Source organism: Neltuma alba, unplaced genomic scaffold (assembly GCF_004799145.2).
Source record: "Neltuma alba isolate B1F8T4 unplaced genomic scaffold, ASM479914v2 tig00011639_pilon, whole genome shotgun sequence".
NCBI classification, from domain to species: domain Eukaryota; kingdom Viridiplantae; phylum Streptophyta; class Magnoliopsida; order Fabales; family Fabaceae; genus Neltuma; species Neltuma alba.
In genome coordinates this window covers 7,114-78,951 of record NW_021636287.1, presented here as the reverse complement: position 1 = coordinate 78,951, position 71,838 = coordinate 7,114, and the positions used below count along the sequence as shown (strand labels likewise).

At 33.7% G+C, this 71,838-nt stretch overlaps 8 protein-coding genes and 1 pseudogene across 11 annotated transcripts in view; 6 read left to right on the top strand and 3 right to left on the bottom strand.

Annotated features, from left to right (window-relative positions):
• LOC114715994 (SOSS complex subunit B homolog) overlaps positions 1 to 424 on the top strand; it is a 1,472-nt gene extending 1,048 nt beyond the window's left edge. For both annotated transcript variants that reach the window (XM_028900915.1, XM_028900916.1), the window contains exon 2: positions 1 to 424. This exon is cut by the window's left edge. In XM_028900915.1, coding sequence (XP_028756748.1) covers positions 1 to 339 — 339 coding nt within the window. In that variant the 3' untranslated portion in view covers positions 340 to 424.
• Positions 425 to 23,992: 23,568 nt separating this feature from the next.
• On the top strand, positions 23,993 to 26,888 carry LOC114715981 (uncharacterized). Its single transcript, XM_028900896.1, has 8 exons — positions 23,993 to 24,862; positions 24,939 to 25,145; positions 25,224 to 25,723; positions 25,817 to 25,898; positions 25,994 to 26,080; positions 26,144 to 26,407; positions 26,488 to 26,591; positions 26,672 to 26,888. The coding sequence occupies exons 1-8, from the start codon at positions 23,993 to 23,995 to the stop codon at positions 26,886 to 26,888; spliced, it is 2,331 nt and encodes a 776-aa protein (XP_028756729.1).
• A 1,583-nt stretch (positions 26,889 to 28,471) lies between these two features.
• Positions 28,472 to 29,464, bottom strand: LOC114715980 (uncharacterized). Its single transcript, XM_028900894.1, has one exon. It carries the CDS (start codon positions 29,462 to 29,464, stop codon positions 28,472 to 28,474), a length of 993 nt encoding a protein of 330 aa, XP_028756727.1.
• Positions 29,465 to 29,526: 62 nt separating this feature from the next.
• LOC114715979 (uncharacterized) lies at positions 29,527 to 30,857 on the bottom strand. The gene is made up of 2 exons (XM_028900893.1): positions 30,496 to 30,857; positions 29,527 to 30,400 (listed from the first exon to the last, which is right to left on the bottom strand). Exons 1-2 carry the CDS (start codon positions 30,855 to 30,857, stop codon positions 29,527 to 29,529), a joined length of 1,236 nt encoding a protein of 411 aa, XP_028756726.1.
• Positions 30,858 to 31,841: 984 nt separating this feature from the next.
• LOC114715985 (adenine DNA glycosylase) lies at positions 31,842 to 36,567 on the top strand. Its single transcript, XM_028900899.1, has 7 exons — positions 31,842 to 32,308; positions 33,177 to 33,236; positions 33,993 to 34,112; positions 34,180 to 34,277; positions 34,696 to 35,237; positions 35,646 to 35,752; positions 36,148 to 36,567. Exons 1-7 carry the CDS (start codon positions 31,853 to 31,855, stop codon positions 36,241 to 36,243), a joined length of 1,479 nt encoding a protein of 492 aa, XP_028756732.1. The 5' UTR covers positions 31,842 to 31,852; the 3' UTR covers positions 36,244 to 36,567.
• Positions 36,568 to 37,189: 622 nt separating this feature from the next.
• On the top strand, positions 37,190 to 39,483 carry LOC114715986 (uncharacterized). Of its 2 annotated transcripts, none has more exons than XM_028900901.1 (5): positions 37,190 to 37,497; positions 38,070 to 38,144; positions 38,422 to 38,613; positions 38,920 to 38,992; positions 39,083 to 39,483. In XM_028900901.1, the coding sequence occupies exons 1-5, from the start codon at positions 37,351 to 37,353 to the stop codon at positions 39,235 to 39,237; spliced, it is 642 nt and encodes a 213-aa protein (XP_028756734.1). In that variant the 5' UTR covers positions 37,190 to 37,350; the 3' UTR covers positions 39,238 to 39,483. The 2 variants fall into 2 exon arrangements, with proteins under 2 accessions (XP_028756734.1, XP_028756733.1); XM_028900900.1 differs by having other exon boundaries at positions 37,194 to 37,497; positions 38,070 to 38,148; positions 38,426 to 38,613.
• Positions 39,484 to 40,515: 1,032 nt separating this feature from the next.
• LOC114715987 (uncharacterized) lies at positions 40,516 to 44,496 on the bottom strand. Of its 2 annotated transcripts, XM_028900903.1 has the most exons (4): positions 44,492 to 44,496; positions 42,229 to 42,348; positions 42,029 to 42,109; positions 40,516 to 40,939 (listed from the first exon to the last, which is right to left on the bottom strand). In XM_028900903.1, exons 2-4 carry the CDS (start codon positions 42,340 to 42,342, stop codon positions 40,928 to 40,930), a joined length of 207 nt encoding a protein of 68 aa, XP_028756736.1. In that variant the 5' UTR covers positions 42,343 to 42,348; positions 44,492 to 44,496; the 3' UTR covers positions 40,516 to 40,927. The 2 variants fall into 2 exon arrangements, with proteins under 2 accessions (XP_028756736.1, XP_028756735.1); XM_028900902.1 differs by lacking the exon at positions 44,492 to 44,496 and having other exon boundaries at positions 42,229 to 42,487.
• A 4,227-nt stretch (positions 44,497 to 48,723) lies between these two features.
• Positions 48,724 to 50,275, top strand: LOC114715983 (tyrosine decarboxylase 1). The gene has a single exon (XM_028900898.1). It carries the CDS (start codon positions 48,724 to 48,726, stop codon positions 50,251 to 50,253), a length of 1,530 nt encoding a protein of 509 aa, XP_028756731.1. The 3' UTR covers positions 50,254 to 50,275.
• An 18,526-nt stretch (positions 50,276 to 68,801) lies between these two features.
• Positions 68,802 to 70,452, top strand: LOC114715995 (tyrosine decarboxylase 1-like; annotated as a pseudogene).
• Positions 70,453 to 71,838: the final 1,386 nt, after the last annotated feature.

Here is a 71,838-nt window from a genome sequence, read left to right as displayed (position 1 = left end):
AGGACAACATTAGAAGGGCAAAATAAGACATGCTTGGCACTTGTAGCTGATGAGACTGCAGCAGTTCACTATCAGTTCTGGGGCGATGAGTGTGACGTTTTCGAGCCAGGCGACATCATCCATTTGGCCAATGGTATTTTCTCTTACCACCGTAGTAATCTTGTACTAAGGGCAGGCAAGAGAGGGAAAGTAGAGAAGGTAGGAGAGTTTACTATGGCCTTTGTTGAGACACCAAACTTGAGTGAGATTCATTGGATTCCTGACCCCACTAATCCTAAAAAGTATGTTCAGGAATATGTAATATCTCCACACTCTCGTGTTTTCCCTCCAATAACTTAAGTAATGAGCACTTTTATTGTCATGAACTTGTTCTCCACACAGTTCAAACCAAATCTCTGGGCTGATAACTTTGCTTTTGCTTTAATAGCTTTTAATGTCGTTGAGTTGTTTCTAATACATCGGCACTTATGGTCTTAATGTTGAATGAATATTTAGCGTCTCTCACGGAAATCATTTGCTTTAATAATTAATGATGTTATTGAGTTGTTTGTTCCTGGTCCGTATCCGCTTCTATGTTCCAAATTAGATGGGATATTCATATTGATAATTATACTCTTGATTTTCCCGAATTACAAAGTATATAATAATAGTCACAACAGATTAATATAGACATTAATCAACCTAAATCAAATCCTACTTGTCTCAAAGATCGTTTCATAATCGCATTCAACCACATAAACTATAGGTCGAACATGATCGTTTTATTATGATTGATCATTAATTTCTTGTCCGTTATATAGGCAATCTGCGAACATTAAAGGAAAAAAAAAACTGTGTAATTTATGAGAGTAAAATGCTGTCATAAGTGGCATGAATTGAAGAAACTACTATTTCTGAAAACGAAACAAAATATGCTACTCTCTTCAATCCTTAATATGGGACCCATTAGAACCGAAGAAGTATATTCAACCCTAAATATAATATTTGTTTTGAGTGTTTTTCCCTTCTAGCTCCAGTCTTGTTCTCTTGGCTCAAACTAAGCACATGGTTTATCAACACGGTGCTTTCTCATTTCCCCATTGGAGAAGCTTTTAGATACAAATGAGAAACATGCACCCCTTACAAAAGTGAAAGAAGTAACCACTAGCATCTGCGGAGGCGAGGGAAGATCAAGCAACCACGTCTCCACCAGAGACACAGTTTTGCTGAATAATTCCTTCTATTACTGAACAAGCTATTCCACAGTTCCCTAATGAGATCATTCAGTTACTATACTCTCTTTGTGGATTATATAGACAATCCATAAACGTTGCTTAAAAAAGACACACATCAACAGACCAAAACAAAAATGAAATTAAGCACGAAGAAATGCTTCACATTTTATACCCTTTTATTAACCTTTTATAATGGGAGACCAATGAAATATAATATATATATATATATGTATGTATGTATATCTTCCCCCTTTTAGGGATTTAGTTAATCTTCCTTTTAAAAAAGTTGTTTTCTTTGGTAATGTGCTTTGTTTTCATCAACTATGCTGAACGAGGCTACACATTTTCAAAAAAAAAAAAACCACACACACACGCACAACGTGATCGGAGCCCCACCTTATGTTGTGACAATGTTTTAGGGTGCTTTATCTGGATTGCATAATTAAGATCATTTATTGATAATATTTTGAGGTTTATATATATATATATATATATATATATATATATATATATAATTCGAATGTTTTAGGGCTTTTCCTGCGCTGCGGAGTGCGGATCCAACGTAGCTCATTTTTAATTCTAAGCATTTTTGTATCTCACATATGTACTTTGAACCTAGTAAAATCGTTTTTAAAATTATGATTTGATTTTTATCCACACTAAAAAATAAATGAATAGACTTATGGCTTGTTTTAATGTGTTGAAAATAATTCTTTTTATCATATTTTGGGTTTTTTTTATTGTCTCTTGAAATTTTCTAATTTTTAAGCACAAATCAATGTTATTCGATTCTAGATATAAGAATTAAGTAATGAGTTTTTTGTTTTAAATATAAAATTTTAAATTATTTTATTTTTTAAATTTATAAATTTATATTTTTTCTGATCTTGAATTTATAAATTTTTATTCAAATTATCTGTATTGATTACATAGTCCCAAGAGATTTTTATTTACTAGATGAGCATCTTAAAAAGGCAACACACCTTTTTTTAAATGTTGTTTCGTTGCCAACCGCGCCATGGGAAAATTACATAAACTATAGGTCATTCCTATTTCAAATGTCCATATGTCTACCATTTAGAATATCTGGGATCAACTTTAAGCTGAGTCAAGAAAGTAACAGTTAAACATAACATTTCTGTTAGCCTGGGATATGGACGCACCATTTTAATTAGTTTAGGATACTGTATGCATCCAAAATTACTTTAGGCCACTGGACGCACCTGGGTAAATAGTTCAAGGTGCTGGGCATACCTTAGCCCTAAAATATATTATACCTGAGTTTCAACATAAGAATTAATTGATTAATTTAAATAGATTAAAAAATTAATTAAATAAATTATTTGTAATAAATAGATATTATCTTTTATAAAATATTCTTATTAATCATATGTATTGGCTGGATTATTATTTGATAAAACCTTTAGTATCCACAACTACTATAATGACTACCTTAAAAAAATAAATAAATATAAAAAACAAAATGAATTGAAATCTTATATTTAAAACTAAATTAAATGTTAAACTAACTCTTATATCAATAGAGATGCACAATCCAAACTTGGACAAAATTCAGAGTACGAGTGGCCGAAGAAAAAAGCTTTCCTTCTTTCCTATTTTTTTATTTTAGAAGTACGTGGATAAGACCAAATCATCATTCTAAGAATGATCTTACGACACTGAGAACAATTTTCTTTCGAATGTGTTTTGTTTAGTGCTTTTGTGGAACGGGGAAAAAGCTCTTTCGCCATGGGATAAAAAGGGACCTGGACCCTTTCCTGTTTTTTGAGGGAATCATTAGCCGTAGATGGAATGGAGGGTGAGGATTAGAGAAGAGGATACGGTTGGGGTACGTTTTGACAGCACCCACGTGTCTGGGAAGTGGGAAGTGGGAACTGGGAAGTGGGAACTGGGAACTGGGAACTTGGTCTTTCTCACTTGGAGGGTGAGAATCATTAGCACTTTGTGGCTTCTGTCTTTCTGACTTGGTCTTGGCCTTTGCGTTCATCAGGCGTTCTATTTCTCAGATAAAAAAAAAAAAAATCAGGCGTTCTATTTAAGGCCTTCATTCTTCAGCAAGCAGCGTCTGAAATCAAAACCGATCACCAAGCAATCTATCTGGTTGCCCTTGCGCTTGCCATTATGATTCTCTCTCAGACCCATTCTCAGACTCATCATCTTCCGGCGCCGACGGCGGATGTGCAGTTGCAGATCATCAACAACAACGCCGCCGCCACCGACGACAACATCCATACAGAAAGCTTGGTTTTCCATCTTCCGAGGTATTGTTTCTGATTCCACTTTCGGCTATGTAAATTTATCACCGTTTACAAGTCACGTTAATTTGTATATTTATTAATTTTTTCATAATCTAGAAAAATAAGAGAGGATATTAAAAAAGATTATTATGATATTTTAGAAAAAATATGTTGTATTTCTTATAATTAACTAATTTATCTAACTTTCTTAATCTAATCAAATTAAATAAATAAGTCTTATATTAAAGATAAGAATAGTATTAATCTTGTATAAGGAGCAGTGAAATGGCTATGGCTCGTTAGCTGTACGTTCTCTCTCTCACACTTTGTAAATAGCTAAATATTTAGGATTTAAGAAAATATTTAGGTCAAATTACTTATATTTATTATGTCAAATTTTCTGATCATATACGGCTAAGTGTTTTATTTTTTTTTCTATTTGGGTTTATTTTTAAATGTTATTAAATACTAATATTTTAAAAATAAAACATATGATCATGCATGATGAGAGAACTTGACATAATGAATATAAATATAGTCCAAATATTTAATGATAAAAAACAACTCAAGTACATAAAGGCAGAGCTAAATAGTTAATGATAATAAATATGTATATTAATACCCTCTTCGATCTTATTTATAAACTTTAAATTTGAGAAATGATGTGTTTCATTTTATAAGTTTTAATTTGGAATTGTCTCAACATTTAATACATATTTTTTAATATTGTCCTCAATTATTTTTCTCTTATAACATTTTTCCATGTATTCTCTGTTATCTGTTTTTTTATTTATTATTATAAGAGCATATTTAAAAACAAAAATATATTTATAACTTATTTATTATTTTTAATTAATTATTTCTCATCTCAACTAGTTATTTGAAGTATTTTACATAGGAAGCAGTACACCACATTTCTCAGATTTCATTGGCATCCGAACTGTGTTTAATTGAAGTTTTTCTCGCCAGGGTATTTAATTGGAGCTTAGAAAACAGACAAAAATGGTGGCCCTGAATACGATCTATTTTAACGCATAAATGTTTATTTGAATTTTTTATTATATCTATTCCTTCAAGGAAGACTCGATGGAAAGTCAAACCTTTCTAATGCAAGAAAAGAGAACCTCAAGGGTCAAACCGTCAAACACAGAGATGGCCCGAAGGTTCTTTTTTTTTTTTTTGTCTTTGGCAACAAAAGTTACGGTTTATTTAATAATATAAAAAAAAAGGGAAATTAATCTTTTGGCCCCTATAGTTTTTACTCATTTGTAACTCAGTCCCTATACTTTGACTCGCTGCAACTCAGTCCCTATAGTTTTGACTCGGCTGTAACTCAGTTCCTGAAGTTTGATTCACTGCAACTCGGTCCCTATAGTTTTAACCATTTTATAATTTAGTCCCTTCTTTTATTAATTTATTTTTCAAAAACACAAGGACTAAATTATAAAATGGTTAAAACTATAGGGACCCAGTTGCAGCGAATCAAACTTCAGGAACTGAGTTATAACCGAGTCAAAACTATAGGGACTGAGTTGTACCGAGTTAAAGTATAGGGACTGAGTTACAAATGAGTAAAAACTATAAGACCAAAAGATCAATTTTCCCTAAAAAAAATTTTGCTTCCAAATTATAATTACATCTAAAATGACAGGGTTTTTGGTTGAATAAAAAATTATTTTAAAAAATATTTTCATTTAAATCAAAATAAAACTCTTTTCACATGCTTATTTTGTATGTCATAAAATTATTTTTAAAATCATGGTTTGTTTTCCACCAAACATCCTAAATAAAAACAAAAATAATAAATAATTTTTAAATAAGTCAATCAAATAGCTTTTTTGTCCTGCACAAGTTCCTAAAACTATAGCAGAAATAAAGGAAATTGTTTTTTTTTTACTTACGTGAGCAATAAGTTATGTGATATTTTAGATCAACTCCCCCCCCCCCCCCAAACCAAAAAAAAAAAGAACATTTCTTATAATCTATTCCTTCTGTGTATTCATTTTACAGTGCATACAACCGGATCATTGTTGTCGGATGGGCGCCAATGATGTTATCGCTCGGTCTTGCCACTTTCGGCTTTCCTTGTATTGGTAATTATTGAATTTATCCTTTGATTTATTATTCAAAATCATTGAACTTAATCTGTAAATGTATGCTATTTATATTTTTTAATTTTATATTACTTCCAGTCATTAATATAAGAGCTAGTTAAATAATTTAAGTAGATTAAAAAAACTAATTAAATTAGTTATTTGTAATAATATGTGTTGTTTTTCTTAAAATATCCTTACTAGTCAAATATATTGGCTAGAACTACCACCATTATAAGGATTACTTTAAAAAAATGGATAAATATAAGAAACAAAGTAATTGAGATTTTATATTTAGAACCAAAATAAAAATTAAATGAGCTCTTATATTAAGAACTGAAGGTAGTAAGTTTTATGCTTATTTATATATTATTTTATTTTCTTGCAGATTCACGAGAACAAGACTTCAACAAAGCATTGATAACGTACATGACAATGTTGATCTTAGAACTGGGAATCTGGATCCCTATGTGCACCTATGTATCTCCTCCTAAAGGTCGCTTAAAGAAGACAAAAATTGTTCTTCGTGCTTCATTTGTGATTTTTAATCGCGTTTCAAATATTTCAGATCAAATTACATCATCAATGTCCTATTTAAATTATGGTAAAGCGTTTATATTCATCAACCTATTTTGTGGAGTTGTGAGTTTTTTCATAATCTCTGCTTTGTTTTGGCTCAACATTGATGCTGAAAAGAGAGGCAGTCTTAAGTGGGAACACCTTCCACTTGGATGCAACGCAGTGCTTTCTGCAACTCTTCTGAATATATCAGTGTTCCAGCTCATAATCAAGAGAAGTTTTCTTCATTTTCCGCTCTTTGCAGTTCTGAGGGATGTGATAGATTTGATTGACTTCATTATTGGGATGGTTCATAACAAAGAGATGGCTTAGAAGATTGAGCGTTAACTTTAAACCTTGTTGTATCATGTTTCTATGATAAATAATTTTGTTTTGGCCCAAAAGAAGTCAATTTTATTAATCACAAAAACAAAAACTACACACAGTAATAGCCACTTAAAAAAAAAAAAAAACTCATATACCCTAGAAGTACAATCTATCACTCAACAAAACCAAAAGAAACCTAGAATACAACCAAAATGATGGTGTTTATTTTGTTCAGCTTTGCATGGTTTGATTAAAATCCTTCAAATTATTGCTTCTTTTCCAATATCATTATCAATATGAATTTAATTCTTGACACTTTATACCATGTCTCATTCACTGATTTATGTATTACTTGTTAGGAAGTTGTATGTAATTCAACCCAACTAAAAAAAAGCAGAGGTCAAAAAGATAAAATTACTTAAATATATGAAGTTGAAATATCTAGACCTCATACATCTGCGTATTACTTGTTAATTAGGAAGCTGTGTGAAACCAAGCGATGCTTAAATACATGAAGAATTGAAGAGGTCTAAAGAAATTAACCATCCAATAATTTTGAATTTAAATTTTTTACTTTATAAGAGAGTTTATAAAAATTGTTTTTTTTTTAACTTTCACTAAAAAGGTTAACTTGAATATGACAAAGAAGTATGGCCTCGTTTGGATATCTTGATTTGATGAAAACGGAAAGGTGATTCGATGCATGCAATAATGTCCATTATGCTCTCATCATCATCACTCTTGGTCGGAAAAAAATCATCACCACTTATTAATAAAGGAAAATTGGTTAAAAATCTCACTTTGACAAATTAATTGGAGAATGAGACCTGCAAAAAATATAAAAGTGTGGTTTCTCAAATTTTAGTAAATGTGATAAAAAAAAAGAAGACCATATTTCCCCGGTGGATGCTAATTGCATATGATGGGTTTTCATGATCTTTACTTGCATATGTTGAATCCTCACTTGTATATGATTAATTACATATGACAGATGTTTATTTGCATATGACTTATTGCAATTCACTTGCATGTGATGAATTCCTACTTACATATGGGTCCTTATTACATGTTAATGCTTAATACGAATGATAATTGTATATGATAGATCCTCACTCGCATATGATAGATGCTTAGTTGTATATGGGTTTTTATGTTATTACATATGGGATCTATATCACAATATGCAAATCACCTTCCCTAATGTACAAATTCCATAATGTTAATTTGTAGATAAGAAAAAGAATCTAGTTATGTAAATAGTATATTCAATGGGAAGTTATGTTCACCAAATACTACCTGTTCTTCCTAAAGGAATAAGGGCTAGTATTGTTGATTCACGCATTAATTCTTTTTATTTGTGGGATCACTGCACGATATTCAAATTGACAAAGAATATGCGTTTGTCTTCATCCTCTTCATGTGCTAATGCAGAAAAATTATCTATATTTTCTAAGTGGATATTGGACAGTTAGGATGGCAAATTAGGGTTATCGCATGATGGTGTTGCAGAAATTGAGATTTCAGATAACTTACTATTCCTATATGGTGATGATCCTATCAATGCAATCGTATAGTCCACTTATCCATGCTTGATGGATAATTTAAACTGCAATAACTATTTCAATGATAGAGCTGTACTAGTACCAACTATTAAGATGGTTAATGTCATCAATGATCACATGTGCAACACATTACTTGGTGATGCTTTTGAATTTCTTAGTTATGACTCTATATGCAAGACAAACGATAATAGTGACAGGTTTGACAACTTATATATATTGAATTCTTGAACACCATATCTTGTCTGGGATGCCTCCTTATAAGTTGACATTAAAAGTTGAAACACCTATAATGTTGTTGAGGAACATTGATCATACTTCTGGACTATGCAATAGGACACGACTTAGGATGTTGAAGCGAGGGAAAATAGTTAAAGAGGCAATCACATTGAATGGAACAAAACCAAATAAGAAGGTTCTCATTTATAGAATGAATATGAATCCCTATGAGAGTATATGCCCATTTTGCATGCAACAAAGGCCATTTCCGATCATCTCTCATTTGCCATGACAATCAATAAAAGTCAAAGATAGTTTCTATGCGGAGTTGGTTTATATCTACGTAAGCTAATTTTTACACATGAACAATTATGTGTTGCTTTGTTTAGAGTTAGAAGCCTGGGGGATGAAAATTGTGGTTGGTGATGGAAATAATGAGCTTGTTAATACCGCGAAGAATGTGGTGTACCTAGAAATATTTAGAAATCTGTAGTGATTCTAATGTGGTGCTTTAGTATCAGTTGATGGTATGAGTAGTTATATTTTGTCTTTTTATGTAATGGACAATGAATTTGTTGTTAAAGTTCATTGATGTAAAAATTGATGTTTTGTTGTTTTATTATAATTAAAGATATATTTCGTATATTGCATTCAACCCGTACAGAGCACAGAATGCACAAGCTAGTTCATATTGATAATTATGTTGCTTCCTCATCGTTGACTCTATATTATATATACCAACAAGATAGTCCAAGTTAGTGCTGTTTCAAGCTCTTCTCTTTCTCCTCTTTGTGTTTATGTTGTGTTTTTTTGGTAAAAGTTTATGTTGTTGTTTCTTTCTGTCTCTTTTTTAGTTTTTTGATGGGCTTTTGTGCATTTATTATAATCTTTCATGTAGAAACACCCAAAAGTTTACGTATTATTTTCCTTAGTTTTTAATAAATTATTTTTTAATAGAAAATATATCAATATCATCGTTATTATAAAATATAAAATGTATACTGAGTTATATTATTTATAAATAATGAACAGTATAACTTGTTTTTGCTTCCCTTTTGGAAAAACAATACAGCTCGTTTGTCACAGCAGCATTTATGGGAAATAGCTCAAGAGGAAGAGAAGGTTATATAGCAAAGCCATTATCAAAACAGGGATCCTGAAGCCTTGAAGTGTACTGATAAGATAGCCAAAATGGCTCATGAAGCAAATCAAAGCATTGAGATGATATGGAATCCTCCTGAATCATGTATTGATCTTTTGCAAACCGACTTAGAGGATGTCTGGGAACATATAAAAGTGCTTTGAAAAAGTATTTTTTTTGCAAAACGAAGCAAACTTTTTTACATATTTACTTCATATGCTGTAAAAATATTTTTAAAACTATGATTTAGTTTCCATCCAAACACCCCCTTCAAAAGGTATTTCTCACTAGGTTTTTAGTGTTAGATACCGTGTGTCTGTAGCACTTTTCAAGAGTAAATCTTGTCTGTTAAAAAAAGAAAAGAAAAAGGGTCCAGCACTTTCTTTTTAATTTTAAGCTCAAATTCAGCATTCCATGCCCGAAAAGGTCAACCAGAGAGCAGTGGCAAATCCATACATCCATGTATTACCATTGTTTTACGAATTCATGATCGTCAATGACAAACTTTATTTACAAGAACAAATATACAACTAGTAAGGATATATAAACAAGCCATAAGAAATAAAATAGATAATTTACGTGCACCATATAAATAGAGTAATCTCATACACACACCTGGTTCTGATATGAAAAATAGTGTTATTTAATGTAAGAACATTTATTTATTATTTTGGTTGTTTCCTCAATCAATATAATGAAAGAGTTGGAGATTACTTTTCTTTCAGTTAATACAATTTTTCATCTATCAAGTTTGCATATTTTTTGTTTTAGTTTCTCGACTTTCAAACTATAGGTTTTGATCTATTAAAGAAAAAAATTGTTTAGATTTTTATTAAATCATGGGTTAATACAATGATCAGTCCTTGTAATTTTCATTCATTTTGGTTTTGATCCCTGGAGCTTGAAACCCGTGGTTTTAGTTAGGGAGAATGACATTGAGGTCCCACAGAAGCCAAAATACAGCAAAAAAGTCCCCTGAAATGTCATAATGTTTCTGAAGTCCCAAAGGGACCTCAGTGTAATTCAGTAAAATGGGACTGGACGTTTTTACCCCTAATGAGATAAATTCAAATCTGTTGAAAGTTATCCCATTTTCATTGGAAAATCCAAGCACTATTCGGCCGAAGGGAATAAGAAAGAGGAACCCAACGTTTACCCTTTTTCTTCCACATTGTCACTCAAAAATTCCGACACTATGTTGAAATCAAGTGTTGACAAAAACTAGGCAAAAGTTTCGGCGTGTTCCTTCCCATTTGCTCCCAATTTCTGGTTCAAAAGCTATCATTCAAGGTAGTGGTCGTCGGCGTCGTGAGCTATCATTGAAGGGGTTGCTGGTCGGCGTCTGATTTCTGGTGTGATTATGCTCTTTCTTCTTGCTAATCAGCAACTAATTTAACTCAACATTACAAAAGTTTCGGCATGTTCCTTCCCATTTGCTCCCAATTTCTGGTTCAAAAGCTATCATTCAAGGTAGTGGTCGTCGGCGTCGTGAGCTATCATTGAAGGGGTTGCTGGTCGGCGTCTGATTTCTGGTGTGATTATCCTCTTTCTTCTTGCTAATCAACATCTAATTTAACTCAACATTACAAAAGTTTCGGCGTGTTCCTTCCCATTTGCTCCCAATTTCTGGTTCAAAAGCTATCATTCAAGGTAGTGGTCGTCGGCGTCATGAGCTATCATTGAAGGGGTTGCTGGTCGGCGTCTGATTTCTGGTGTGATTATCCTCTTTCTTCTTGCTAATCAGCATCTAATTTAACTCAACATTAGTTCTTGATTGTTGTAGTATAGTTTTGTTTCGGTATGATATGAAATAGCTTTTACAGTAATTGTTGGTCTTTTTAGTGATAATAAGGTTAATTATTCTGATTAATAAAGAATTCAATGAAAACTTTTCCTGGGTTTCTCAACATCTTTTTAAATTTTCAACTTATACATTCTTTTTCCTCTAATAATCATGTCACATAAATTACTCCTTCATCGCTGTTTTCTTCCTTTATTATTATGTTAGTTTATGAAACTGTTAATGGAAAGAAAGTAGCTCATGGAGGATGTCGAACTCAGTAAAAGGTTTTTCTTTTGTCTGAAAAAAATAGCACAGCAAGAGAAAATGAAACAAAATGGAAATTAGTAGAGAGTGATACTTAAAATGTTGTGATGTAATGGTTGCCTCACCAGAAGGGAATGGGTAATGGAGATAAATGTCTCTAATGGGGACAATGATTAATATGCGTCCACCACAATAAGAAACCTGGGATTGTTGGACCACATGTTGATTGAGAATGAAGACCAAAGCTTGCCTTAGATTCATCAATATGGTAGGGAGGGGGTTATGAGATCGATTATTACTATTAAGAGATGGGTTTTTTTGAAGGTACTAACAGAAGTTATTAACTAATAGCTCATTGGATATGTTTGTTCAAAAATTACACTCATCTTTTAATATGTATGGTAGATTAGGTAAAGTTAACTTTTTCATGATATATGATTTGTATAGGAGTTTCATTCAGTGAAGGACGGTAATTTTTGGATATGTACATAATATTGTATAACTTTTTGAATTTGTTCTGAAAAAGCTGTTATGAACTAGTTCTATATCAGATATGATGTTTAGGTGTTTTCCTGGATGCTGTGTCCCTTGTCATTAGATGCTCTGTTCCTTGTCACTGGATACAGAACTAGTTCATAACAGCTTTTTTCTTTGTTTGGTAGTGCTTTTAAATCAATTTTCTTTTCTATATCTAGGAAGCTTTGCATCTCTGCAAAAGTTGAGTAGGAATCTAAGAAGAATTGAAGTTCATTGTACTGGTCTTGTTTTGCAGGTTAAGAAGATGGGGAAGGATAGAACCAACAAAAGTGGACAAAGAAGCTGTAATTTTTCTGGTTATGCTTTGTTTACAGAGGAATTCCATAAGAAAAGCTCGAGGAAGTACGAATCACTTGAATCCAGGAATCAGCATGTGAGAAATGCTTGGGACAAATTATCTGAGCAACAAAAAGAGGAATATTGTAAAAGGGCCAAGGAACAAAGAGCTCCCACAAAGTCCAAAAAGTATATAGTTCCTTTCTACACAAGATGTGCACCTAAACAGTTCATCCGAGTTTGCAAGCATATCAAAGAAAGGAAGGAACTAATGGATAGGTTAAAAAAGATAGGTTTTGATAAGTTGATTGAAGTATGTTGCCATACAATTCAAAGAGAATTGTGTGGAGAGTTTATGTGTGCATTCGACCTTCCAACAAAAAGCATTTCCATAAGAGGGAAGAGAAGGACAACATTGGCAACGAAGTGAAATGGGCTAAAGTTTATGTGCAGAATGATACGTGAGTGTAGTTGTTCTGTTTGATTGTGTTATGTTGTGTTTGTTCACAATAAAAATTGCATGCTGCTTACATATTGAATTTGCTTGGCAGTGATTCATGTGGAGTTCATGTCCTCTCTTGGCTACAAGAGTGGGATGGCACTGCTCGTGATGCTGCAGGATATACCATGCCACGATACTCCAATGATGAATTGCAAGAGTTGAAGGTTGGCTGTTTGTGGTGGTTGGTTACCCATCCCCATAATGAACATAGGGATGAAGTGATGTCGCTGCTATCGGACTATAACAAGAGCAAGAGGAGGAGATAGAGGAGTCAATTAATTTTTTGTTATGTTATGCCAGGATGTGTTGTGAGATGATTGGCACCTAAGGGTGTGAGCCATGAGTGGCAATAGCTTAATGGTCAATAGGTCCTTTTGTAACAAACTGATCAAATTATGTTTATAATATTATTACCTTTGCTATTAGATGTTATGATACCAATTTCTTGGGCACAAGTCACATTTTTATTTTTGTTATTTTATATCTTTATTGATATCGATAAATTTATGTAATATTAATAAGTAATATAACATGAGTTAATGACAAGTGATATAACAAGTTATGTAACCATTGTCAAGTCACATTGCCACCAATGACAAGTCCGTGTGACACCATTGACAAGCCATGGTGCCACCAACGACAAGTCAGTGTGCTACTATTGACAAGTCATAGTGCCACCAATGACAAGTCCGTGTGCCACCATTGACAAGCCATGGCGCCACCAACGACAAGTCAGTGTGCTACTATTGACAAGTCAGTGTGCCACCAACGACAAGTCAGTGTGGCACCATTGACAAGTCATAGTGCCACTATTGATAAGCCACATTGGCACCAATGACAAGTTCGTGTGACACCATTGACAAGCCATGGTGCCACTAATGACAAGTCAGTGTGCCACCATTGACAAGTCAGTGTGCCACCAGTGACAAGTCAGTGTGCCACCAACGACAAGTCAGTGTGCCACCATTGACAAGTCATAGTTCCACTATTGATAAGTCACATTGGCACCAATGACAAGTTCGTGTGACACCATTGACAAGCCATGGTGCCACCAATGACAAGTCAGTGTGCTACCATTGACAAGTCATAACGCCACCATTGACAAGTTACATTGCCACCAATGACAAGTCCGTGTGCCACCATTGACAAGCCATGGTGCCACCAACGACAAGTCAGTGTGCTACCATTGACAAGTCACAATGCCACCATTGACAAGTCACATTGCCACCAATGACAAGTCCGTGTGCCACCAACGACAAGTCATAGTGCCACCATTGACAAGTCACAGGGCTACCATTGACAAGTCTTAGTGTCACCATTGACAGGTCTAAGTGCCATGATTGACAAGTCACTATGCCACCATTGACAAGTCACAGTGCTACCATTGACACTTTATTAATAATGATTATATATGACAATATAACCAAAAATATAATATGACACAGTGATTGAGAATATCATATGTTACTAAAACAAGTTATGTAACTTGAATTCATATTGTTGACAACTTACATCAGCAAATTAATTGACAAGTGACAGTGCTCCGTTGACAAGTCATAACAGGTCTAATGACAATATAAGGTGCAGGTAATGACAACTTAAATGACAGCAGAATCTAACATGCCAATTCATAGTCAACTTTCATTTACACCTTCATATACATGAAACTACACCTAATTCACAACCCATCCCAAAAAAACACAGGGGTTGCATGTAATTACGATAAACTAACTATTGGTGTGTGTCCATTTACAAAAAATTCCCTTCACACCCATTTACAAAATATTCCCTTCACATTCATATACAAAAAATAGCTGATTTCATTATGTTCTCATATGGGATTTGGGTTCTTGCATGTCTTGGCAGTGTGTCCAAGCTCTTTGCATCTTCCACAATGATAAACCTGCATCAAGAATCACGCAACTGTCATTGACAAGTCAAGGAGCTATATTAACAACTGTCGCGGCACGCATTGACAACTATCGCGGCCTGATTGACAACACAATATCCCATTTCGTACTAAGGGTTTCCACCCACAGTAACCTTCATCTTTTTCTTCCTTTGCCACTGAACTAGCATCAGAACAGAGCAAAACCACCCACAAGCAACTCAAAAACAGAGCACCCATGATTATCCTACACACCCAACTTAAATCACCAACACACACCAACCAAAAACACAGCTTTTCTATTGATTAACTTGTGAATCCCATTTCCAAAACCACCCACAAACAACCCAAAAACACAAAAACGATTTTTTGATTTCCCATTTCCAAATAAAACCACAATCTGTCAAGAAAGGTAGGAGAGAAGAGAAAAGAAAGTTTCACACCTGAAAGTTTGTGGAGATTCACATGGAAGCTCTTTGGAGTTCACTAATGGTAATAGAGAGGATATTTCATCATCAATGGCTCTTTCCCTCTTTCCCAATGTCTTCTTTCTCAGGCATATTGCGCGGGAACTCTCACCTAAATGAATTTCTGCTTCTTCGTTTCTGATGGCTTAGGGCAGGGCAAGAGAGTAATTTCCAGATTCTGAAAATTGCATCTAAGTCCCTTTGGGACTTCAGAAACATTATGACATTTCAGGGGACCTTTTTGCTGTATTTTGGCTTCTGTGGGACCTCAATGTCATTCTCCCTTTTAGTTATTTAACTTTGCTCCATTTAAATCGTTAGTCCTTATATTTTTAAAAGGACTTGGTATAATACCCTATCTAGAAACTTGCCATACTTAATACAATACAGGAATATCAACACCATTACCATGGTAATTAAAGAAAACATGTTACAAACTTTATTTCAAAACTTTCTCACTCATTATGACATAACCATGAAATAAAAGAATAAGACATACAGTTAATAATATAACATATCATAGTTATAAAAGGGTTATACTTACCAATTATGCATAACCATGTTAGGAAAGGATTATACCCCTAACATGGTTATAAAAAGCCTTTCATATACCTGATTGACACAATTTGTCACATTTAATCTAACAAAATTAAGTTTAACTCATTTCAAAGACATCCTCATAAATGTATAATCATAAATGTTTCAACATTGATAATATAAAAAGAGATGCATAATGATATCCTAGGTGGCAAATAACTAATAACTAAACATAACTAGTGTTCAGGGTGTGATCACCAATGAAGGTGACCTCACACCTCCGATTCCTTCCCCGTCGTGGCTCCTCTGTTACGCTTACCTGAAAATTGTAGATGTAACGGAATGAGACTACCGTCTCAGTAACGAAAACTCCTACCTACCTCACCTACCATCACCCCTAAGAGGCGCCAAATGGGACTAACAATTAATATAATCATTAAATATGTTACTATCACATAACAGATACCAGATATCATAAACATATAAGCTAAAAGAAAATATCAACATATGTGCTTGCTTTACTCATCATTTATTATCATTATTCATAATTCGATTCCTACCTTATATCCTCCTTATACCCGCCGACTTGAACCCATGGGCTAAGTCTTAATCACATGACTGATGACTCTGAGAGCTTCCCACGTGTGTGATGCGGACTGGCCAAAGTTGGCAGAGCACAAGCGGGCCATGGATTCCTCCAAAAAAAGGGGATTTTGCCCCAATGGGTTTACTGCCCAATATCCTGACGGGGATGCTGCCGTCGGGGGATGCTGTCCCAGGATACTCCTGAAGTGTCGCAAATGAGGGGGTACTGCCCTCTCTAATAGGCCAACCATAGTGCGCGCTATGGAGGTGAACCACTTGGTAATAAATGTATATCAGGCTCCATCAGTACACCTCTTCCCGAATATTAAACAAATTAATCACAGTCATGACAGTTCTAAATTCTCATCAGGTATCTCTAGAACATGTATCTTAAGAGATTCAAAACATACATTAACCATATAAGATACTTAATATCATACCATACAATAGCATTCTTAGATAATCAAGGGCATAAACATATCATTCCAGAAGCTCATGCTAACATATAAAACACAATCAAATAAAATAGCAACTTGGATAAATCGCGTTGGTCAACAAATAACCTTTTACCACAACAGACTACACAGTACATCCCAAGTCCACAATTTTATCCAAAAATCACTCATCAGGCTCCTATCCAGTCCTAAAGTTGTAGCAATTCATTCATTTTTCACAAATCTCTCCCATTAAGCAACTTCCAAATGTCTATAAAGTTTTCTGATAGTTTCAAAACAGCTTTCCTATTCCATATTATTCAAGCCTATCCTAAAAGGGTTCAATTTAATAAAAAACTCCTCTTAGAGGAACCGATAGAAGAAAACAAGTAAGAATTCACGTTACCTGGTATCCAACAAGTGCTTACAAGTTAAAGATTAAGACCATGAACTTGGGATCGTCAAACCAATTATCATATCTACAAACAGAAAATATATGTTACTACAGTATCTTATGGGTAAGCTACGTATCAAATTTTAACCCATAACTCCCTCTTTAAGGTTTCTGAATTGTTACTCAGACTTCTAGCTCATACAATTTTTCTAAGATTTGGAGTAAGAACATGAATACTATGCTTTAGATTCAATTCTTAAGTTTCTTTAGCTTATATTATCTTTAAATTTCTAAATCATGTCATTATAATTTATTCATAACCCAAGTACAAAACCTTCAACTTATAGCCTATGTTTTATTTTCGAAAACTTAGAAAAACATATTCAATACAAGTTAAATTATTCTCACTACAGATGTTTAATTATTAATCTAACCGTTGAAATTAAAATATTATATGTCTTGAGTCTATTCTTCGAATTTTGGCTTGATCTAACAGTGAACAAATTTAAAAAGGATACTTTACTACTCAGTGTTCTATCCATAAAATCTGAAAATAAAGGGTTTAATGCATATCTAGTAACTTACCCATCGGATATTGAACCACTAATCCAACCGTTGAAATTGATGAAATAGATGTCTCGGACTGGAAGACCAAATTTTGGCCCGATCCAACGGTTTACGGACTTGTACGTGACACTTTATTGAGACAGTCTCAGTTTTGTGCGAAAATATTTAACTTATTCTTAATTCTTCCCTACTACCACCTAGTTATAGGCTCATAGAGTCCCATCTTCACATCATTTAGTCGATGTGGGACTTCTTAACCTTTTTGTTTTATTTATCAGTTTATATATAAATAGTTATATATATACACACACATAATCATAAATATTTTAATTGTTTATATATATAATTAACAACTATTAAAGTGATGTCAATAAATATTTACTCACAAATTTACTTAAGTCTTAGAGACTAAAATTAGGATGTTACACTTGGTCTTAGATTTAACACTGTTAAATGAGTTGACATGTCACTCATACTGTTAAATATGCTGATGTGGAAGCTGAGTGAGTTAGTTGAGGTGGATTTTAAAAAAATAAAATTTGGGATATGGTTAGTCACTAACCCCTTAAACCTACTTGGCATTTAGTCAATGCTTGGGATCAAGTTTTCAAATTTGCTTAACAAGACATGTCAGCTAATCGAACCTGTTTATGGCAATGGATCTAGCAGTGATATTGAAGAACTGGTGCTACGACATATTCATGTTCATGCTCTTTCTTTGCATTGTCGAAGCTGGCCACAAAAGATCCCTCTCAGTTTCAAAATTGCAATCACCTAGAATATTCTTCAACCAATCCATCATTTAAACCACTGCCAACTCGATCTGCAGAAAGCATTTCCAGTAATGGAGCAATGAGATGAAAGCACCGTGAAGAACTTGGCAACCACCGAACAATAAACATGAAATCGCTATTAGTTAAGGACTTCTAGATTTTGAAACAATCTCCCCCCGGGGCCCCCCTTTGAAATCTTCAAAATCTAGATCCTTCTTCATCTTCCCCATGGTCGCGGCTGTGGCCGCCATCTGAAATTCCCAACTAAGATGATGTTTCAAACCCTTAACCGATATCGATCCCCTTATCTCCTTCAAATGGCAGCAACGATGATTTCCCAATCAGCTTAGTGCCAGATCCCAGACCAGCAATATAAAACCTTACTGTGCATGTTCAGCTTTGACTAACCAGATCCCAAATTTTATTTTTTTTAAAAAGCCACATCAGTTAGCCCACTCAGCTTCCACATCAGCATATTTAACAGGATTAGTGACATGCTAGCATATTTAATGGTGTTATACCTAAGACCAAGTCCTTTTTGAAAATACAAGAACTAACAGTTTAAACGGAGCAAAGTTAAAGGATCAAAACCACAGGTTTCAAATTTCAGAAACTAAAACCAAAATGAATAAAAATTATAGGGACTAATCACTGTATTAACCCTTAAATTATAGGAATTAATATTTTGGATAGAAAGAAACTCGAGGGATTAAAATCTATTGTTTGAAACTTGACTAAATTAATATGAGGATAAATATAAAAAACTAAAAATTGTATTAACTCTTTTTTATTAAATTATAATCGTTATTTGGAGATGAACACTAGATGTAAATTCTGTGTGCACATGAATTATTAGAAATAAGTTACACAGTCCACCACTTATAAATAATACAAATTGGTCCTTCATGTAAGACCCGATTCATGAATCGGAGGAAATTAAGAAAGTTATACTTTAAACTATTTATATTGATCATTTTCTCTAAACTAATTTATCTAACTTATAAATTAATATATAATCTAATAATCCACATAAGTGTTTTAGAAAGATCATATAATATATGTTATAATTAAATACTTTAGTAACTTTCTTAATCTTCCTAAATTAGTTAATTGAATATTATATTAAAGATTGGAGATAGTATTAGAGTTTCATATTCCAATATATTATACTTCACCATGTCTTAATGTAATTGTGAAGTTAATGTTGATTATGAATATAAGACCTATTTGATATGTATATAATTTTTTTTTCAAAATTAATCCTATTAATATTCACTCAACAATGATCAAGTAGAGAAGAAAAGAAGAAAATTAAGATATTTAAGATGTTTTTAAAAAATATATCATATTAATTAATTACTAATATTATTAATATATTCAAATTAGTTAATTAGATCAAACTCATTTACATGGGGTCCTTTAAGTTTCTCGTGTTAAATCCGTTAATCCCTCGTTCTTAAAACCAGCAAATAGAGATAGACGGTGTTAAAAATTCTGTTAAATTTGACTCTGATTGTCACTGGCTTACTGCTTTGTTTCTTTTGGCTCCCCTCAGCAAGCACTCATATGAATCACTTAGAGAATTAGAGAACAACAAAAGAAAAGGGCAATAATCGCACAGAAATACAAATCTGCCAGATAGAAAGCCCCAAAAGTGAGATTAATGAAATCCCCTTGAATCTAAATGGCCAAGGAGAGAAAAGGAGGAAGAAAGACCTAACCGAGAAATATTCGCGAAAACAACGCAGAAAAGAATAATAGAGAACCAAAACCGGCAAAAGTAATGAGAGAAGAACACAACTCTTGGGGCAAATCTTGAGAGCATACCTCTCTAAATAAATGAAAGAAAAGGAGGCGTTAAGGATAGAAGAAAAGGCATACCAGTAGTGCATAAATGGGAGAGTTTGATATTCACAGGTTCCACTCCATCAACAAACCTAGAACTATTCTTTCCGGATCTTTCTGAAGCGATTCCTGCAATATTAGCTCGTATAGATTCGTATGTGCGCCTGCTGAGAGGAGCCGAAAGAGGCAGAAACTGGAGCAATCATATAGTCAAAGCTAATGGATTTTTTTTTTAACACCGTTTGCCTCTATTTAACGGTTTTAAAGATAAGGGATTAAACAGGTAGAAATTTAACAGACCCAATAATTAAAAAAAAAAAGTCTAAGAATCTGATTCAAAATTGGTTAAATTATAAAGATGTTCAAAATTAGTTTTCTCAGTTATTAATATCAATACCTTAGACAGCTCATGCAATGGAGCAAGATTACTTGATGATCCAGGATCTTTCAGAGGGTTTTTTGAGTGACAGGAATGTAGGAATTGGTCACTGGTCAGACTCTTTCGTCAGAATCCACCTCAAGCATCGCGGTCTTTTTGACTTTATTTTGCTGTAACTCTCCAGCCTAGTGGACTGGTGGTTGCCTTCCTTAACCAAAAAAAAAAAAACATGGCAAAAATATAAGTACTCCCTTCGCGTCTTTTTATAAACAACATGGAATTTTATTACATAAATAAAAAAATTAGTTAAAAATAATAAATAAATAAAAATTAAATTTTTTTTTGGAAATACCCTTATTTATAAGAAGAGAGTATAAAAAAGAGAATAAAAAATTATTGTAATAAAGAGAATTATAAAAAAAAAAAAGAGAATATGTGATAGAGAGAAATGATAGTTTGAGAAATATGATAATAAATATATTAAATATTAAAATAAGTAATTAATGGGATAAAATAGAAAATTTACTAAAAAATTTAAGATAACTTGTAAATATTATTTATATTTAAATATAAGAGAGGAATAGTAGCTGTTCGTTTATAAAAAATAATGGGGAGGAGCATAAAATATTATGGGAAAATGACAATAAAATACCACTTGAATTCCAAAAGGACAAATAAGGGACCTGAATAAGCAAAATGACAAGGAGGTTACTGGGAACCAATCTGGAATTAATATTTTCGGCGAAAAGACCGAAATGCCCTTAAGATGTTTGAAACTTGAGGAGATGGAGAAAAGGCGGAAACCGACTCCTCGGCGAAAACAACACCCCACTCGACGAAAGAGGAACTGCTTCCACTCAGCGAAAGCAACCCCCCACTAAGTGAAACAGGAACTAGAACTACCTCGCCCAGTCGACGAAAGCAACCCGCCGACCCGACGAGAGCAACCCGCCGAAACAGAAAGTGCCCCCACTCGGCGAAACCAAATCGAAGGTCCTCTAGTAACGAAAAAGCGGTCGCCGAAATCACATTGCCGCTGTCGCTTTCGAAACTAAACAGGTAGGGAACTTGAATATTGTTGTTCATTCGATGGGTCCCCGAAGCTTAAAATGTAATTATGCAGTGATGCTCTTTGTGGTTCCGTCTTTGTTGTTCCCATAGAAGTTGCTCTAGGACGAAAAAAGTTGTTTCCATGTTATTGCTGATGTGTTTGGTTGTGTACATATTTGGAAATGATTGTGATTGATAGTGTTTAAACCATTTTGGGTGGCCTTTAATTGGAACAGGGGATTGCTTTTGTTGTGGGGATTGGTTTATTTTGATTTGAAGGAAAAGAACAAAATAGAAAGGATAGTTTTGTCGGTGTTATTTGACTTTTCTAAAAAGAGTATAGCTTTCTATGTGGAGAGGGTGGGATTTTAAGGAAGTAGAATTCCACTAATTTGGTCTGCATGCGCGGCAATGACAAAGTTACTTTCATTTTCATTGAATGGTTTAGGGTGAAAAGTTTGTCCTTGCGTGGGTAAAATTTGCAAAGGTTATCCTGTTGTAGTAATTTAGCAAGCAGTAATTCTATTAGCCGAGTAGTAAATTTGATGAGGTAAGTAGTAAATAGTACTAGCGGGTTTGGTTTTGAAATAACAACTGTTGGTCTGAGAAGGACTAAATTTGTGTTGGCAATGATTACATTTGTTAAGTGATATGTTAATGAAATTTACAACATTAATTAGAGTAATTGACTACATTCGGCAATGGAAAATAATAGATTTGGCAAGGGAATGACAACATGCTTGTGATGCAAATTCAATTGAGTGGACAATGATATTGAGGTGATATATTACTGAAATTTACTACATCAGTCAATGAAAGTAACCAGATTTGTTACGGGAATAACAACATTGTCGTGATGCAAATTCATTTAACTGTGCAATGGTTTTGTAGGTCATGTTAATGAGATTTACTAGATTTATTAGTGGAATTTACTACATTAGTCAATGAAAGTGACCAGTTTTGCTAGGGGAATAACAACGTCGTGATGCGAATTCATTTGACTATGCAATGATTTTGTAGGTCATGTTAAAGAGATTTACTACATTTATTAGTGTAATTTACTACATTAGTCAATGAAAGTGAGCAGATGCAAATTCAGTTGACTGTGCAACGGTTTTGTAGGTCACGTTAATGAGATTTACTACATTTATTAGTGGATTTTACTACATTAGTCAATGAAAGTGAGCAAATGCAAATTCGTTTGACTGTGCAATGGTTTTGTAGGTCACGTTAATGAGATTTACTACATTTATTAGTGGATTTTACTACATCAGTCAATGAAAGTGAGCAATGCAAATTCGTTTGACTGTGCAATGGTTTTGTAGGTCACGCTAATGAGATTTACTAGATTTATTAGTGGAATTTACTACATCAGTCAATGAAAGTGACTAGATGCAAATTCATTTGACTGTGCAATGGTTTTGCAAGTCAGGTTAATGAGATTTACTAGATTTATTAGTGGAATTTACTACATCAGTCAATGAAAGTGACAGATGCAAATTCATTTGACTGTGCAATGGTTTTGTAGGTCAGGGTAATGAGATTTACTACACTTATTAGTGGAATTTACTACATTAGTCAATGAAAGTGAGCAGATGCAAATTCGTTTGACTGTGCAATGGTTTTGTAGGTCAGGTTAATGAGATTTACTACATTTATTAGTGGAATTTACTACATGAGTCAATGAAAGTGAGCAGATGCAAATTCGTTTGACTGTGCAATGGTTTTGTAGGTCAGGTTAATGAGATTTACTACATTTATTAGTGGAATTTACTACATTAGTCAATGAAAGTGACCTGATTTGTTATGGGAATGACAACATCGCCGTGATGCAAATTCATTTGACTCTACAATAGTTTTGTAGGTGATATGTTAATGATATTTACAACATTTATTAGTGGAATTTACTACATTAGTCAATGAAAGTGACCTGATTTGTTATGGGAATGACAACATCGCCGTGATGCAAATTCATTTGACTCTGCAATAGTTTTGTAGGTGATATGTTAATGATATTTACAACATTTATTAGTGGAATTTACTACATTAGTCAATGAAAGTGACCAGATTTGTTACAGGAATAACAACATCGTCGTGATGCAAATTCATTTGACTGTGCAATGGTTTTGTAGGTGATATGTTAATGATATTTACTACATTTGTTAGTGGACTTGACTACACTTGTTAATTGAGTGGACAATGGTATTTTGATGATATGTTAATAAAATTTACTATATTTGTTAGTGTAATTGACCACATTTGTTGATGGAATTGACGACATTGTTGTGAAAGAAATATAGTACTATGAATGACTAACAAGTGGTGTCATTGCAGCAGGGAAAATGGAGTTACAAGTACAAGTAGAAGGACAAGGAGAGGGAAGTGGACAAGTGAAGAGTGGGTACATGCTGTTTCTGCATGAATTTAAGGCGGGCAAAGAGTTTAGGAATAGGAGAGAAGAAGTTAGGGAGGGAGCAAAGGCATGGAGGGAGCTGCCACCAGAGGAGAGGAAGAAGTATAATGATAAAGTGAACAAACCAAAGAAGCAAGGGACGAAGAAGAAGCGGATGAAAAAAGTTGCTTTTAGCACTCGTTGCTCAGTCCGGCAATACAAGTCATTGGTGGAATTTATAAATAGCAATGACAGATTGAAAGCCAAGGTACAAAGTTTGGGATTTGCAAGTTTGCTTGACATGGGATGTGAGAGACTCCCTCGTGACCTCATAGTACGCATTCTTCGAGCATATGATCCGCCTACTCATCAATTTACAATAAGGGGGAAGATCAAGGAAATTGATGCACAAGATGTTGCGGAGTTGTTGGAGGTACCCCACACAGGGGAAAAGGTAAGAACGGATGTGGATGATGATGATGAAACATACAAGAGGTTGAAGAATGAATATGGTAAAGTCTCTTTTACCAAGATACTCAAAGACATTAAATCTGGGGAGAATGAGGAGAATTTTGAGTTCTTGTTCATGCTGTACACACTTGGGAGTTTTCTAGCTCCTACCTCACAAACAACAGTGAGTGACAAGCTAGTGAGGGTGATGTGTTGTACTATGCATGAATTTCACCAATTTGATTGGGCCACATACATTGTGAACAACTTGTGGAAAGAGATGGAAGATTATGTTGAAGTGTATAGAAACGTAGGGGAAGACAATGATGAAGGGAGTTGCAACGTCGGAGGATGCATCTACCTCTTATTGGTATGTATTTACTACCATTGTTTTTTGTTCTATGTTTGAATGGAGTGATGATAAAATTAATAATTTGATGTTGCAGTTATATCTTGCTGAGCGCTTCCCATTATCTAAATCTGTTAGAGATGGGTCAATAAGTGCTATTCAATTCTGGACTGATGAGAGGATAAAGGAGATGACAAAGAAGGAAAGGCGGAGCAACAGAGGCCTATTGTATAAGCAGAAGGGCTCGAAAGTTAGGGTTGGAGATGAGGAGAGAAGAAGGAGAAGTGTCGCTGACTTACACCCGGTGTGTTTATTTGCTTCGTAATTTCAATGTGCATTAAAAAGATAAAGTGTTTGACCTTTTTTTAATGATGTGATGCAGGAGTTGCAAAGCTTACATCAAAAGTTGATGGCTGTAATTGATTTAAGCTACAAGAGACTTGTTAGTGCAGTAGAGGATGAGCTACATAAGGTGCACATAACGATGGAGGAAAATCATACTGTGGGAGATGAGGGCCCTAGTGAAGTTGGAGCTGAATATAAGGGAGAAGATGAAGCTGATGATGGTGATGATGAAAATGAGGGAGATGATGATGATGGACAGGACTCAGGACACATACCTCATCATGGAGATGACTCGGACGAGGCTGACATGGTTGATGTTGAGGAAGAAGGAATACAAGCAGGAGATATGGATTCCCTTGATGTTTCCCCCATGGACAAGAATGCACAGCCCAGGAGATCACAGAGGGAGGTGAAGTCGGCCATAAATTCTCCATGGATTTTGACGATGCCTGTGAAGAGGAAGAAGAGGAATATGGAGGAAAAGGACAAGTTTTTTAACATGATATCCCGCATGTGTTCAAGGCAGGAGGGTGATGTGTAAGTTACTATTCGCATGACTGTGAATGATATTACTTATCGATTGTTTACTAATTAACTACACACATAATGATACTGGGAACACATTTTTAGGACTTTAGTTAAAATATCTGATGAGGATATCACTCGAGATCAGCTAAGGACACTTGGAGGAATTGAGAGAATAGGTAACCGGGTAAGTTAGTATTGTGATCTTCGGCTGAGTACTATAAATTTATATTTGATGCTCATGTATACCTGTGCAAAAAACTAAAATTTACTTGCAAACAGCTTATGTTAGTTGTGTGCAAGACTTTACTGGCTGATATGAAGAGCGAAGGAGAAGTCAAGCGACACATATTTGATGCTGACTTTATGGTAAGGTTACTAAGATTAATACAAAATAATTACTGCTACATGACTAATCATTTGATGCTGCAGGCAATACTAGCTGCGAACCCATCTCGGTGGGATGCTAGAAAACGAGAAAAGCAGTTGCTGCCTGAATATGTCGGTTACAACATAGGAGACTGTGACTTGATATTTGGACCTACACTTGTTGGTGCTCACTGGTTTTGTCTTGTGCTTGAGCCTAAGACAATGAATTTCTATGTGCTGGACTCAATGAAGCCAAGTTTTCCTGCTAAGAAGAGTAAGAAGAAAGGTGCAGCTGATGATGATATGATGACTGTGGTGACCGGATGTGTAAGACTATTGTTACTGTTCTTGTGTAGCATGCTCTTTGTTTACCAAATTATTTACAAATGCAAGTATGTGTTGTGCAGAGGGATCGATTTTATGATATGATTGAGATAGTAAAGCCCAATACCATTGGAAAGAAGCAGATGAGTGACATTATTTGGGCCCCTGTTCCTCAACAGAACAATCTGTGAGTGGTATTAGTTGTTGATGTAATAATGTATGAATGCTACTTCGTGTTTCACTCATGGACATTGTTGCCATGTGCAGGCGAGACTGTGGCGTTCATGTTTTAATATGGTTGAGCAAATGGGAGCCCGGTGTGACGCTTGACTACGGTGAAGAACATGTTGCTGATTTCCGACGAAACCTAATGTGGTGGCTTGTTAATCATGAGCTCAATTCAAGACGTGAAGAAGCATTGAACTTGCTGTCATCCCCAGAACCCACACCGAGGAAAAGCAGCGTGCATCACGGCAGTAAATGACGCTGTCTAAGTTTAGTGATGTGTTAGTTAATGTCATGTATGTAAGGGAATTTGCAAACTGTTTTCAGGGATTGTAAAGGCAACTCATTTTCAAGTAATGTTAAACCATTTTTCCAAATTGTTACAACACATGTGACGAGATTTACAACTGTAGAAGCGAATTTTACCACTTCTTGAAGGGGTTTGACAACCTGTTTTGAGAGGCAGGGCAACTCAAGAAAAACACAAATACCACACTGAGTTTGACAAAACACATAGTGGGAATAACAACTTTTACAGTGAGTGTTACTACTTGTTCAGTGGGTTTTCCAACCGTATGTTTATTGGGCTGTGCTACTTCATCCTAAAACGGTAAAAGTCGGAGGTGAATTTTGCAAAACACACGGAGGGATTTACAACTCTCCAACTGAGATTTACTACTTTTACAGTGGGTTTTGCATCCCTAAAAAAATTGGCCTGCGCAACTTTGGTCTCAAAACGGTAAAGGTCGGAGGTGAAATTTGCAAAACACACGGAGGGATTTACAACTCTCCAACTGAGATTTACTACTTTTACAGTGGGTTTTGCATCCCAAAAAAATTGGCCTGCGCAACTTTGGTCTCAAAACGGTAAAGGTCGGAGGTGAATTTTGCAAAACACACGGAGGGATTTACAACTCTCCAACTGAGATTTACTACTTTTACAGTGGGTTTTGCATCCCAAAAAAATTGGCCTGCGCAACTTTGGTCTCAAAACGGTAAAGGTCGGAGGTGAATTTTGCAAAACACACGGAGGGATTTACAACTCTCAACTGAGATTTACTACTTTTACAGTGGGTTTTGCATCCCAAAAAAATTGGCCTGCGCAACTTTGGTCTCAAAACGGTAAAGGTCGGAGGTGAATTTTGCAAAACACAGAGGGATTTACAACTCTTTCAGTGGTATTTACTACTTTTATACTGGGTTTTGCACCCTCTTGCCGGGCTGGGCAGATTTTCTGCCATGAACAATACAATGCAGCAATATGACAGCAGATACATTACATATATTCAAATCACTGCACCTCAAGTACATCACGATAAACATGAACCGTTTACTTTCATACTAGCTACACTAACTACACATGCAATGGGATTTACCATTCACGCAACAGTATTTACCAAAAACCAGCAGCAATATGACAGCAGATGCATTGCATATATTCAAATGACTGCACCTCAAGTACAGCACGGTAAACATTGAACCATAACTTTCATACTAACTACACTACACGTGCAATGGGATTTACCATTCACGCAACACTATTTATCAAAAAACATAGCAATATGACAGCTGATACAGTATTTATGACATGATTGAACCATTAACTTTCATACTAACTACACGTGCAATGGGATTTACCATTCACGCAACAGTATTTACCAAAAACCAGCAGCAATATGACAGCAGATGCATTACATATATTCAAATGTCTGCACCTCAAGTACAGCACGGTAAACATTGAACCATAACTTTCATACTAACTACACTACACGTGCAATGGGATTTACCATTCACGCAACACTATTTACACCAAAAAATCACCATATCTATTGACATCTAAGTTCAACTTGGGTTTGGATTCTTGCACGTTCTTCTTGTGTGCCCAACTTGTTTGCATGTGCTACAATGGTAGATCTTCCTATTCTGGAACTGTGACTCTCGTCTTTTTACTTTAGGCCTTCCTGGCGGTCGATTAGTCAAAGGCGGTGCCAAGAACACTTGACTTCCTATATTTTCCACCCAGTAATTGTTAGGATTTGGCATGTCTACTGTCGCCACTGGAATCATACTCCTGCCATAAATCTTTTGCTGTGATGTAATCTTGTAGCATTCATCAACAAAATCATAGACATTGCAATTCACAGCCTTAATCGCTGCACAGGCATGGGGACATGGAATGCCTGACATTTGCCAAGCTGCACAGGTGCATTCGCCTAGACCAAGATCAACATGTACAGCTCCTTTTGCTGTATGGACACACACCCTACCTCCTCCATAAGGTACACTCAGCATGCATGCTGATCTAGCAACATTGTCCACCAATTTTGCATCTATGTTTGGGCCTACACCATTTTTCCAATTACTCATTGCTATGCTTGCTGCATACATCTTCTTTGCCACTTTCTCACGATGCTCATGTATAAGTTGGGCAACATTATATCGTCTCTCTTTCAACATCCAAGCATTGAATGACTCAGCAAGGTTTGTTGTGATGTTATCCCACCGTTTAAATGGGAATTTACTTAAGGCCCACCTTTCAACATCACCATGATTAAGAAGCCACTCAAATAATTGTGGATTGAACTTTCTCATGTTATCCATTGCACCATCAAACTCGGTGTCAAGCCTTGCATATGCAATGGCATCCAGGTATTGCAGTCCCTCCTCCCTTGCTTTCCCACTAGTCTTCCTCTTTCCTCTATTTAATTTAATCATTTGTGCACTGAAGTTTTCCTTAACATGTCTGTAACAGTATGCATGCCTCTCACCACCAAATATTGCTTGCACGGCGCCTATTATTGCATTGTGTCGATCTGACACAATTGTCAATTCCATCGAGCCAACTATCTCCTTAATCATATATAAGAACCATGTCCAATCCTCAAGTGTCTCTCCCTTTACAATAGCAATCGCAAAAGGTAAAATTCGTTGTCAGCATCATAAGCAGACGCCGACAGTAACGTCCCCTTATACGGTCCACTTAAATGACATCCATCAATGTACAGTACATGTCTAGCACCAGCTATAAAGCCTTCTATACAACACCCATATGCTATGAATGCACGCTCAAATGTGTTATTAGTATTAGCCACCCATTTGGCCACGGTTTTGTTATCTGTTTCCTTCAACCGTTCACATATCCACGGAATAAGCATATAAGACTGGTCAGGCCTGCCATGTATGTCCTCTAAAGCTTTTTGCTTCGCCCTGTATGCTTGTTTATATGTCAACTTCATACCATAATCTCTTTCTAAAGTCTTCCTTATATCATTTGGACGCCTGTCTATGTGATCATTTACCTCATCTCTGATGATTGATGCTGTCAAGCTAGCTGAACCACAATGTTCCACACAAAGATTGTCTTGTGCATTATGGACATGCTCATTTATGAATGTTGCCACACGTAAAAAGGGAGCACTCTTTCTGCCCACTCTTGCACTTATCCTCCACGGACAACCTTCAACACTACATTTCACATACATTTTTTCCCTACAATTTTTCACATACTTGTACTCAAACTTGTTTGCAATACTGAACTTATGTACTTTCTTCTTGAAATCTTCTGCATTTGCAAAAGTTTGGTTCCGTCCTAACAACAATTCCTTCCATTTCAAAGAATTCATCTCCGGCAAAGGTGTAGGTGCACTCACTACTCCGTATGGTAGGCTTACATTAGGTCTTTCACTGCCTCCAGAACTTGTACTTTCCAAAGCATTTCCCTCCAACGTAGGCTCATCACTCTGTTCTGACAGTCCTTCCATTCTTGAGATCCTGCATTTATAATTACCACTGTTGTTAAGAGATTTACTACAACATTACAACAATTATCAACTTTCATAACCACCAAAAAAAAATTTCTCACTTACATTTCTGGATAACCCATTCCTTCCTCCACATTGTCATTACCTTTATGTGCTATATAAATATGTGCATTACGGTCATTATATTCAAATAGATTATCAACTTCACCATCATCTATAAGATCTACCAATACCCTCTCATCAAAACTCAAAGTGTATTTAATATCACAGCCATGACAATCCATGCTGAACCATTCGCCTATCATTGCCCTCAAATCTTCAAGTTTTGTACCCTCATTTATTACTCTTACTCTGACAGTCCCACCACAGTATTTAACTTCGCCATTGTCCTTTTCCACAAACTTCCCATCTACGTGAAAATAACAAGCAAGTCTTTTTGAAGATGTTGATACAATGTTACAAGACATCACCACTTGCTAACCTGCAGCAAACAACATTAAATATAAAAAAATTAACTTCTCCGCCAATTAGTTTCCATCAACGTACGTGACACCCAAAACACACACAAAGAGAGAAACTTTTCTTCTATTCGCAACTTTATTATAGGGTTTCACAACTCCATTATTGATTTTAACAACGTTCACCACTTGAACGCAAACTTCACGCCTACGTAATTGCTTGCCACCTTTCTTGATTTCCGCTACGTCATTCGAAATAGTCAATATAAAGTATAAAACCTCATCTCCAGCACACCCGTCCCCACCATTGCGCCATAAAGCAGACACAAAAAGGAACTACCCAAACCCCACCATCAGTTAATGCGACATGTTTACTCTCTCTCTTGCTACAAAACCTCTTGCCCACAACCAAAATCTATTAAATCAGCAATCCCAAAAAAATTATGATGCGGAGGAGTAAGATTATACCATTTCCAAAGACTACCGACTTAAACTCACCTCTTTTCAGCTCTGATGTGTTCTTCCAGCGTTTCTCTTTCCTTCTTCATGTGCTCAACCGGTGCTCTGCTCCATCTTTATTTTCATTTCAGTTTCACTTCATTTTACCTCACTGATAAGGGCATTTCGGTCTTTTCGCTGAAAATATGAATTCCAAATTGGTACCCAGTGCCCTATTTGTCATTTTGCTTATTCAGGTCCCTTATTTGTCCTTTTAGAATTCAAGTTGTATTTTATTGTCATTTTCCCAAATATTATCTCTGTTTTTAATTAAGACTTCTTTTTTTCCACCAAACCTTATTTATGATACACGCACGAAATCTTAAACTTAGTATAAAGTATAAAATATAGGAGCTCGGGTCTGGTCAAAAAAAAAATATAGGAGCTCGGGTTACGAGTTTATTCCCATATGGAGGGGCATTGCGCCATTGCTACACACACCTGGTTTAAATTTTGGGTTTGGGATAAGTTTGCCGCTTGAAATCGCCCTCCTTTTCGCTCCTTGAATGGTTGCAACCTTCGAAAGAATCAGTTTAACGTTGTTGGGGTCAGCAGTGGTTTCAAACATGTCGGACAGGAGTAAGCAGCAGAGGAAGAGGAACAGAGGGACGAAGAATGCTATTCGGATGATAAAAAAACCACCCTCACAGCCAGAAGTACAAGACATCGAGGATGCTGTCAAGTGCTTCAGCGAAGAGGAAATCCAGAAATTAAGGGTTGCTCTGTTGGAGTGGTACGATCATAATCGTAGAGACCTTCCATGGAGGAGGACGTCAAGTAACAATCATGGCTGTGAAAAACAAGAAGAAGAAGACGACGAGGAAGTAGATTCAAGAGCGTATTCAGTGTGGGTCTCCGAAGTAATGCTGCAGCAAACTAGGGTTCAGACTGTTATTGGCTATTACAATCGTTGGATGGAGAAATGGCCTACCATTCACGACCTTGCACAGGCCTCTCTTGAGGTTTTTGTGTGTAAATTTTTGGGCTTTGGTTCAGTTACTGCATTTTGCTTTACTTTTGATAGGTTTCACTGTTTGAAGCCTTCTGCTTGAACACCCCCCCCACAAAAAAAAAAAAAAAAACAAACCCTCGTGCGCGCGCATATGTTTTCTTTCTTGGGTTACATCATCTTGCCTTTCGGTTCTGAAGGCCTTAGCCATTTCTTCTCTGAATTTTTGTTTTAAATTTGCGTTTTCTGTATTGCCAACTGATCTAAATATGCTATGGTAATGAGAAGTTGTGAACTTGATGTAAACATTTCCATTATGCATTTGGCATAATACAAGGTTTTAGAGCTTAATTTCTGCTTCAATTCTAGTTTCGCTATTTAGGATTGTTGGAGCTGAAACGTAGGTTGAGAGGAGAGTTGTCTTCTCCGAGGAACTAGGACTTTAGAGCCGAAATTGTGCATGGAAGGATATTCTAGGTTTCTTGATGCTGAGAAAGGAATAATTTTGAAGACGGAACTGACAGAAAATACAGGGCATCAAGGGCATTATATTGTCATAACTTTTTTTCCCTGTTTTTTATTTCTTATTTCTACTTTTATTCTGCTGTAGATAGCATATTTTTACTTTGTTTATTCCTTCATTCTGTTAGTTTTCCTGCATTTGAATTGTTATTTTGTCATTGCTGGATTAAACATTCAGTTGGAATTTTTTTATTTGAAAAGGTCAGAAGCTATCCTGATACCAAAAAACATTTGTTTTATCCTGGGAATGGTTCAAATATTTAGAAAAGCTTCAATATTTTTTCCTTGAGTGAAGAAAAATTTACCTAAATCGGCAGCGGTTGTTTCCTCACCTCATAATTCATTCTGTCTTTATGCAGGAAGTGAATGAAATGTGGGCGGGTTTGGGCTACTATCGAAGAGCTCGTTTTCTTTTAGAGGTATTATTTCTCTTGAACATTGTTTTCCCTTACTTTCCATTATTTTCTATGAGGTGACTTCGGAAATGATTCATTGTTTGTGCTGCATGGGTTAAAGACTAATTACATTTGATGGGGTTTTTGGTACACTGCCATAATCATCCCCATATGTTTGTTGTCATCAAATATAGGATGTGTAAAATGACAGCAATTTATGTGATAAATCATGCTAGAAAACATGGGGAATTCATATCCTTGGACTTCTAGCTTAACAACTTTCATAAAGGGTAGTTTCACTTCACCCACATGTGGTTTGACCTGAAATTAGTTTGTTTGCTAATGCTTTAAGTGTCTTATTCAACTTGCATGTGTTTTGCTCATTTACATAGGGTGGTTAATCGGTAATTGAACAAACCATAATGGTATTGAATGCGACACTTAAAACTGCAAAGAGTTAAATTGTAATTTGTTTTTCTTGTAACAAACCAATTTACCCTTTCCAATTTCCGTGACAGCTTTCAGCTGTTTCATGCCGAATATGTTTTCTTAAATACTGGATACCAATTATTGTTGTATAAAGGTATACGTAATATAATATGAAGATTCTTAGCCATTAAAAAAGAAATTGTTGTGCTTCCTTCTTGTGACTTAATTCTGCAAAGTGCTAACAATTGTACTATAAACGGGTCTTCAATCATGGTTCTTCTTGAACTACTACTACTTTTTAAGAAGCAAAAGACATAAATTAATCATAATTTCTTTTGTTTCTGTTCTTAGGGAGCAAAGAAAATAGTTGCAGAGGGAGGAAGAATTCCTAACACAGTCTCTGCTCTACGAAAGATTCCTGGAATTGGAGACTACACTGCAGGAGCAATTGCCTCTATAGCATTCCAAGAGGTAAAGGTGATTCCTGTAATTTTGGTTCACTGGAAAGAAAACCATGGCTCATGGTTTAAGATAGCAGGCTGTACCTGTTGTTGATGGGAATGTGGTAAGGGTGATTGCCAGACTAAAGGCTGTTTCTGCAAACCCAAAAGATTCAATAACTATCAAGAGATTTTGGTGAGTTTTATGAACTACTTGGAATTATGTTGAATTAAATTTTCTATAAGTAATCCTAACTATGTTATTTGACTTTGGTGATGAGACTTGTTTTTCTATTGTAATTCATCATTTCTTGTAAATTCGGTTTTTCACATGATGCTTGACCGGATTGAGAGACTATAGGTAAGAGACAAAGTCACTTTTTAAAAAAAAAAAAAAAAAAAGAAACCAAATTAATAAACCTGTATTGTCCATATTTAACATGATATGCTTCTAAATGAGTTGTCTTTCTTCCTATTGACTGTGCCTATAATACAAGAATGGCTGTGACAATCTCAGTACTAGAGTATTTTCCTCTTGTTATGTTACAAGTTCCTAACCTGGGGTTGTTTATATTCATTTTTTTTTTTAATGTTGGGTTGGAATGGAGATTAAGGAAATTAGCAGCTCAACTAGTTGATCCCCTCCGGCCCGGGGACTTCAATCAGGCTCTTATGGAACTTGGGGCGACTGTATGCACCCCTTTGAACCCTAGCTGCTCCTCGTGTCCTGCATCAAAGTTTTGTCACGCACTATCAATCTCTACAGATGACAGTTCAGTACTTGTTACGGATTATCCTGTGAAAGGTGTAAAGGTTAAACAAAGATCCGATTTTTGTGCAGTATGTGTTGTTGAGTTACTTGGATCTGAGGGAATGTTGGACAACAACCAATCAAGCAGTGAATTTATTCTTGTAAAAAGGCCCAGTGAAGGACTGCTTGCTGGTCTCTGGGAGTTTCCATCAGTCCCACTGGATGGAGAAACTGATTCCTTGGATAGAAGAGAAGCAGCAAATCAGTTCTTGAAAAGTATGCTCAAAATTGACACCAAAAAGTCCTTCAACATAGTTTTGAGGGAAGATGTTGGAGAATTTGTTCATATCTTCAGTCATATTCGCCTCAAGTTATACGTTGAATTGCTAGTGTTACAATTGAAAGGTCTGAGTCATTGACTTCTCTAAAGTAGTTTATTCTGGACAAATTTAATTTATTTTCATAATTAATGAATTAAATTTCATGAGATAGTATCTAAATCCATTAAACTTTGAAACTTTTAGGGAAAATCAGCATCTAATAGTTTAACAGATTGCAGATGGTTCATTCCATGCGTCTGAAAGGACTATACTGTCTTATGTGTTATTTGGCAGCCGTCTTCATCTTTTGACTGGCCATTATTTCAGCAAATGTATGTTTAAATTCATCAAGTATCTTATGTTCCATAGTTTAGAAGAGTCTAAAATGGTTTTGCAAGCAGAGTTACATATGTGCATCTTAAACAAAAAAATGATGGCATCATGGCTACTCTATGCTACTCTTGTGTTCTAATTTTGATTCTTCTTTTGTAAGGGCGGAAAGGTGATTTCTTCAAAAGCCAGGGGAATGAAACTATAACTTGTAAATGGGTAGATAGCAATGCCCTTTCAAGTACGGGACTGACAACCAGTGTAAGAAAGGTAAGATGGTATGTAGTGTGTAGTTATGTTGGAAAAGACAAATAGACCTTAAACACAATGCACTTTTCAGTATGTTAATTATTGGGCTTAAACCTCATCTAAGTGATTGTCACCGACCAATATGGTTGCTGTTAAGAATAAAGAACGCTGATGTAGATTGATGGAAGGAGACCATGTAAATAAAACCTGGAAGTTATTGAAACAGATAAGGGAAGGAAGAAGCAACAAGACCTATTTAAAATTTGAATACTTTCCATTTGTTTCCTCTGCTGTGTTTTCTAAAAACTTGTCCATCCTCAATGATCGGCATTATTATTTGGTGTATTTCATGGATTATAACAGAATAAAATATTGTTTTCCCCCTCTTTAACACTTGTGAAGTATGTTTAATGCAGGTTTACAGCATGGTCCAGAAATTTAAACAGAAAAATTTTCCCTCTAAGCAAGTCCCACCAAAGAAGAGAAGTAGAACCGCTCAGAAACTAACATAGTACCCTGCAGGAGTGCAGGGAGTGCTGTGCTTATTGATTGCAGTTTTTCTAAAGAAAAGCTGCAATAATTTTTTCCACTTAATTGTGGAATGTGCTCTTCCCCACCATTTTACTGTGTTGACGACAAGAACCAGATTGGTTAGCGGTCTCTGGATTCTTCAGACCCTTCTGTAATTGCATGCATTATATTTTGTGAGAAGCAGAACAGATAGAGAGAAGTGATTTGTGTGGAGAGAAGATGAGTCATAACAATTTAATGTACGCATGATGTTCTTTTGAATTATAGCTATCATTTTATGTAGAATTCCTTTCATTTACCCAGAAGAAATGCTATGCAAGTACCTTCATTTTCAATCTTTAGTGCACCTGTAATTCTTTTTGTTTGAATCTTTGATGAATAATTAAACAAACTTTTTTCGCCGTATTTGATAATGAATGATTTTAAAAATGAGAAAAAAAAAGAAATAATATTGCAGCAACATAATGATTAGGGGAAAAAAAGTTCCATAGCTTTTTCCTGATTTTTTTGTTTATCTTCAAATTAAAAAAATGTAATTTTTTGACTCTTAATATGAATCTTACATGCCAATTAATTACATATGATACAATACAAAAATCTAATGATTATTTTGGCATATAGAGAAAACGATAAAACTGCAATATATATAAAAAAAAAAATTGGAAGCGATCAAGATTCTAACTCAACCTATAAATTCAGATATTTCTTAAGCCACGAAGCAATGCACTTTCTAGCAAGAGTAATTCTCAGAAGAAGACGAGGCGAAGAAGTTGGACCTGTCTTGGATTTGTAGTATCATGTGGTTGCAACTAATCACCCACAAGCAGACACCACTTCTCTCTCTGGCTTCTACCACCAGGAGATTCTTGTCCTCTAGTGTGTAAGCTCATCTTCAAATTTTCCTCTAATAAATGGAACCAAGGGCACAAAAACCAGTGGTACAAATTGTTTCAAACACTATGTGGATCAGAAGGTTCTTTCAATATGTTTTTGTGATTGAACATCAATAAACCAGACGGCAAAAACGATGGTTGGTGATTACGTAGAAGAATAACAGAAGGAAAGATACTATTAGTTCGAGAGAAAGAATGCAAATGGCAATTTCCCTAAGAGGAGCCGCCGCTGATTCTTCTACCTTTAGGTTATCCTGGTCGTCAACCACGAGTTCTTCTTCTTCTTCGCATTTTGCCCAGAATTTCATACGCAGTTCGTCGTCGTCATTGATACTCCCTCTGGTGAGAAGTTTCAACTATGATTTGACCTCTTTCAGCTTATTGAGTAGTTATTCTTTTCTGGGTTTTCTGGATAAAGTGAACTTGGAAGTTTAATTTGTCAAGACAATTCATGACCTCTCTGTGTTTGTTTAATGTCTTCTGTGAGTTAAGGCGTAGAGATTAATATAATTTGATGTCCCTTCGTGTTTTGTAGTTTCAGCTTTATAGGTCCTGTCTTTAATATATAAACTTAACCCTGCTGTTAAAACATGATTTGGTAGTTTGTTAGCCGAACAACTGTTCTCTCATTATGAAAAGTTGAATCTTTTGAAAATTTAAAGTATTTTAACTTTAGTTTTGCGTGGAAATTATTATTGATCAAACAAATATAAGCATCTCTATGTAAAAATAAGAATTGAATCGTGGCAACGCATCTTTTCAAGAGGTTGTCCTCTGGATAGCTGAAATCTTTTGATATGATTAAAGTATCATAATACAATTCTTTCATTTCAATCCTAATAATCATGTTTCTCTGGGATATTGTGAATTTATGAGAAAATTTACTTTCAATGTCTGCTTTGCTTGAGCTGTAGACTACAAGTAAGCTAGCAACTTCAAGCAGATACAAGATCACTTGCTCTGCCGTTCAAGAATCTTCCACTAGTACAGCAAGTGAGTTTCTGCATTTATAATATAATGCTCCACCAATAACTTTTTTCCACAAGCTAATTAATCTAATCAAAGTTATACATAAGGGAAATGTTCATACAAATAAAGGGATGGTTTTAACTTCACAGGGCCTTATTAAATAGTAGTATAAACAATTAGATACACAAAATTAAATACAAAGCGAGAGACAAGTTAGTACTAGTCATGAGTTTAGAATAATACCAATCCTCCAATTCTTCTTACATATATTGTTGATATTGATTTTACTTTCTGGCCACAGAAACTGCTGAAACAAAGGAGGAGGTAAATGCAGCTCCAAAAGCAGCACCTGCAAAGAAACCTCCTGCTAAAGCACCAGTCAAGCCTCTGCCTCAGATGATGGAGGAGGATGTGATACCTTCATTGAAAGCAATACTTGAAGCCCAGCAGGACATCTCTGACATTGAGCTGGCCTTTCAGGACAATAAGGTTGGTAATATGCTTTTTGTATCTTCCCATTAATTCTTTTCTATCCCTTAAAACTTGGGCTAAGTTGAGGAGTCACCAACACAGTGGAGCAGGTATATTAGAGTCAAGAGCTATTGCTCTATTATTTGTAGGAAAAAAATTTTGGAGGACGCTTATATTTAATGATCAAATGACATTTTCATGCAATAATATCCTCTTTTTCTAAATAAGAAACTTTCCTTTAAGGATTGGATTAACTTAACTTGTTACATTGGATTGATTTTTCCCCCTTCCTTGCTGACTTATTCGATTGATCTTAATTAACAGCTGGAAGGATCCTTTTTGAAACAAGGAAATCCCTATTCATTTTGGGCTTTCTTTCCCAATGGAGTGCTTACTGGTATGTGTATTTTCCACTGCTATTGGTTTATCAAAGTAATTAATCCTTGTCAAACGTTATCAGAACCATTTGATTTGTGTCCTTGAACAGGTCCAAAAGGGTTCTCTCTATCATCTTATAATTCACAAGCAAGCACTGTTGAGCCATTCCTCATTGATGAAAAGAAAATTACAGCAAAACACGTCATCTTCTGGGTTGAGAAACGTTTGGCTGCACAAGGGATTATTCCTGTGTGGAGAGATTAATCTCTCATGAGTCTTCTTTCTGAAGTTCAAGTGATGATTCATGTAGCATATAATTCAACTTTCTCGAGTCTCTTGGTTCGAATGACTATGATATAGTCCTATTTTGACCCTTGTGGAGTTGTAAATGTCTTCATGATAGAGGATTCTATTGATCAATGAAAACGTCTTTGAAAATCTAGCCCTTCAAAATGGGATAGGAGTCATGAGGTTGTTTCTTTTTTTAGGTTAACTATTTTTTCTCTTTACTTACGTAACAAGAAAAAATTTATTTTATCTTCCGTGCATATTTATACGTTCATTCTTTTAGATACACAAGAAAATGTAGCTTCCAATCTCTCGTATGAACACGAACCTATTTGTTACAGGTGGTGAAGAAGTGACATGCTCCGCTAAAGTTCAAACTACTTTGTTAAAACATCTAACTTTTATATTATATTAAAACATCTGATGTCATGACATCTTGCTTTGTGTCATGTCTTCCTTTAATAAAATTATTTGAAAATGAAAGAAAAAAGCCAAATGATCATTCAATGAAAACTGATTTTGCAAGAGTTTACCCCTTCAAACTGATATCCAACCACACTCTTACAAGGCAGACAACGCAAAATTAACTGCTCATATAAAATAACTTGGATTCTGAACGTTGTTGGAATAAGTGAATTCACTGCTGTTCTATCTTTAATTCTTTGTAGCACTTATTCACATGTCTTCCACATACCCTGTAAAGAGAAGTAAGAATTGTGTGCGCCGGATAAGGCTGTGGCACATTTGCTCAAACCATCAAGAAATCGCCAGATTGCTGTTTTTGTAAAATGCCTAGCCAGACTGTGCCACATTCAATGAGAAACCGTTTAACGTTGAACAATTAGCTGCTTCTCATCCCATGCCTCTGTTTTAGGTTTAATATTTATCAGTTGAATTATTTGTAATCCCACCTCCAGTCCTTAATATCAAAACTAGATAACTAATTTAAAGATATTAGCAAAATTAGTTAACTAATTATTTGTCACAAACATGTATTGATTTTCTTAGACTATCCTTTTCAATCACGTATCCTTTGGTAAGAACCCTTCACAGTCAATCAATAAAAATATTTTGGGAGAAGATAAAAGATAACCTAAATTGAAATTTTATATTTGGGACTAAATCTAACTCTCAGCTAGTTCTTATATTTAGAAGATAGTACAAAATACCCAACAAGTAAATTAAGCGGCAAGCAATATAACAAGCCCATCGCTTGACAGCCTTGATATCCTGAATATTTGAAGCACCGAGTGATTAAGGAAGCCAGACCTTTTTTATTAAGGAAACCAGACTTGAAAAAGTTCGGTTTACTGATAACACTTGCTCTTCTCGTCAGTCCAGTTCCTTTTTCATCTTTTTGTTGGCTTTTTGGGCTGCATATTACTATCTCCGGTCTTAAGTTTATGAGGTCTTATAATTAAAACTGAAGGTAGTAATATTTAGAAATTCATTGCCAAATCAAAACTTATATCGAGTCCCTACAACGTACTACTGCTTTCAATTGCTTTTAAGGGCAAAGCCTGTGAACAAGAAACAATTACTGTAGTTAAACTGTTGGGAATCATGTGTGGCAGTACAAATTTATTGTCATTTCCAACAAAATCAGTTTCCAGTAGACCAGATCAACGAAAACTGATAAATCATTTCCCTGATTCCCAAATGATGTCTAGCCTTCAACCTGCCAAATAAATAATAAATTATCATTACAACACTTCTAAGCAAATCAGAGCTATCAAGACCAAACTAAAAAGATGCTAGAGTTATCTTTGATTAGAGTTTATAGGTCAACGACGAGTTGACATCACTTAAAAGTTAATTATATTTGAACAGCACGTTTTGAGCTTCAGCTAATATTAGCTTGCTGGGGCCAAGGGATATGCTAGCACATGTCTCTCCTTTAGATGCGTCTAGTCATTAGAAATACCAAATAACTCGCAGACAATTTGGAAGAAAAATATATAGCTTAAGAGTTCAGGAAAGTTGCATCTTCGTTGAAAGATCTAAACCATTCTAGCTACACGTACATATCTTACTACACGCCATGAGAATCTAGACCGTATTCTTAGTCTGCACCCATTCTAGTTGCATCTAACTCCAGAATTCTTAATTATTCAAGGTATGACCGTATGAGGAGCTAAATACTTCCTAAATGTTTTATAATAAATTTCTCAAAGAATATGCATTTACTGTGACTTTCATTGGACAAATTAAGGATATAATTCATTGGACCATGCCTAGAGCACTAAGGAACTGAAAGGTTGCACACCAATAAATAAGGCAACGGCATCTACTTTAGAGTCAATTGATAATGCTAAGGAATATGACAATCGCTCAATGGTTATTCAACATTGATAGGAATGATTCATGATATTCAAATTAATAGGCAGTTTAAATTAGCAATGACACATTTTACAATCATACTAGTTTCCATTCCTTACACTAAATCTATTCGAATCATCAAAGGGATAAATGATCATGCGTGGCATGTTATAGAACCTCGGGGGCAATAATTAATTAACCCAGGCCTTCAAAGTTCAAGCTAGCAAAGTCCAGAGTCTTCTTCACCCCAACAACCCCCCCACACCCCCCCCCCCCCCCAAAAAAAGAAGAAAATCTTTAGTATTCAAATTTTTCAGAGCCTTTAGAGCATTCATAACATTAGCCTCCAAGAGAAATAGGGAAACGCTTATAAAATATACATCTTTCTAAAAGGCTGATTTTCCAAATTAGACGCACTTCAAAGCAAAATGCGGACGAAAGCAAATACCTGTTCCGACGTCGAATTTTGATGAGGTAAAGATTCAAGGTTGGACACTCTAGCTTCCAGAGCATCAAACTTCTGCTTCATCTATAAAAAATTCATAGACCATGGCGATCCAGAATTAACAAAAGTATGACAATTTGGAGATGACATGGTCGAAATGAATTCTAAATTGACTAGGCCGAAATGCAATTCGATTGACATACATCAGCAGCAAGAGCGTGGCGATCAACCCAAAGATCCTTCCAAACAAAGTGGGAAATCGTGGCAGCTGAGAACGTAAACCCTAGACTGAACCAAAGCAATCGAGTCCGCAGCATTGTTGCCTGTGCTTGTCCTCGATCTTCAAAAATCAAGCACGAATACGAAGGGAGAGTCTCGCCGGCTTGAATTGGGCCGAGTTATGGATAAAGACCGTCAAGATTAAGGCCCGTTTGCTTCACAGGGAAGAAGAAGGATGAGGTTGAGAAAACCATCCGTGCCTCAAAATTCGGCCTGCTCTGCTGGAAATTATGGGACAATCGGAACAAACGAATCTTTTAGGATTGCTCCGCCCACTCAGACTCTTTAGTTCATTCAGTTAATGTACTTATTGAACACACTCTTAGAACTAGGAATATTTAGGACTTACTAGAGAACAGGTGATGTTTTTTGACAGTTCCCTGTTCTTTTTGTAAAGTTTTTTGGTTGATTAATATATACTCACCTTTCAAAAAAAAAAAAGTGTCTCAAAATAATTTCTGCAATTTATTTGATAATGTTGGTGCCCAAAGATAGGAGCTAAATATTATTTTTAGTTTTAATTATAAGATCTCATTTTTACCGGAGGTAGTGGTAAATTCATTACCTGAAGTAAAAAAAAAAAAAAAGGATTGGACCACATCTTAGTTAAAAGTTTAAAGCCCATCGCCGTGCTACTCATAATCAGAAAAAGGAAGTTCAGCTCATCCCATTGGTGACCCAAAACCAGTTTTGGTGCTCAGTGATAAATATCATTATACTCATTAAATATCAACCTTTTAAATTTAATATAAACAGCTGAAATCTAATTTTTTATATTTTTGTTTTTTTAAAAAAAATATTTTGCTCGAATAGATAAATAATCTAAAATAAATATAATTTTTTAACTGTAAGTTTTTTTAAAAAATAATTTTTACCTAAAAATTATTAGATAGAAATTCTAAATCTAGACTATTAAAGCCGTAGATTTCATCCTAATAATGAGTAAGCTACTCTTACTGTGATGAGCACTAAAACTATTTTCGAAGTAATCCAATATCTTAGAGATGTAATCAAGCCTGGAGGGTAAGTTTTGATGTGAGTGGGACCACGTGAATGAAAATTTATCTTCCCCTCGGTCTACCATTATCTGCACCATAAAAACAGAGTGAGAGAGAGCTGAGAGGCGAGAAGGAAGCAAAGGAGGTGGTCGGAGAAGAACTTCAAAACCACATGCAAACCAGAGTTATTACTTCTATCTGAAAGTGGCGAGCTATATAGAGAGAAAAATGATGGAGCAAATGATGAAGTGGACGCATATAATTGGTGTGTGTTGTTGCACGTGGTTAAGTATATCATTATAGGCAGAGATGTGAATGGTTGGAGAATTTTTCCAACTTAGAAATTTGTTTTTTTTTTAAAATTAAAAATTGAGTTGCAGCAAATCAAAGTTTAAGAATTATGTTATAATCAAATTAAAATTATAAAAATTAAGTTGCACCAAGGTAAAACGTAAGACTAAGTTCCAATATTAAAAAATTAAGGCCTTGTTTGATTCTGTTTTTAGTTTTTATAGTTATAATAATTTTATAAAGTGTTTTTCAAGACATGTTTTGAGGAAAAAAATGTTTGAATAATGATTAATCATATTTGAAAAGATTAAAATTGGACAACAAATTGCGGTGAGTTTGACTTCGAGAGGCGAATTCTAAAGACAATAATGCTTTGAGCTGCCCGATTTCATAGAGAAAAAACAATTTAAAAAATAAGAAAAATATACAAGTTATTTTGATTTTGAAAAAAAAAACATATTCCTATTTTAATATTTTCCAAACACCCCAAAATCTAAGGGCTTGTTTGGTTAAAGAGGAGAGTAGGGGAGAGAATGGAAAATGAGGGGATTTTTATCAAAATGCTACACACAGTAGAATAAATTACCATGATGCTGTACTATGAAAAGTATCTGCCCAAATGTTGTACTTAAAACTCGTTCAAATTTTTAAAGAAGTTTTTAAGGAGGAAAACGAGTTTCATGTCTGGTAATTTTTTTTTTTTTTAACAAAAACGAGTTTAGCCTGTCAGAGCACTTACACATACTGCTACTGTCCGCCTCTTCTTTTCATCTTTCATTTCAGCAAAATTTACAAACAAATACCCATTCCATCACACGTTCTTCCTTTTTCTTTAGCCTTAAGAGAGAATTGTAATTAATGACCCCATTCCTTCCCAACCACCTCTTATTATATTAACAACACTGCTGAAGATTAATTACAATAAAATGACATCATAATTACTTAACCCTTTAGTATGATTAATAATGAAAGTAACAAACGATTTACAAACAGCATTTTTATACAATCCAAAATAAAATATTCCATTCAGTTTTATTGAAAAATATTTTGAAATTAAAATAACTTATCTTATAGTGCATACTAATTACCAGAGCCACCAAAACAAGCTAGCTCAGTTGATAATAGTTAAGAATTCAAAGTGTATATATATATTTTTAAAATTTAATTATTAGGATATAAAGCAAAATTCATTCATTTTTTAATATCTTGTGAAATATAAAATCTAATTAATAGTATTGTTTCATTTTGTTGGAAATACAGAATGAAGAGGTGGTTAGGAAGGAACAGGGTCATTAAATGCAATTCTCCCCGAAGGCCCAAGAAAAAGGAAGAAGGTGTTGATGGAATGGGTATCTGTTTGTAAATTTTGCTGAAATGGAAGAGGAAAAGAAGAGGCGGACGGTGGCAGTATGTGTATGTGCTCTGACAGGCTAAACTCGTTCATGTTTTGAACGAGTTTTCGATTTTGTTTTAAAAAAATTGTCAGACGTGAAACTTGTTTTCCTCCTGAACAATTTCTTTGAAAATTTGAACGAGTTTTAAGTTTAGCATTTAGAAAAGTACTTTTCACGATATAACATCTTGGTAATTTATTTTACTGTATAGCATTTTGATAAAAAATACAAAAAATGAGCCCGTTTAACATTTGATTAAAGATTTTAGAGGGAATGGGAGTCGATTTTAGCTCCATTCTAAATTGGGAGTTGTTTTGGAGGGGATCTAAAGTTCTTGATTATTTTAACTCGTATTTTTTATGATACTCCATTAATGTCCTAAGACATATTGTTATGAAATTTATTTCAAATAAAAATATATTATTATAAGTAGAAAAATAAAAAAATTAATTTAAAATAAAAAATATTATTGCAACAAAAATTATATCATTATACAGTTAATTAATTTTTAAAAATATATTATTTAAAATATATTTTAAAGCTGGTAAGACAAAGCATAGCAGAAAGAGAACAAAAGTTTTAATTTTTTTGAAGCATACAAGATTTATTAATTTGAATATTGAAAACATATTATTATATCAATTGGAATTTAAAAACACTGCGCCAATTTTTAGATACACTAATTAATATGATAAGTCGAAATTTTCATTAAATTATATAATTTAAACTAAGATATAAATTAATTTATATAATATATAAATAAAAATATAACTAACATATGAAGATAAAATGATAAAATGATAAAATGATTATTGAATCAAACAACATATCACTAAATATTTCTCGTTTCGAAAAGATGCTGGTAGTTGGGCACCGGATGCCCTCAAGTTTGGAGAACGTGTGACGCTGGGTCGGGGTTTGGTAAGCCAACTCCTATTGAAACCTCCTCTACTCTCCCCATCCTCCTCTCAAACCAAACAGCCCCTTAATCACGTGTTGGAAGCCCCCGTGCATGTTGGCTATACAGCTTTTGCATTACTAACTGCGGTCTTAGTTATAAAAAATAGTTGATTAATTTAAGAAGATTAAAAAAATAAGTTAAGTTAGTTATTTGTGATAAATAGACATTGTCTTTCCTAAAATATCCTTACTAATCAAGTATATTGGTTAGAACTATTATTATTAAAAGGATTACCTTAAAAAAAAGCACAAATATGAGAAATAAAATAGATTAGGGTCTTATATTAAATTATTGAGGTTAATATTGATATTTATTATACAAATTTATAAAATAAGTCATGCTTTTTTTCATAATTTTAAATAATATAACTTGCTATAAATTATTGTATAGATCCATATAAAATTCACAGCAAGTCCCAGAATATAAATTTTGACAATTCCTCGTGCTCCATGCGATCAATATTTGAGAAAACATATTTTATTTAATAACAAAATCCTTAACAAGTCATTATTGTTGCATCGCTTGAACCATGCGACTCAACCATTAAATATGCGTATACACTGGTCAAGTGTCTTTATATATTGATGATTGATGATGATATTAATGACGACGTCAACAACAATATAATAAACAATGAATACTTTCGAATGAAAAAAAAAAGAATATTTTCGGAACCTATTAAATTATAGAACTATTAATAGTCACATATAATTTGAAACTTGAGTCATGGTTTTGTGGGTTAATTATGGCGCTAAACATATTTTTTCCCCTTAAATATGAGATTGAGAGTTCAAATCATTTACAGAGAATATTATAGTTGCATGAGTTACGGTTAAAAAAAAAAATCTTATCAAATGAGACATCATTTTCATTCTATTTATTTGGGATTGAGACGCCAAACTGAACAAATTCCAACCACCTCTATACTTACACCGCCTTTCTTTTTTTGGGTGAACTACACTGCCTTTTTAATAATAATGTGGGGTAGAGTATCCTATTGCCTCTCCCTAATGTAAGGGTTACTAAAATAAGTTGTATAAAATTAAGAAGAGTTGGAAAGTTATTTGCGAGAAAAAAAAAGGGTGTGTTGGTTTTTTAAGAATACTTCTTTCACTACTAAAAGCAAGTCCATTTTTTGTCTAGAAACTAGCGACCTTTTTTTAGTCTATTCAAAGATAAACGTTGACAAGGAAAACATAAGTAATATTTACATACTCGTATATTTAGAATAGAGGAATATGATTCACCCATAATCGTCTATTCTGAAACAGACAAATATGTATGGAACAAAACATATGATTATGAGTGGCTCATGCAAATCTAATACAAGAAATAGATGAGTATACGCTCTCATACTCATCTGTTAAAATAAGTCAGACAAGTATTAAGGCTTTTTTGCTCTGATTTTCAAAACAGACAAAAATAAAATTTTTTTTGTGTTACTTTCTCCGTCTCATTTTATAAGTAACAACTACCAGTTTCTTCTTGTTCTTAAATATAAGTAGCATTTACAATTTCTCTTAAATGTTTGTAGCGAATTTCCTAGTTTGTCCTCATTAATTACTTATTTTAATACTTAATATATTTATTACTCCTCTGGTCCTTAATATAAGACCCATTTAACTAATTTGATTAGATTAAAGAAGTTAGGTAAGTTAGTTAATTATAAGAAATATGACACGTTTTTCCTAAAATACCATAATCGTATTTCTTAATACCTCATCTTTCTCTTCCACTTGATTATGGTTGAAAGGGTATCCATAGGGGTAATTTAGAGATAATTGATAAATATGATAAATGAGTCTTATATTTAGGACCAAAACCAACTCACCAATTGGATCATATATTAAGGATCGGAGGAGTATTTTATTTCTCAAACCATCATCTCTCCATCACACATTCAATTCCTTCTCTTCTATAATTCTCTTTATTATAATAATTTTCTTATTCTCTCTCTTACACTCTCTCTCTCCTATAAATAAGGGCATTTTAGAGAAAGACCTTTTAACTTCTACACATTTATTGTCTTTAACTAATTTTAACTAATATTTTGATTTACATGATGAGCTCCAATATTACTTATAAAAAGGGACGGAGGGAGTAATGTTTGAATTATTTACATGGAGCCGCTCATTGATTGCATAGATTAACATACGCAGTTAATTAATAAGTGGAGTTTGGAAAAATTAATAAGTGAGCGAGACAAAAAAAATTTTCAAGCTAAATTTTATGAATTTATATATATATTTGAATTCTATCATTTTAATTAAAATACTACATAAATTTGAATGGTTTAATATACTACCTCTAGTTCTTAATATAAGAGTTTGTTTGATTTTAAATTTGATCCTAATATAAGACCCCAATTTATTTTGTTTTTATATTTATCTATTTTTTTCAAAGTAATCCTTGTAATAATTGCACATATTAAAGGTTCGATTAAATGATAGTTCTAGTTAATACATATAATTGATAAGGATGTTCTAGTAAATATGACACTTATTTATTATCAATAACTAACTTAATTAATATTCTTAATATCTCCAAATTAGTTAACTAGGTCTTATATTAAAGACGGGAGATAATGTAGAACATTTGACAGCATTGGTAGCCAACAACAAAATGATTTAAGCACAAGGAAAAGGTAGCAGCGTGTTCTCACTTCAAACCACATACATAGACGCACGAATGCATATATATATGTTATGGGGGAAGCACATCTTCTATCATACTTTAATTGCAGCCCACAAATTCAGGCTCCACAGTAATATCAACATGAATCCCCTCGATCTAGACGAATTCAAGAGGCAAGGTTACATGATGATTGACTCACTCGTTGATTATTATCGTAATGTGGCTAACTTCCCAGTTCTGAGCCAAGTCCAACCTGGTTACCTCCGAAAAATGTTGCCGTCTTCTGCTCCGAGTAAACCTGAACCCTTTGAAACCATACTCCAGGATGTTCAGGACCACATCGTCCCAGGAATCACACATTGGCAGAGTCCTAATTACTTTGCATACTTCCCCAGCAGTAGCAGCACCGCAGGTTTCATGGGCGAGATGTTAAGCACAGGGTTTGGTGTTGTCGGGTTCAATTGGATTTCATCACCTGCTGCGACTGAACTCGAAAGCATCGTCATGGATTGGCTTGGACAAGCTCTAAAACTCCCAGAGAGTTTTCTTTTTTCAAGTAACGTTGGAGGCGGCGTTTTGTTAGGGACAACCTGTGAGGCCATTTTGTGTACCCTTGTGGCTGCAAGAGATGAAAAGCTTCGCCATGTGGGGAAGGAGAACCTAAAGAAGCTTGTCGTTTATGGGTCTGATCAAACTCATAGCGCTTTTCAAAAAGCCGCTAATGTCGCAGGAATCCACCCAGAAAATCTCAGGGTCATCAAAACCAACAAGTCAGGTTCATTTGCTTTGTCACCACATTCACTCCGTTCTGCAATAGTCAAGGACGTGGAAAATGGGTTGGTTCCTTGTTTTATTTGTGCCACTGTGGGGACTACGACAACTACTGCTGTTGATCCTATTGGCCCATTAGGTGACGTGGCAAAGGAGTATGGCATTTGGGTCCATGTGGACGCTGCTTATGCAGGTGGGGCCCTTATTTGCCCAGAGTTCAGGCATTTCATTGATGGAATTGAAGGGGTCAACTCGTTTAGCTTCAATGCACATAAATGGTTTTTCACTAATTTGACTTGTTGTTGCCTTTGGGTGAAAGATTCTTCTTCTTTGACAAATTCCCTCTCAACAAATCCTCATTACCTGAGAAACAAAGCTTCAGAATCAAACCAAGTGATCGACTACAAAGACTGGCAGATAGCATTAAGCAGGAAATTTCAGTCCCTGAAACTATGGTTTGTGCTTCGCAGCTATGGCCTGGACAACCTCAGAAACTTCCTCCGACAGCATGTGAAAATGGCCAAAACTTTTGAAAACCTTGTGAAGCAGGATAAGAGGTTTGAGATATTTGTGCCGAGGTATTTTTCTCTGGTTTGCTTTAGGGTTTCACCGTCAGTGATCATCACCAAGAAACCTTTTCGTAATGGTACTAGTGATCATGAGCTCAATGGAAAAATCATAAACGATGATGATGAACATCTTGTGAATGAAATCAACAGCAAATTGCTGGATTTAATCAACGGTTCAGGCAAAGTGTTTATGACTCATGGTAAGGTTGAAGGGGCTTTTGTGATTAGGTGTGCGATTGGCGCCACATTAACTGAGGAACAACATGTGATTATGGCGTGGGAGACAGTTCAGGAACAAGCTACCTTAATCCTGTCAAAGCTTTTTAATTAAAGCATAAAATCATATTCCCTGGAGAGCATTTTGAACGATGTCAACAATAATATTGATTTATGTAACTCTGTTATTCCATCTATATCCATGTTGTGTTTTGGGGTTTTGATTATGCTTAATAAATTATGAAGTTAGTTACGGCAACCTTCACATCTAACCATTAATTACTGCAACCTTCACATCTAACCAAAGAACTTCAGTTCCTCTCCAATAAAATCGTGAAGAAGACATGCGTCGAGAACTAAAGACATGAAACATGGATAGAAGTCATATTAATAAAAATTAGTTGGCAAATCACATTAGAACACATGTCCATTTTCGCCTTCTTTAGGGTAAAAAGGACCCGAATTAGAGCATGAATATTTTTTGTACATGAGAATTTATCAACTAGTCTTTCTCAATTATAAAATTTTTAATGAGATAAACTTTTTCTCAATTTTCTTATATTACCCTAAGCGTTAAATGGAAACTATTTGAGACCACAAAGACACGAAACCAGTTTTAGTACTCATTACTTTAATAAGCAATCTAAACTCATCAGATCTAGAATGTCTATATCTTATTTGGATGGTCAAGATTTGATTTCTTTTTTATTTTTATTTATTCAAAATAATTATTTCAATATGTATTGAATTTAAAATAGAAATAATCCTCTAGCTATCATTCTTTCAAAAAATAGTACTCTTCCGGTTCTTAATATAAGATCTATTTAACTAACTTGATTAGATTAAGGAAGTTAGGTCAGTTAGTTAATTATAAGAAATATGACATATTTTTCTTAAAACACCATAATTATATTTCTTAATATCCTCTCTTCCCCTCTTATTTGATTATGATTGAGGGAATATCCATAGAGATAATTTAAGAAAAATTAATAAATATGAGAAATAGATCTTATATTTAGGATCAAAATTAACTTAACAATTAGGTCATATATTAAGCACTGAAGGAGTATTTTCTATTTAAAAATAATTAGTTAAAAATTTTAAATTTAAACCATTCAAATTAAATATAGACAGTCTAAATCTGATGAGTTTATAATACTCATCAAGATGATAAACACTGAAACTGGTTCCACAAAAACACGGCTATACTACTAACAACCACATAGTTGTAAACTGGAACTAGTTTCTGTGCTCATCATAATGATGAGTACTATAATACTCATCAAGTCTTAACCATTCAAATGTAATATGGATGGTCCATATTTAATATTTAATATTTTGTTTTTAAAAAATATTTTTTTAATAAGTACATAATTTAAAATAAATATAATCTTTTAACTGTAAGTTTTTTGTAAAAAATAATTTTTATTTAAAAATTTTAAATTTAAACTATTAAAATTGTATTTGAATGTTTTGAATTTCACTCCAAATGACTATCAAGATGAGCACAGGAATGTTCCTTGGAAACATGGGTCGTTATGGGGTGGCCATACATATAAATGATGTGTCAATACGTGGCTGGCTGTGGGAGGTCTATGAAAGCTTTGCGGTGGCCACAACACAAATGATGGGCAAATACATGGCTAATTGTGGGAGGTCTATGAAAGCTACTTGAGGTCCAATTCTATTCGTACTGAGACCCCAGACAGAAAGTGGCCTCTTCCAACCGACTTTCTACTGCGCACCCTATTAACAGGCGTATAGATCAAAATAAATAATTATAATTCTATCTAAAAATCTTAAAGAAGTAATATAATCAAGAAATAGTTATTGAGTTGTACCAAACTAAAAGGTAAGATAGTGTTTGGAAATCCTCAAAAAGTATTTAAAAAACCAATACATTTTTTTAACAAATAATTTACCAAATTTTCTTAGTTATATTAACTCTTACCTCAGAGAGAGGCAACACGATACTCTACCTTACATTATTATGAAAGGGAAAAATTGTGATAAGGTATTATTTAAAAGAATTAAATATAAAAAGGTCCCTTCAAATTATCAAATTATTCTGAAATCTTATGGGACCTCATTGCAAGAGATTTTATTTCTTTAATTGCTAAATTGTTCTTTTTTTAAAGTATATATTGACAACTGAAAATACAGTCGTTAACAACTTAAAGTGTAATAATTAACAACTATTACAGCAGGTATAAACAACACATACATTTTCTGAGAGCATTACAAAAATGTAATATATGAGTTGTCAATTTTCTGCCGTGATAGTTATTAGTCATTATATCTTTAGTTATTAGGGCTGTGCTTTCAGTTATCAATGCACATTTTAGAAAAAAAAAAGAAGAAAAATTTGGTAATTAAACAAATGAAATCTCTTACAATGAGATCTCTTGGGACTTCAAAATAATTTGATGATTTCAAAAGATTTTTTTGGTACTTAATTTGCTTATGTGGGACCTTATTGCAATTTTTCTTTATTAAAATGGTGATGTAAGTCTAGAGGTGGTCTGTTTAATTTGGAGTCTCGATCCTAGACTTGAATTCTCTCCACTACCCTTCCCATTCTCTTCCCCTCCACTACCATACTTTTCCCTTCATAATCATTGAATCAAAATTTCAATAATCTAGATTTAACATCTTATAAAACTAACTTTACTAAAAAAAATAATTCTAAATTTTTAAAATCTGGTCTGAATAGTTTGCAACTGTAATAAAAAAAATTTGCTCTATAATAATAATTTGCAACTATGAACAGTTTGGATTAGATTTTAACAATTTAAATTTATTTATCTATTTTTATAATAATATTTTTTTTAATAAAATTATCAAATATTAAATCCGCCTTACATTATTACTATTAAAAAGGCGGTGTAATTATAGAGGTGGTTGGATTTTGTTCAGTTCGGGGTCTCAATCCCAAATAAATAGAATGAAAAAGAGGTCTTTTTTTTTTTTTTTTTTACCGTAACTCATGCAACTATAATATTTACGTTCGATTATTTAATAGGTTCCAAAATATTCATTGTTTATTATATTGTTGTTGTCGTCATTAATATCATCATCAATCGTCAATATATAAAGACACGTGGCCAGTGTAAACGTATGGTCAATGGTTGAGTTGCATGGCTCAAGCGATGCAATAATAATGACTTGTTACGGATTTTAATCATTAAATAAAATATGTCTTCTCAAATATTAATGGCATGGAGTTTGAGAAATCGTCAAAATTTATATTGTGGGACTTGCTGTGAATTTTATATGGATATATACAATAATTTATAGCAAGTTAGTACCTCTAATTTTAATTATAAAACTTTATTTATAGTTTACAAACAAAATCCTATAATTAGGACCAGACATAGTATGTTATTTAAGATTATGAAAATAGCATGACTTATTTTATAAATTTGTATAATAACTATCAACATTAGCTTCAATAATACTCCTCTTGTCGTATTTATAGGACAAAGAGAGAAAGTTTTTTTGTCCTATTTATAAGTCATTTCATTAAATTTTCAGCATAAATATACTGTTTTGTCCTTCATTTATTATAGTGTAGGTAGTTATCTCTTTCGAAAAGTGTATATATTAAATATGGATAAAGTTAAAAAATTATTATATTTTAATAAAAATTAAATATGTTTTAAGGTTTTCTTTGATCTATATGAAATATACTGAAAATACTTTATAAATAAAATTATAAAAGCAATATAAAAGCCAGACATCCTACATGCACTGGCGCTTCCAGCCCGTGGCTTGTCGGATGCAATTATAATGCCGTCGCAATTAGAGCCGAGAATCAGGGCCGGCCCTTCAGGGCTGGCGGGCTTAAAAGGGCCGGCCCTCCATGGCTGGAATTTTAAAAATACCCCAATTTACTAGGCCCGGCCCTTAAGCTACAGGGCCAGGGCCGGCCCACGGGCTTTTGGCCAGTTTAAGAAAAAATACTATTTTTTATATTTATCATATTTTTTATAAAAATAAATCAATGAAATTATTAATAAAAGACATAAATATGAATAAAATTAAGTCACATATAAAATATCATCATATATAAATATTCATCAACATCTAAGAACATCTAAAACATTCATTAACAAGATAACAACATCTAAAAGTTTTATCTATAATGCAATTGTGCAATAAATAAACACTATTATTAATCTTTTGAAACTTCATCATCACTATAATTAATTACTTTTCTTCATAAGTATACTTTTCTTGCGTAACAAAAATATCAAGTTTTTCTTCTTTATAAGAATTTTATTTTTAAATTTTGCAATCTAACTATTTTTTTACTTTAATGTGAGAAACATTGCTGTTAAAACTCATGAATTTCTAATTCAAATTATAGAATCACAAGTTATATAAGTATAAAAATATTCTATTATCAAATATATATATAGTTTAAAAATATCAACGCATATAATATAAATCAAATCATTATTAAAGTCCAAATTAACCCATTTTTTAAAATTTAATTGGATAAATTATTATCTAAAACTAAATTTACTTTTAAAATGATAATAATAACTAAATATTTGAAATATTATTAACAATGTAAAAAATTAATAACATTAATATTATATAAAAAAATTTTAAAAATAAAAAAAAATATAAAAGGGCTTAAAAGGGCCGGCCCGTGGCCCTCCAGGGCCGGCCCTTTTAAGCCCTCGGCCCTCCAGGGCCAGCCCTCCAGGGCTTATGTTTCATTTTAAGAGAAAAATATTAAGCCCGGCCCTCATAATTTCAAGGCCTAAAAGGGCCGGCCCGACGGGCTCGGCCCGTTTTCCCGGCTCTAGTCGCAATCAAGCCAAGACATCAAGGGGCTGTTTGGTTTGAGGGGATGATGCGGGAGGAAGGGAGTAGGGAAGGTTTCAACTAGAGCAACGAGTTGGTTCACCAAACCCCCACTCAACGTCACATGTTTTTTCTAGGTTCGAACTTCTTCCGCTGAAGACACTGCTAAAAACACCTCCAGCAGCGACATCTGAAAGACACTTTCGGCGGCGACAATTTGTCGCCACCGAAAGGGATGTTTAGCAGCGATTTTTTTGTCACCACTGAAAGTAATGCCTAACAAGAATTGGCTTTACCAATGGCACATCATCACTGCCGGCCGCCACCTCATTGTCACCGGCTGCCACATATCACTAGCCACCTCCACGTCATTACCACATCAGTCCTCCCTGCCACGTCATCGTCCAAATATTTTCACCTTAAATGTGTCTTCTTCAAGGTTTGAACTCGTGACCACCTCCTTTCGTGTCCAATCTTCTTGCCGCTGAGCCAGATTGAATTTGTTTATTAATATTGTAAAATAAAATATATATTATTATATTACACTTTCAATGGCGACATTATAAAGTAGCCGCTGAAAGTCAGACCTTCAGTAGTGACACTGATAGTCGCCGTTAAAAGTCTACTTTCAGCGGCAACCATAGAATGTCGCCGCTAAAAGTCTACTTTCAGCGGCGACCATAGAATGTCGCCGCTGAAAGTGAATCTAATGATTCTCAAAAGTATACTTTCAGCGGCGACAAAAAAAGTCGTCGCTGCAAGTGGACTTTCAACGGTGACTTTTTTTGTCGCCGCTAAAAGTCTTAGTTTTAGTAGCGAACTTTCAGCGGCGACTAGAAAAGTCTCCACTGAAAGTCCTAGTTTTAGTGGTGACTTTTTGGTGTCGCCACTGCAAGTGGACTTTCAGCGGCGACTTTTTTTGTCGCCGTCGAAGGTCGTCGCCTAAAGTTTTTTGTTTTGTAGTGCTTTGATAGCATGCTCAGTCCGTCGTCTTCCCTCTCTCTACCTCGTGGACCTTAGTATATTATCTTGTTATCTTCTTGTTTGCTCATATACACACCATCCATTTTCTTTTCATCGTCATTGTTATCTTCAAGTCGCCCAAGGATCTCCACATTGACAGAGCAAAAGTTCTTTTATTTTGACGCACACACATAAAAGCCCTTATAACAGCACTCAAGGATATCAGAAATTCTAGCCGGGGTAGCCCCTCAAAGAGAGGTGCTTGATCTTCAAACAAATGTGTCATTAACATGCTTGTGTGAATGATAGTTCATCCTTATTTTTACATTATAACTTATGGGTTGAAAACTGATCAGTGGGAGATGATCGATGCACAAGAGAAAAAGCTGGTGTGGAGACAAATCAAAACAGGAAAAGAGAAACGGTTCTTCCTTTTGAGCCACATTCCATTACCTTTGATGAAGTAACATATTCCGTTGACATGCCATGGCTAATGCAAAATTCATACGAACAAATGGGAAATGGCTTTTTTTCAATTTAAAAACTAATTTGATTGAGGACAGGGTGGTGCTTTTGAAGGGTGCGGCTGGAGCTTTCAGGCCAAGTGTTCTGACTGCGTTAGCAAATATTAACTTAAGTTTTAGTAGAAATTGACATTATTTTCATAATTTAGTTGTTAATAATAAGTATAATATGAAAAATAACAAGTGTTGAAAAGTCATTAATATTAACTTAAGTTTTAGTAGAAACTGACATTTTTTTCACCATTTAGTCACAAATGACAAGTTTAGCATGAAAAATAACAAATGTTAGAAAGCTATTCACATTAACTTAAATTTTAGTAGAAATTGACATTATTTTCAAATCTATTTGCCAATGAAAGGTCTAGTATGAAAAATAACAAGTGCTAGAAAGCCTTTCACAATGATTTAAGTTTTAGCAGAAATTGACATTATTTTTCTAATTTAGTTGTCAATGACAAGTTTAGTATGAGAAATAATAAGTGTTGGAAAGCTATTCATAATAATTTAAGTTTTAGCAGAAATTGACATTATTTTCACAATTTAATTGTCAATGACAAGTCTAGTGTAAGAAACAACAAGTGTTGAAAAACTATTTACATTAACTTTAACTTAAGTTTTAATAGAAATTGACATTATCTAATGACAAGTCTACTGTCAAAAATAACAAATCTGATATGAAAAATTGATATTATCTTCATAATTTAGTTACCCATGACAACTCATTATAAAATACCTTTTTTGGTTAATTTATAGAAATAATTTCAATTTATAATGACTTGGAGATGAATACCTCATTATAAATTTTTAATTATAAACTAGGGATTAATTCCTCATCATAAATTTGTAATTACCAAAATTTACCAACGTGAATTAAAAATAATTTTTAATTTATTTTGATAAATTTATATTTTTTGGTTAATTAAAAATACATTTAGTTACTTTATATTCAAACTTATTTTTTTAAAATTACAAGTTTAGTAAATTCACATATTGAGCTTGTTATTTCTAAGTCAATACTTCAATTTTTGTGAATAGTTTTCAACACTTGTTATATTCCATACTAAACTTGTCATTGACAACTAAATTATGGAAATAATGTCAATTTCTACTAAAACTTAAGTTAATGTGAATAGCTTTTTAACACATGTTTTTTTTTATGTTAGACTTGTCATTGGAAACTAAATTGTGGAATAATGCCAATTTTTGTTAAAACTTAAGTTATTATGAATAGCTTTTCAACACTTGTTATTTCTCATACTAGACTTGTTATTTTATTTATTTCAAACTTTGATTTGTCAAAATCGAAACCAACTGAAAAAGAAACCCCTAAATCTATAATTACAAGGAAATAAATTAAATATCATAATCTTCTCTTTTGTACAGTTTTTGAGACAAACTACACTTATGTACATACTGAACTTGTTATTTTTAAGTCAAACTTAAGTTTTTGTGAATAGTTTTCAACACTTGTTATATTCCACACTAGACTTGTCATTGGCAACTAAACTTTGAAAATAATGTCAACAGTAAATAGCTTTTTAACACATATTATTTTTCATGTTAAACTTGTCATTGGTATCTAAATTGTAGAATAATGTCAATTTTTGCTAAAACTTAAATTATTGTGAATAACTTTTTAACGCTTGTTATTTTTCATAGTAGAATTGTTATTTTATTCATTTCAACTTTTGTGCAAATTGAAACCAACTGAAAAGAAAACCTCTAAAACTATAATTACAAGAAAATAAATTAAATATCACAGTCTTCTCTTTTGTACGGTTTTTGAGACAAACTACACTTGTGTAAATTATACTTCAGTTTGTTTTGCTGAATTATGAAGATATTGTAGCTTGCTTTCATCCAAATGTACAGTATTGCCCCAATTTTATGAGGCATCTACTCATGTAAAGTTGCTATTGGTCTTCAGCTCGTCTATACATTTTCATAACTTCAATACTTTCAACCACACTATCAGTTTGATTCCCCTGATCAAGGAATGGAAATAAAATCTTCAAAATTGATATGGAATCTCAAAACAATTACAGAGCTAGTAAGGAAACACTGCAATAAACTGTAACATTAATTATAAGGTGATTCCCAAATCCTCCAGCAAAAAGTCAAAAACGAAAGCGAAAAAGCTAATTTACCTTTAACAAAAAGCTAATGTGCAATGCATGCATACTCCACCAATTTACCGTTAGTTACCATGAAAATGTTATTTCTAATTATAAACTATAAACTGTCAAATCCTTATATTCAACTTGTTATTCTCAGGTACTTCACCAACTTATTATTTCCAATTATATAGTTGTTATTTTCTATTATAAACTTATCAAATTCTTAAACTCAACTTGGTATTTTCAACTCCTTCACAAATTTGTTATTTCCAATTATATACTTGTTATTTTATATTATAAACTTATCAAATCCTTATACACAATTTGTTATTCCTAATGACTTTACAAACGTGTTATTTCTAATTATATATTTGTTATTTCCTATTATAAACTTGTCAAATTCTCAAACTCAATTTGTTATTCCAAATTACTTCGCAAAATTATTATTTTCAGTTATGTACTTAGTATTTTCTATTATAAACTTATCAAATCTTGAAACTCAACTGATTGTTCCCAACTACTTCACAAACTTTTAATTTCTAATTATATTATTTTCTATTATAAACTTATCAGTTTTTCATACTCAACTTGTTACCCCCAACCTTTAATTTTCTTTTAGCCATAGAATTGCAGAGCAACATCTTCTAAGTTTCCAATATCAAGCCGCCCATCATTATCAAGAAAACTGAGTTCACTGTGAGTCTGTGATATGTGGTTGATTGGGTATTGACACACACTATCAAACCCCTGTCGACCGATCCTTCCTTATCGACGAACCCCCACAAGTCTAGCCACCATTAAGCATTGCCCTTCCATTAATCTTTCCCGCTCAAAAATCGCTCTCCTTAGTTGTTAAAATCACTCCACCATGCACCCCAAACCAAATCCACACTAACTCACACAGCCGACACAAAGCCTCGAGCTCACCGGACGTAAGCCGGAAAACAGGCGCTGACAACGCATCACTCTTCCATGGAGAGACTTTCTGATGATGAGGGAAGGGTAAAAAGCTCTAGCAGAGCCTCCTCTGTGAAAACGCACCGGTATAAGCTATATTAATACACTTATTACAAATAAAAATTATGCGTTGAAGACAATGGTTGCTGTATAGTGACTTCGAAATCAATGGAATGTGGTGCCGGCGGGGAGAGAGGGAAGAGAGAACTCCTGTCACAGTGTGAAAGAGAAATAAGAGACAGGGTGATGAAAAAAAGAAAAGGGTCATTTTGGTCTTTTTATTCTAACATTTTATAATTACAATTTAATTTAAGGCTCGGTTCTTTCGAACAAGTTTGTTTATTTCAGTACTTATTTCATTATTTCATTTTTAAGGGTCCTTTTTACTAATTTTTCAAATAATTATTACTGTCCCTCCCTTCACTCTCGTAAATTAAAAAAGGGATTATTAAATATTCCTTGTTTCGGAAGAAGTCGATAGTTGGACAGAACCTAGAAAAAACATGTGACGTGGAGTCGGGGTTTGGTGAACCAACTGGTCGCTCCGGTTGAAACCTTCCCTACTCCCTTCCTCCCCCATCCCATCATCCCCTCAAACCAAGCAGCCCCTTGACGTCTGGGCTTGATCGCGACGGCATTATAATTGCAGCCGACAAGCCGCGAGCTAGAAGCGCCAGTGAATGTGGGATGTGTGGCTTTTATATTTCTTCTATAATTTTATTTATAAAGTATTTTCAGTATATTTCATATAAATCAAAAAAAGCCTTAAAACATATTAACTTTTCATTAAAATATAATAATTTTTTAACTTTATCCATATTTAATATATACACTTTTCGAAAGAGATAACTACCTACACTATAATAAATGAAGGACAAAACAGTATATTTATGCTGAAAATTTAATAAAATGACTTATAAATAGGACAAAAAAAATTTCTCTCTTTATTCTATAAATACGACAAGAGGAGTATTATTGAAGCTAATGTTGATAGTTATTATACAAATTTATAAAATAAGTCATGCTATTTTTATAATCTTAAATAATATACTACGTCTGGTCCTAATTATAGGATCATGTTTATAAACTATAAATGAAGTTTTATAATTAAAATTAGAGGTACTAACTTGCTATAAATTATTGTATATATCCATATAAAATTCACAGCAAGTCCCACAATATAAATTTTGACGATTTCTCAAACTCCATGCGATTAATATTTGAGAAGACATTTTATTTAATGATTAAAATCCGTAACAAGTCATTATTATTGCATCGCTTGAGCCATGCAACTCAACCATAGACCATACGTTTACACTGGCCACGTGTCTTTATATATTGACGATTGATGATGATATTAATGACGACAACAACAATATAATAAACAATGAATATTTTCGAATGGAAAAAAATAAAAAGAATATTTTGGAACCTATTAGATAATCGAACGTAACTATTAACAGTCACATATAATTTGAGACTTGAGTCGTGGTTTTGTGGGTTAACAATGACACTAAACATATTTGTTTTTCTTATATATGAGATTGAGAAGTTCAAATCATTTACAGAGAATATTATAGTTGCATGAGTTACGGTTAAAAAAAAAAAAGACCTCTTTTTCATTCTATTTATTTGGGATTGAGACCCCGAACTGAACAAATTCCAACCACCTCTATAATTACATCGCCTTTTTAATAGTAATAATGTAACGCAGATTTAATATTTGACAATTTTATAAAAACAAATATTATTATAAAAATAGATAAATAAATTTAAATTGTCAAAATCTAATCCAAACAGTTCATAGTCGCAAATTATTATTACAGAGCAAATTCTTTTTATTACAGTTGCAAACCATTCAGACGAGATTTTAAAAATTTAGAATTATTTATTTATTTTAATAAAGTTAGCTTTATAAGATGTTAAATCTAGATCATTGAAATTTTGATTCAATGATTATGAAGGGAAAAGTATGGTAGTGGAGAGGAAGAGAAGGGGAAGGATAGTGGAGGGGATTCGAGTCTAGTGACTCCAAACTGAACAGACCACCACTAGACTTACATCACCATTTTAATAAAGAAAAATTGCAATAAGGTCCCACATAAGCGAATTAAGTACAAATTTTTTTTTTGAAATCATCAAATTATTTTGAAGTCTGAAGAGATCTCATTGTAAGAAATTTCATTTGTTTAATTACCAAATTTCTCTTATCTTTTTTCTAAAATGTGCATTGATAACTGAAAGTGCAACTCTAATAACTAAAGATATAATGACTAATAACTATCATGGCAGAAAGTGACAATTTATATATTACATTTTTGTAATGCTCTCAGAAAATGTATGTGTTGTTAATACCTGCTACAATAACTGTTAATTGTTACACTTTAAGTTGTTAAAGACTGCATTTTCAGTTGTCAATACATATTTTAAAAAAAAAGACAATTTAGCAATTAAAGAAATAAAATCTCTTGCAATGAGGTCTTATAGGATTTCAGAATAATTTGATAATTTGAAGGGACCTTTTTATATTTAATTCTTTTGAGTAATGTCTTATCACAATTTTTCCCTTTAATAATAGTGTAAGGTAGAATATCGTGTTGCCTCTCTCTGAGGTAAGAGTTAATATAATTAAGAAAATTCGGTAAGTTATTTGTTAAAAAAATGTGTTGGTTTTCTAAGAATACTTCTTTCATTACTCAAAACAAGTCCATTTTTCATCTATTCTAGAGACTTTTTTTAGTCTATTCAGATAGAAACATTGAAAAAAAAAAACCGTAAACAATAGTTATACATTCTTATGTTTAGAACAAAGGAATATGATTCACCCATATTGATCTATTTTGAAAAATAGATAAGTATGTATGAAACAGACAAATCTGTATGGAACAAAACAGACGATTATGAGTGGCTCATACATGTCTAATACAAGAAATAGATGAGTATGAGCTCCGAAATAAATCTTTTTGTATTAGTGTTTGAATTATTTACATGGAACCACACATTGATTGCATAGATCAATATATGCAAATAATCAATAAGCGAGGCAAATTTTTGACAAATTTTTTTTCAAGATCAATTTTGTGAATTTATGTATGTATTTGTATTCTAACATTTTAATTAAAATACTACATAAATTTGAATGGTTTACATTATATAAAACATTTGAAAGCATTGGTAGCCGACAACAAAATGATTTTTTTTTTTTGAGCAAAAGACAACAAAATGAATTGAAAGCACGAGAAAAAACGTGGGCAAGGGGAAAAAGTAGCAGCGTGTCCTCTCCTATGCCTTCCCCTCCAATTACCAGCCTCTTCCCCAATCCTCACCCTTCATCTCATCCACGGCCAAAATCAAACGCCCAGATTTGATATGCGCTGCATATACCATTCTTTTTAATTGCCACTTTAAATAAATAAAAATGATGAATAAGAAGCAGAGAAAATTAATTAAAGGAAACCACATCAATTCAATATTTAAATACATAACCTAATTTAAACTATTTTTATATATTTCTTTGGTATGAATAAGCAGCAGAGAAAATTAATTAAAGGAAACCATATCAGTTCAATATTTAAATACATAATCTAATTTAACTATTTTATATATTTCTTTGGTATGGGTAAGCAGCAGAGAAAATTAATTAAAGGAAACCATATCAGTTCAATATTTAAATACGTAATCTAATTTAAACTATTTTATATATTTCTTCGGTATGGGTAAGAAGCGGAGAAAATTATTTAAAGGAAACCATATCAGTTCAATTTAAAAACATAATCTGATTTAAACCATATGGTAAAAAGGACCCGAATCAGAGCATGAATATTTTTTGTATATGAGAATTTATCAACCAGTCTTTCTCAGTAATAAAATTTTGATGAGATAAACTCTTTTTTCAATTTTCTCATGTTGCCCTTTACTTTAAAGGGAAACTATTTGAGATAAGAAAGACACGGAATTGGTTTTAGTGCTCATCACTTTGATAAGCACCTTAAGCTCATTAGATCTGGAATGTCTATATCTCATTTGGATGGTCCATATTTGATTTTTTAATTTTTATTTATTAAAAATAATTATTTTAATATGTATAGAGTCTAAAATAGAGATAATCTCTTAACTATCTTTTTAAAAAAAAAACTTTTTTTTATTTAAAAATAATTTGTTAAAAATTTTAAATTTGAACCATTTAAATCAGATATAGACAGTTCAAATCTGATGAGTTTATAGTGCTCATCAAGATGATGGGTGTTGAAACTGGTTCCACAAAGACACGGCCATACTACTAATAATCACACAGTTGCAAAATAGAACTAGTTTCTGTGATCATCTAGTTGCAAAATGGAACTAGTTTCTGTGATCATCCTAATGATGAGTATTATAATGCTCACCAAATCTCAACCATTTAAATTTAATATGGATGGTCCAGATTTAATATTTAATGTTTTTGTTTTTTAAAAATATGTTTTTTTAATATGTACATAATTTAAAATAAATGTAATCTCTTAACTCTAAGTTTTTTTAAAAAGTAATTTTTATGTAAAAATTTTATATTTAAACTATTAAAATTGTATTTGAATGGTTTGAATTTTACTACAATCATTATCATGCCACCCGTGACGAGCACAGGAACGGTCCTCAGAGACAAGGGTCGTAATGTGTGGGCCATATATATAAATGATGTGCCAATATGTGGCTAATTGTGGGAGGTCTAAGAAAGCGATACGGTTGCCATAATACAAATGATGGGCAAACACGTGGCTAATTGTAGGAGGTCTGTGAAAGCTGTCGGTGGCCAAAACATAAACGATGTGCAAATATGTGGCTAATCGTAGGTGGTCTGTTAAAGCCAGTTGAGGTCCCATTTATTCGCACCCCAGACTGAAAGCGGCCTCTTCCTACTAACTTTCCACTGCGCACCCTATTAACAGACGTATAGATCAAAATAAATAATTATAATTCTATCTAAATATATCCTTCTTTTATTTTATTTAAGGAGGACTGCAATAAAATCTTAAAGAAGTAATATAATCAAGAAATAGGTATTGAGTTGTGTCAAACTAAAGCGTAAGGAGGGTGTTTATAGGAATCCTCAAAAGCACTTAAAAAAAAATACTTTTACATAAGTTGGGACAAAATTGTTTTCATATATTTATTTTGGGTTCCGTAAAATTACTTCAAAAAAGCTAATCCAAACATCTATAAGTTAGAGTACCAATCAAATTAAAGCTACAAGGATTAAAAAAAAAAAAACTCACGCCTTGTTTGATTTTGTTTTTAGTTTGAACAAGTTTTGTGGAAAAAAATCTGCTTAGATAACCTCATATGAAAACGTGATTTTTTTTCCCTTCTTGATCTCGCTTTGTTCTGCTTTCAATTTATTCTGTTGGTTGCTGCTGTGCTTTCAAATGTTTTATATAATTTCAACCATTCAAATTTATGTAATATTTTAATTAAAATGTTATAATTCAAATGTATATAAATTCATAAAATTGTTTTTTTCCCCATAAAATCAGGCATCTAAAAGCATAAAACAATTTTATTTTGCTCTTGCCTCTCGAAGTCAAGCTCGTCAAACTTTATTCTTCCTTAATATGTTTCCTTTCTCTTATTTGATTATGGTTGAGAGAGTATCTATAAGGGTAATTTAGAAAAAACTAATAAATATGAGAAAGAAGTCTCACATCTATGACCGAAATCAACTTAACAATTTGGTCCTATATTAAGAATCGGAGGAGTAACTCTTTATATGAACTAATAATTTCTTCTAAAAAACACCTTATATTTTAAAATTTTGAAGCAAAGGGACCCCTTTATCTACCCTCCATTTTTATAAGAGGTTAACTATTGAGCCATCCATTAACTGTTAGAAAATCCTACAAATTTGAGAGTGTTTAGGTTAATTTTTTATAAGAAATTTTATGATACTCGAAATAAATATCTTAACTTATACAAAAATGTTTATGAGAAGCTAATCCAAATAGACAATCTCACCTAAAAGCTCACATGGAAAGAATAATAACAATGAACAATGAATATTTTTGGAACCTATTAAACGATCGAACTATAAGCAGTCACATGCAGTTTGAAACTTGAGTCCCGGTTTTGTAGTTCACTGTGACACTAAAGCCAATAATAATCACTCGATCTGATCATTCCAAGAAACATGTTATCCATGCGTGTAAATCAAAACCCTATGTCCTTGAAGGGTATTCAACATTGATTAATAGAAATGAGATGGTAAATCAGGTTAAAAACCTGTCCTTTTTAGCCTTGTTTAGGGTAAAAATTAAAGGACTCGAAGTAGAGTAATTATGCTCAAATTAAAGCCTAAAAGCTTGGTTGGTTGGAGAGGAGGGTGGGGAGGGCCGAAGAAAAATGAGCCTTCCCCTCATTTTGTGAGAAATTCTGAAGGGAAAGGGACCCCATTTTAACTCCTATTCAAATTGGGGATTTTTTTAGAGGGGAGTTAAAATTCTTAACCATTTTGTCTTATATTTTTATGATATTCTATTAATGCTCATAAGACGTATTATTCTAAAATTTATTTCAAATGAAAGTATATTATTATAATAAAAATTAATTTAAATAAAAATATTATTACAATGAAAAGTTATATCATTATACAATTAATTAATTTTTAAAAATATATTAATTTTTTAAATAAATATATTTAAAGCTGGGAAAAAAAGCTGAAAGAGAATAAAAATTTCAAATTTTTAGAACGGATAAAATTGGTTAATTTGATTATTTAAAACATATTATCATATCAATTGGACTAAAAAATTATTGTACCAATTTTCAAATATAAATTTGATATGATAAGACTAATTTTTATGAAGTCATATAATTTGAATGTAAATTAATTTATATAATACTTCTTCAGTTCTTAATATAAGACTTAATTAACTAATTTGATCATAAAAAATATGACATGCTTTTCCTAAAACACTATAATCATCATTCTTAATATCTTTCCTCCATCACTTACTTGATTATGGTTAAGGAAATATCCATAAGATTAATTTAGAAAAAATTAATAAACATAATAAATAGGTCTTATATTTAGAACCAAAATTAACTTAATAACAAGGCCTTATAATAAAAACAGGAAAAGTATATAAATAAAAATATAACCTAACATATAAAGATAAAATGATAAAATAATTATTACTGTCTCCCAATTCATTCTCATGAACTAAACGATGGATTACTAAATACTCCTTCTTTCGGAAGGCGTGGGTAGTTGGACACCAGAGCCCTGCGAATCTAGAAAAAACATGTGACGCTGAGTCGGAATTTGGTGAACCAACGGGTCTCCCCTACTGCCCTCCTCTCCCATCGTCCCCTCAAACCAAACAGTCTCGTAAAGCCTTGGCATGATCATGACGGCGTTATAATTGCATCCGACAAGTCACGAGTCGGAAGCGCCAGTGACTGTCGGATGTCTTTTTTGACCAAGAAGTGACTGTCGGATGTCTAGTTCTTATATTATTATTGAAGTTAATATTGATAGTTAGTACACAAATTTATAAAATAAGTCATGCTTTTTTCATAATTTTAAATAATATAAAATTCACAGCAAGTTCCATAATATAAATTTTGACGATTCCTCAAACTCCATGCGATTAATATTTGAGAAAACATATTTTATTTAATGATTAAAATCCTTAACAAGTCATTATTATTGCATCGCTTGAACCATGCGACTCAACCATTTAACTATAAGTACAAATTGGTCACGTATCTTTATATATTGATGATTGATGATGATATTAATGACGACGTCAACAATAATATACTACCTCTAATGAGGTCTTATAATTAGGACAGGAAGTAGTATTAAACAATGAATATTTTCGGAACCTATTAAATAATCGAACTATATATTGACAGTCACATATAGTTTGAAACTTGAGTCGTGGTTTTGTGGATTAACAATGACACTAAACATATTTTTTTCCTCTTAAATATGAGATAGAGAGTTCAAATCGTTTACAGACAATATCATAGTTGCATGAGTTAAGGTTAAAAAAAAATTCTTATCGAATGAAACCTCATTTTCATTCTACTCCTCTAGTCTTTAATATAGGACCCAGTTGTTGAGTTGGTTTTGGTCCTAAATATAATACTCATTTCTCATACTTATCAATTTTCTCTAAACTATCCCTATAAATACTCCCTCAACCGTAATCAAGTAGAAGAGGGAGAGAAGGTATTAAGAAAGATGATTATGGTGTTTTAGGAAAAACATATCACATTTTTTATAATTAACTAACTTATCTAACTTTCTTAATCTAATCAATTAGTTAAATGGGTTTTATATTAAAGACAAGAAGAGTATTTATTTGGGATTGAGACCCCAAACTGAATTTCAACCACCTCTATACTTACGCGGCCCTGTCAGTAATAATGTAGGGTAGAGTATCGTCCTGCCATACTCATCTGTGAAGACAAGTCAGGCAAGTATTGAGGCTTTTCTTGTCAACTTTCCAAACAAATGAAAATGAATTTTTTTGCAGTAGTGTTTGAATTTTTTTACATGGAACCATTCGTTGATTGCATAGATTAATATATGCAATTAATTAATACGTGTAGTTTGGAAAAATTAGTAAGTGAGCGAGATAATTTTTATACTACATAAATTTGAATGGTTTACATTATATAAAACATTTGAAAGCATTGGTTGCCGACAACAAAATGAATTTAAAGCACGACAAAAACGTGGGCAAGAGGAAACAGTAGCTGCGTGTCCCCACGGAGTGGAATCTCTCCTATGCCTTCCCCTCCTCTTACCAACATTTTGCCCAGTCCCCGCCCTTCATCTCATCCACGACCAAAATAAAAATGCCCAGATTTGATAAGCGCTGCATATACTATTCTTTTTAATTTCCCCTTTAAATTAAAAATGATGGATAAGCAGCAGAGAAAATTAATTGAAGGAAACCATATCTGTTCAATATTTAAATACATAATCTAATTTGAACTATTATATACATTTTTTTGTATGAATTTTTTTTCATTATAAAAACAAATGAAGGGGCAATTAAAAATAATAGTATATGCAGCGCATATCAAATGTGGACGTTTTATTTTGGCCATAGATGAGCTGGAGGGTGAGGACTGGGGAAGAGGTTGGTAAGAGGAGGGGAAGGCATAGGAGAGGACGAGGTTCCGCCCCGGAAGGAAAGGTATATGAGAGGTTCCGCTCCACGTGCCCCCACTAGACGTACGAATGCATATATATATGCTATTGAGGGGGAACATCTTCTAACATACTATAATTACGGCCCACAAATTCAAGTTCCACAGCGATATCAACATGAATCCCCTCGACCTAGAAGAATTCAAGAGGCAAGGTTACATGATGATTGACTCACTCGTTGATTATTATCGTAATGTGGCTAACTTCCCAGTCCTGAGCCAAGTCCGACCTGGTTACCTCCGAAAATGCTGCCGTCTTCTGCTCCTAGTAAACCTGAACCCTTTGAAACCATACTCCGGGATGTTCAGGACCACATCGTCCCAGGAATCACACATTGGCAGAGTCCTAATTACTTTGCCTACTTCCCCAGCAGTAGCAGTACCGCAGGTTTCATGGGCGAGATGTTAAGCACAGGGTTCGGTGTTGTCGGGTTCAATTGGATTTCATCACCTGCTGCGACTGAACTCGAAAGCATCGTCATGGATTGGCTTGGACAAGCTCTGAAACTCCCAGAGAGTTTTCTTTTTTCAAGTAACGTTGGAGGCGGCGTTTTGTTAGCGACAACCTGTGAGGCCATTTTGTGTACCCTTGTGGCTGCAAGAGATGAAAAGCTTCGCCATGTGGGGAAGGAGAACCTAAAGAAGCTTGTCGTTTATGGGTCTGATCAAACTCATAGTGCTTTTCAAAAAGCTGCTCATGTCGCAGGAATCCACCCAGAAAATCTCAGGGTCATCAAAACCAACAAGTCAGGTTCATTTGCTTTGTCACCACATTCACTCCGTTCTGCAATAGTCAGGGACGTGGAAAATGGGTTGGTTCCTTGTTTTATTTGTGCCACTGTTGGGACTACGACAACTACTGCTGTTGATCCTATTGGCCCATTAGGTGACGTGGCAAAGGAGTATGGCATTTGGGTCCATGTGGACGCTGCTTATGCAGGTGGGGCCCTTATTTGCCCAGAGTTCAGGTATTTCATTGATGGAATTGAAGGGGTTAACTCGTTTAGCTTCAATGCACATAAATGGTTTTTCACTAATTTGACTTGTTGTTGCCTTTGGGTGAAAGATTCTTCTTCTTTGACAAATTCCCTCTCAACAAACCCTCATTACCTGAGAAACAAAGCTTCAGAATCAAACCAAGTGATCGACTACAAAGACTGGCAGATAGCATTAAGCAGGAAATTTCAGTCCCTGAAACTATGGTTTGTGCTTCGCAGCTATGGCCTGGACAACCTCAGAAACTTCCTCCGACAGCATGTGAAAATGGCCAAAACTTTTGAAAACCTTGTGAAGCAGGATAAGAGGTTTGAGATATTTGTGCCGAGGTATTTTTCTCTGGTTTGCTTTAGGGTTTCACCGTCAGTGATCATCACCAAGAAACCTTTTCGTAATGGTACTAGTGATCATGAGCTCAATGGAAAAATCATAAACGATGATGATGAACATCTTGTGAATGAAATCAACAGCAAATTGCTGGATTTAATCAACGGTTCAGGCAAAGTGTTTATGACTCATGGTAAGGTTGAAGGGGCTTTTGTGATTAGGTGTGCGATTGGCGCCACATTAACTGAGGAACAACATGTGATTCTGGCGTGGGAGACAGTTCAGGAACAAGCTACCTCAATCCTCTCAAAGCTTTTTAATTAAAGCATAAAATCATATTCCCTGGAGAGCAAGCATTTTGAACGATGTCAACAATAATATTGATTTATGTAACTCTGTTATTCCATCTATATCCATGTTGTGTTTTGGGGTTTTGATTATGCTTAATAATTTTGAAGTTAGTTACGGCAACCTTCACATCTAACCATTAATTACTGCAACCTTCACATCTAACCAAAGAACTTCAGTTCCTCCCCAATAAAATCGTGAAGAAGACATGCGTCGAGAACTAAAGACATGAAACATTGATAGAAGTCATATTAATAAAAATTAGTTGGCAAATCACATTAGAAACATGTCCATTGATAGAAGTCATATTAAACATCCTTTATTAGGGTAAAAAGGACCCGAATTAGAGCCAAATATTTTTTGTACATGGGAAATTATCAACTAGTCTTTCTCAGTAACAATTTTTAATGAGATGAACTTTTTCTCAATTTTCTCATGCTACCCCATACTTTAAATGGAAACTATTTGAGATCACAAAGACACAAAACCAGTTTTAGTGCTTATCACTTTGATAAGCACTCTAAACTTATCAGATCTGGAACATCTATATTTCATTTGGATGGTCCATATTTGATTTCTTTTTTTTATTTTTATTTATTTAAAATAATTATTTTAATATGTCGTGAATTTAAAATAGAGATAATCTCTTAATTATTATTCTTTCAAAAATAGTATTTTCTATTTAAAAATAATTAGTTAAAATTTTTATATCTGATAAATTTTAAATTTGAATCATTCAAATCAGATATAGACAATCCAAATATGATGAGTTTATATTGCTCATCAAGATGATGAGTACTGAAATTGGTTTCACAAACACACGGCCATACTACTAATAACCACATAGTTGCGAACTGGAACAAGTTTCTGTGCTCATCGTAATTACGAGTACTATAATGCTTATCAAATCTTAACTATTCAAATTTAATATGAATGGTCCCAATCTGATGAATTTTTGTTTTTAAAAAAATATTTTTCTTTAATAAGTACATAATTTAAGTTTTTTTAAAAAATAATTTTTATTTAAAAATTTTAAATTTAAACTATTAAAATTGTATTCGAAAGGTTTGAATTTTACTGCAAATGACTATCAAGATGAGCACAGGAATGTTCCTTCGAAACACGGGTGGTTATGGGTTCATCGGAATGGCCATATATATAAATGATGTGCCAATACGTGGCTAATTGTGGCTGGTCCAATTCTATTCGTACATATCGAGACCCCAGACTGAGAGTGGCCTCTTCCTACCAACTTTCTACTGCCCATCCTATTAACAGACGTATGGATCAAAATAAATAATTATAATTTTATCTAAATATATCCTTCTTTATTTTATTTAAGGAGAACAGTAATAAAATCTTAAAGAGGTAATATAATCAAGAAATAGGCATTGAGTTGTCCCAAACTAAAGTGTAAGGAGAGTGTTTGGGAATCCTTAAAAGCACTTGAAAAAT

Bases quoted from the DNA above. Each gene is read 5' to 3' on its own strand.
- LOC114715981 (XM_028900896.1), top strand. From the start codon at position 23,993: ATGGAGTTACAAGTACAAGTAGAAGGACAAGGAGAGGGAAGTGGACAA. The intron at 24,863-24,938 runs GTATGTATTTAC...TTGATGTTGCAG, and splicing joins GATGCATCTACCTCTTATTG to TTATATCTTGCTGAGCGCTT. The intron at 26,592-26,671 runs GTGAGTGGTATT...TGCCATGTGCAG, and splicing joins GTTCCTCAACAGAACAATCT to GCGAGACTGTGGCGTTCATG.
- LOC114715980 (XM_028900894.1), bottom strand. From the start codon at position 29,464: ATGGAATTGACAATTGTGTCAGATCGACACAATGCAATAATAGGCGCC.
- LOC114715979 (XM_028900893.1), bottom strand. From the start codon at position 30,857: ATGTCTTGTAACATTGTATCAACATCTTCAAAAAGACTTGCTTGTTAT. The intron at 30,401-30,495 runs GTAAGTGAGAAA...TTATAAATGCAG, and splicing joins GGAATGGGTTATCCAGAAAT to GATCTCAAGAATGGAAGGAC.
- LOC114715985 (XM_028900899.1), top strand. From the start codon at position 31,853: ATGGTTGCAACCTTCGAAAGAATCAGTTTAACGTTGTTGGGGTCAGCA. The intron at 33,237-33,992 runs GTATTATTTCTC...TTCTGTTCTTAG, and splicing joins GAGCTCGTTTTCTTTTAGAG to GGAGCAAAGAAAATAGTTGC. The intron at 34,278-34,695 runs GTGAGTTTTATG...ATGGAGATTAAG, and splicing joins ATAACTATCAAGAGATTTTG to GAAATTAGCAGCTCAACTAG.
- LOC114715986 (XM_028900901.1), top strand. From the start codon at position 37,351: ATGCAAATGGCAATTTCCCTAAGAGGAGCCGCCGCTGATTCTTCTACC. The intron at 37,498-38,069 runs GTGAGAAGTTTC...CTTGAGCTGTAG, and splicing joins CGTCATTGATACTCCCTCTG to ACTACAAGTAAGCTAGCAAC. The intron at 38,614-38,919 runs GTTGGTAATATG...CTTAATTAACAG, and splicing joins TGGCCTTTCAGGACAATAAG to CTGGAAGGATCCTTTTTGAA.
- LOC114715987 (XM_028900903.1), bottom strand. From the start codon at position 42,342: ATGCTGCGGACTCGATTGCTTTGGTTCAGTCTAGGGTTTACGTTCTCA. The intron at 42,110-42,228 runs GTATGTCAATCG...AATTTTTTATAG, and splicing joins GCCACGCTCTTGCTGCTGAT to ATGAAGCAGAAGTTTGATGC.
- LOC114715983 (XM_028900898.1), top strand. From the start codon at position 48,724: ATGAATCCCCTCGATCTAGACGAATTCAAGAGGCAAGGTTACATGATG.